This window comes from Andrographis paniculata, unplaced genomic scaffold (assembly GCF_009805555.1).
Source record: "Andrographis paniculata isolate CXL003 unplaced genomic scaffold, ASM980555v1 Contig14END, whole genome shotgun sequence".
NCBI lineage: Eukaryota > Viridiplantae > Streptophyta > Magnoliopsida > Lamiales > Acanthaceae > Andrographis > Andrographis paniculata.
The window spans coordinates 1,036,506-1,099,256 of record NW_026137424.1 but is presented as its reverse complement, the minus strand read 5'-3'; the positions used below and the strand labels follow the sequence as shown (position 1 = coordinate 1,099,256).

The 62,751-nt window shown below is 30.2% G+C and overlaps 3 protein-coding genes across 3 annotated transcripts; 2 read left to right on the top strand and 1 right to left on the bottom strand.

Moving 5' to 3' along the window:
• Positions 1-16,653: 16,653 nt before the first annotated feature.
• Positions 16,654-31,895, top strand: LOC127258864 (histone-lysine N-methyltransferase, H3 lysine-9 specific SUVH4). Its single transcript, XM_051285911.1, has 16 exons — positions 16,654-17,155; positions 17,293-17,355; positions 17,601-17,651; positions 19,171-19,225; positions 25,855-25,976; positions 26,565-26,741; positions 27,351-27,449; positions 27,529-27,627; positions 27,895-27,944; positions 28,047-28,135; positions 29,666-29,828; positions 30,509-30,614; positions 30,689-30,871; positions 30,967-31,194; positions 31,302-31,437; positions 31,614-31,895. The coding sequence occupies exons 1-15, from the start codon at positions 16,667-16,669 to the stop codon at positions 31,413-31,415; spliced, it is 2,088 nt and encodes a 695-aa protein (XP_051141868.1). The 5' UTR covers positions 16,654-16,666; the 3' UTR covers positions 31,416-31,437; positions 31,614-31,895.
• Positions 31,896-40,928: 9,033 nt separating this feature from the next.
• LOC127259818 (uncharacterized) lies at positions 40,929-44,110 on the top strand. The gene is made up of 5 exons (XM_051287437.1): positions 40,929-41,093; positions 41,195-41,388; positions 42,826-42,910; positions 43,372-43,437; positions 43,772-44,110. Exons 1-5 carry the CDS (start codon positions 41,010-41,012, stop codon positions 43,862-43,864), a joined length of 522 nt encoding a protein of 173 aa, XP_051143394.1. The 5' UTR covers positions 40,929-41,009; the 3' UTR covers positions 43,865-44,110.
• Positions 44,111-48,803: 4,693 nt separating this feature from the next.
• LOC127258849 (transmembrane 9 superfamily member 12) lies at positions 48,804-52,786 on the bottom strand. Its single transcript, XM_051285885.1, has 2 exons — positions 52,574-52,786; positions 48,804-51,262 (listed from the first exon to the last, which is right to left on the bottom strand). The coding sequence occupies exon 2, from the start codon at positions 51,187-51,189 to the stop codon at positions 49,207-49,209; it is 1,983 nt and encodes a 660-aa protein (XP_051141842.1). The 5' UTR covers positions 51,190-51,262; positions 52,574-52,786; the 3' UTR covers positions 48,804-49,206.
• Between the last annotated feature and the right edge of the window lie 9,965 nt (positions 52,787-62,751).

Here is a 62,751-nt window from a genome sequence, read left to right as displayed (position 1 = left end):
GATCCTTTCACAGTTGAGCAGCGTGATCAATCCACATAATAGATTTCACAATAGAATGTTCAAAGTGTTGGATCCACGAGAGAACCATGGTGTTGCACCTCAACAATGCTTCATGAAGAGGACTAGTAGTTGTTGGTTCGGTTAGGGTTCCATCAACGAAGCCTATCTTATTCTTCGATCGCAATACAAATTTCATCGCTCGTGCCCAAGAATGATAGTTTTTGCCATTGAGAAGAGGAGTTACGAGAATTAGGGCTGAATTCTCGCTGGGATGAAGAAAATAAAGATTCGATGGATTTGTGTTGGAATCCAAATTGCTTAATGCGCCATAGCATAGAGGACTTGCAGAATCAATCAATTTTGCAAAAAGAAATCCATCTTGGAATTTGAATTTGTTTGAAAATCAACAACCGTAAATTGTTCTGATATCATTTTGATGAAACAGACATAGAAGAAAATACATGAAAGAAAGCTATTATTATTAGCAATTTCAAAGATAGAATTCATATAAAAAAGAGTTTATTTTTAAATAGAAGTAAAAATAATAGGTTGCAGTATATCAAACCAACATACAAATATAATATTATGAAATGTATTAGTAAAAATAATTATGATTTAAAAAAATAATTATAAATTAAGATTAAAATGACTAAATAGATTAATTAAAATATAAAAAAATTATAAATTATGAATTTTAAAATATAATTAAAATGTATAATTATATTTCCAAAAAAAATAATAATAAATTATATGGAACATATGAAAAAAATGGACAAATTAAGTGGGAAAAGTATATTATATAGCCAATTATTTATCTTTTAAGTCTAAATGAGCTTGAAATAATTATAAAAATGAATTTACTGGTAAAATTTACCATTTTAGTTATTTAAATTTAAAATAATAAAATAAATATATATTTATATAAAATATTTAAATGGGGTCCTATGACCCATTAGTAAATAGTTTTACGGTCAATCCGCCTTATGAGGAAACCAATTACAATTGAGCAAGTAAATGCGATGCTCGAGATAGAGATAGAAAGTGATTGGGTATGGATCGGTTTATCCAAATTTAAGATCCGATTCGTTTACATATCGTTGAATTTGAGATTGGAATTGGACCCGAAAATACAGGACAAAATCTGATAGACTCGATAGATCAGTAAAAAAAAAATTACAATTCTTATATTTTAATTTAAAATCGGACTCGAATCATGAATCAGAACCTATATATATATATATATATAATTTATGTTTTTATTCAAAAATATTATAATAAATAAATAAAAATAAAAATATTTTTAATATAATTTATTTGGTTAATTTTTTTTTATATATTAATCGGATTCGGGTCGGATCCATCACTAGACCAGATCGGATAAAAGCGGATCCACCTTTGATTTTATTATATCAAAAAAAAATTATAATTTAATAAATGTGTTACTACTAAAAAATTTTAATGTCCTTCTTAAAATTTAAAATTGCATCGTTATCCAAAAAGTTAGGTGAATTATATAAATTTTAAAATTTAAAATATTATCAATGTTCAAAATAATTAAAATTCAATTCAATAAAAATAATTAATTTATATTTTTAAACATAAGTATACACAATAATAATATTATATTATTATTTTTTAATAAATCGGAGTTTTGCAATTTATTTTAGTTTTAAATTTATATATTGTACAAGCAGTAAAAAAAAATTATGGATCCTGCACTGGAAAAACGATCAAAATACACAATACACAACAAATACCCGCAGTCATGGATGATCAGGAAACATAATAATACAATTGAGTGAATAGATGCCATGCTATTTGGGACGTCGACGACTATTGTCCTATCTTTTTTAAAATATAAATTTTATATTTTTACTCTTCATTAATTTATTATTTTTAATCTCTATTATACAGTTAAAGGTAAATTTATTCATTCATAACAAAAAAAATAATTACCTAAAAAACTGTGCAAATATACTTTAGGATAATTTTTTAAAAAAAAAAATATTAATAATAATAACAACAATAATAATAATAAAATGTTTGAATTGAAAAGCACAGCCACCGATAAAAGCAACAAAAATAGAATAGAAAGTAGAAAAATGTCAGAAAACTTGTTGGTTTCCAACAAAGAAAAATAGACAGAGAAATTGGGAAGGAGACATTAATGGCAACGGTAAAGAAAGAAGACAGATATTATTGCCCGATTTATTTTTAAATTTTAATATATTATAAACTTTATAATTTTTTTTATAAGAATACAGAGCATTAATTTCTCTTATAAAATTATATATCCAAATTCCTATTAAAAATACAATTTTTCCGTTCCTTCGTAAATTGGATTTTGAGGTTGAGATTTGAATAGTAAAAATTTTGAATTTAAATAGTTGTATGATGTTATATAAATAGGCGTTAATGTGATGTTTTGAATATAAAATTGATTTTTAATATAATATAAAAAATAAAAAATATGCGTTTGATTTGATGTTTTTTGGTGGAAAAAATAGGATGAATAATGGAAATTAAATACAATCCCCCAAACAAACACAAAAGTTTCATAAAAGATGATTTTTTTTATTTTTTTTATTTTAAATATATTTAATAAATATAAATAAAATTAATTAAAATTCTAATCTTTTACGGGTAAAATTCACTCAAAAATTCCTTTATTTTTTATACCTCTGATATCATCTCAACTCATCCCTCCATTTTTGCAGTTGCTATTATTCAAATACAGTTGATCTACCCTATTTTTACTCCAACCATAAATTTCAATTTTTATTCTAAAAAGTAAATTTCCTATATATTTTTCTTTTATATTATTTTATATAATTTTTCATATTTATAAATTACACCTGAACTTTAATTATTTTTACATTATAATTCATACACATATAATTTATATTTTATTTAAAAATTACATATATGAAAATTAACATTTATAATTAATAACTATTACAAATAAATTTAAAAAAATTACATATTAAAAAAATAAAATTATACATTATTTTTCAAAAAGTAAAATTATATAAACTTTTTAAAATATAAAATTATATATATCTTCAAAGAAAATAAAATTACACAATACATCTAAAAAAAACAAAAATACAAAAACACACCACAAAATACCATAAAAACTTCACTCAAAAAATGAAATGAAGGTACTGTACATAACTTTAAAAATAGGGGAATTTGAGGGTGGATTGGAGCTAGGCCTAGCAAACAGATCAGGTCCGGTCGGATTCGGGTTTGGGTCAGCTTAAACGAGTTACAAAACCCTTGATCTGAACTTGACTCATTTAATTAAATGGGTTGATATTTGCAACTTTAACATGACCTTTTATTAATCGGGTTAACCTAAATCTAACTCGTATAACCCGTTTAATTTAAAAATTTTAAATTTTAATTTAAAATTAAAATTTATACTAACAAAATTTTTAAATGCATAATATATATACATATTAAAGCAAAAAATTATTTATTCATATCATGAAACCGATATTCAAGAATTGAATTAACAAACACTACATAATAGTACACAACACAATCCTTTATTTTTTATTATTTATTTTTATAAAATTGGTCATAAATATTGAATTGAATTGATAAAATTTAAAAAAATATATTTAAATTTAAAATAATATTAATTAAACAGGTTAGATGGGTTATTTTCAGATCGAAAATGTAGACCTTAACCTGACTCATTTAATTAAATTGGTTAAACGGATTTGACCCAATTATAATTGGGTCGAAAATCTCAACCCAAACCCAACTATTTCAGGTCAGGTTCGGGTCGGGTTAATTTTTGTCAGCCCTAATTGGAGCCCATCCCCCATTTTTTGTGCACAAGTGGGTTGGAATTGGTCTTATCAATAAACAAAAATTTTTATCTATATTTCAAATTCTACATAGTTTATGAAATTAATTATAAATAAATAAATGTTTTTTTATTTGTATAATATAAAAAATTATTATCTAAAATAATATTTATATTGTATATATTTTATTAAGATATAAAGTAAAAATTACTTATAATACTAATGATACTATTCATAAAAAAACCAATATCGTAACTTATTATTAATAATTTACCGATCTACACTACCTAAAATACCACTACCACAAAAATGCTGAATTATTTCGGAAAATTGTCTCGGAAAAGACCTCCAATACAATATTGTATCATGGAATCTTTTTTCGAGACAAATTAGTGTCTCAACTATGGTTTGAAACATCACCGAGACATTTTATATCGACCATAATTTCAAAGATTATTTCATAACAATGCATTGTCGCATATTTATCTCGGGAACACCACTGAGAGTAAATAATGTCTTGAAATAAGACACGAAAAATACTTCGAGATTTTAAATTGTCTCCAAATAAGCCGCAAAAAAATTCCAAAAGTATGCATTGTTTCTAAACGAATCACAAAAATACTCGGTAAATATATGTTGTTTCGAAATTGAACACGAAAAAAATTTGAGAGCATGAATTGTGTCAAAAAAAGTCACGAAAATACTCCGAGAGTTGGAATTATATCCAAACAAGTCGTAAAAAATATTTCGAGAGTTTGAATTGTCTCCAAACAAGCGCAAATATATTATGAGAGTATAAATTATCTCGAAATAAGTTACGAAAAATATTCCGAGATTTTGAATTATCTCGAAATAAGTCGCAAAAAATAATTTGCGACTTTTAATTGTTTTGAATTAAGTCGCGAAAGTATTCCAAATAGTATAAATGTCTCAAAACGAATCACGAAAAAAAAATCTTTGAATATATATTGTTTCAAAATTAATCACGAAAAAGTTTCAAGAGCACAAATTGTGTCGAAATAAGTCACGAAAATATTTCGAGGATTTGAATTATTTAAAAAAAAAAGAAAGAAAAATAGCATAAATTATTCTAAAAGTGTGAGAGTACAAATTGTTACAAAATCAATCATAACATAAATTAATATAAGTAAAAGTTATTAATATATTATATAATTATATAATTGAAATTAAAATAATTAATATTACAAAATAAAAAATTTATTTTATATAATTAAAATGTTAAATATATAAAAATAATATTAAATTATTCAGGTATGTCAACGAAATAATTCTTCATAAATATTATTAAAAAAATATAAATATACACACATTAATATAAGGGTAAATTATATAACACCCAATTGTGTTTTAGTAAAAATGCATAAAATGTCATGTATTTTATTTATTGCGTAAAACCCTTGTGTTAATGTAAAATTTGCACGAGTTCAAACCCGATGCCTCCGGGTCCACCTGCCACACATGTTCTCTTAGTGTGACTTATCTTGTTGGGCCTAGTTTGCAGGATATTAAAATAATTAATATTACAAAATAAAAAAAAAATTATTTTATATAATTAAAATATTAAATATATAAAAATAATATTAAATTATTCAGGTATGTTAACGAAATAATTCTCCATAAATATTATTAAAAAAAATACAAATATACACACATTAATATAAGGGTAAATTATATAACACTCAATTGTGTTTTAGTAAAAATGCATAAAATGCCATATATTTTATTTATTGCGTGAAACCCTTGTGTTAATGTAAAATTTGCACGAGTTCAAACCCCGATGCCTCCGGGTCCACCTGCCACACATGTTCTCCTAGTGTGACTTGTCTTGTTGGACTAGTTTGCAGGATATTTAATAAATAATGGATTAGTAATTCATTTTATAGTTTTTATGGAGATAAATTGTTATATGATTTTTACCAATAATATAAAAATAAATAATTGATCAATTATTTATTTATTTATCTTATTCAAAAAAAATTTTGTAATTTAAGTACATCAATTTTGGACAATGAAAATGTTTCGTGCAATTTTTCTTGATAACGTGAGAACCCGCATTCTTTACTCGAAAGTACGTCATGAGTAAACCCCCAGCCAAACAAGTAATAAATAAAACGTAGAGTGTTTTGTGCATTTTTACTAAAAATGTTATATAATTTACCATTAATATCATATATATATTATTCATTTATAAAAAGTCAATCATACAACGCATAATTTTATTTAAAACGCTGAACTGATTATGTTTCATATCACAATAATAACTACTTATTTTATTATTATAAATTAATTTTTTGTTATAAACAATAATTATAATTTATATATTATGTATTTAACGTCGGTGAGTTCCACATAATCAAATTTTTTTTTATTGTTTTAATAATTTTAAAATTAATTTAATTTTTTTTTAATTTACATTTAAATTCAAATTAATGGCAATTATAATTATTAATACTAATTGATCATCGTCAATACATTTTAATTAGTTATTTTTTATTAATTACGTAATGTTAAAGTAGTTATAAATAAAATTTATTATTATACAATACATTAATATATTCTACAAAATATAGTATAAAAAATTATAATATTAACATTTAAATTTAAGTAAAATTATAATAAGATATTTATAATTAATAAATATATTTAATTCAATATCATTAATGCAATCATAATTAATAAATATATTTATTAAAATTTAAAATTTACAATACTTATAGATATTATATATTTGTCACATCATTCTATTTTTATTTTTTATAATACAACTAATAAATATTCTTGAAAATAAAATTTTTGATGTAATTATTAAATCTATGGTATAATATTTAGATAATATTTTTTTTATTCATTTTAAAATTAAATAATTTGTTTAAATTGAAAATCTATTTAATTTACATTAATATATACTCTATTATACATGTATATGTTGATGTATAAATTATATTTGCAAAATTATTTGAATAAAATTTTAATTATTATAATTAAATAATAAAATTTATCTTAGATATAAATAAATTTTAATCATTATGAATTAAATAAATTTTAACATTTATGACAAAAGGTTATCGAAAATTAAAGACGTGATTACGCTCAATAAAAAATCTTTCTTGTTGGATAATCAACTATTTTGCAATCGATTATTTTATGAGTGAAAATGCAACGGGCCGGTGTACCAAATTAATTATATTAATTTGAAAGAAATAAATAAATACTATTTATTTATTGTGTATGGGGTTTAGTTAATATTTTGGTTGTCTCGAGACAAACCAAATTGTGCAACCCCAAATTAAACCAGGTATATAGCCTAAGTCGCAATATTATTTGGATAAAATATTATCCGTTGGATAAATTTATTATAATCTCAAACGGAATGTTTGAAATTAGAATAAATTACAATCGTTTCAAACGAAAGGTTTAAAATTAGAATAAATTACGATCGTCACAAACGGAAGGTTTGTGATTAGAATCAATTACGACTGCTTAAAGGCTTAAATTTATAATTAATTACATCAATAATTAAAATCGTAATTAATCCCCTGCCATTTTGGCGGAGTGGATACGCCTATATAAAGGGTCTCCTCTTTCATTCTAATTACCAACAACAAAACAATCATCTCGTCCTTTTCTCCTCACTTCTAGCTTTCCGGCAGCCTCCCCAGCTCAGTCTCTCTCTCATTTTTGTTCTTCGGAGCTCCAACGATTAGAGGTGTCACTCTCATTGGAAATGAAAACCGTTTTATCTTGGGGTTAGAACGCCATCCACCGGAAGCACTAACAAGGCATATCTAATTTTCGAAAAGAGGATCCATCATCGACTCGCTTTCACGTTTATTCTCGCAATACTCATATATTCCAACATTTCTGACCATCCATTTTATACACACCACGACCACTTCTTATCTCTCATATTCCTTTATTCTTTTTTTCCTCTTTTCCACCATTACTTTCGGCGAGTCTCCGTTTGATATTCCGGCAACTGTCATTTCTTCTAATACGGCTCTAGTGTTTGATTTTTAGTTCGTCTAAGTTCTGCAATATTGGAATGTCATATAATTCAGAGACGATAAATTACTACTATACCTTTGGAATCATTGCGCCACAAATTGAAGATATTACAGAGAATATTTGGTATGTGTATTTGGTGGTCTTGGATTGATATCAAGATGTTGGCAATTTTTTATTAATAATAATTTTATATTTTAAAATTACATTTTATGTAAGATGTACTTTTTTTTTTTTCCAATATTTTTTCCTCTACCGAGATAGAAGAATTATAAAAATATTTCATAACAATCATTCATATATATATAATTCATTTATATATATAAATTTATTTATATTTTCTAAATTATATAATTTATTTATATTTTTTTATATAAGTTTTTAAAAATATAATTAAGGAATAATAATCGATTTAAATAGTAGATAATAATATAAGTTTAAATAAAATATAATTATATATAAAATGATTGCTTAATGAAAAAAAAAAATTATAAACTTCATTACATAAAAAATTATTATTATTTATCATCATATTATCTAAATGAAATTTTTATTTATCATCATATTATCTAAATGGTATTGGGTGTTATATACATTAAATAAATTGTGATGAATCAACTAATAAATTCAATTGTCGTACTTATTAGACTATGGAATAATAATTGAAATAAATAGTAGATGATAATATAATTTAAATTAAATGTAATTATATAAAAATGTATTGCTTAATAAAAATATAAATATAAATATAAATATAAAAATATAAAATTATCTTAACACAAATTTATTACCTTTATCTTATGAAAAGTGAAAAGTTTTATTTAAAATATGTAGTTACTTTATTAATGTCAACGATGACGATATTATTATTCCAAATACGTTTCGTAATATATTTTACAACAACGATTAATTAAATGAATTATCTAAATGAGAGTACATTCAATGTGTTTATATATTTAAACTACCAATTATTTATTATGACAACCAAAAAAATTGTCATATAGTACATTTATATATTGTCATTCATTAAATATTATTATTTTATTACACATTTATATATATGTTTGTATAATATTTTATAGAAATGATTAACCGATTTGAAATATATTTGTATTTTTTGACATTTTCCTTTATAATATATTATTTATACGATATAAATTTAATAATTAATAAAATTCGTACGACTTACGGATCAAACCGCTAGTAAATAAACAAACAAATACATGTAATTTATATTTTATTCAATCCACAACTGTCATTCCATTCTTATAATTTTTCTTCCAACTATTTTTTTCTTCCCGACCTATTCTTTTCCTCTTCTTCGTTGAATCTTTTCCCTGTATTCTTTTTTTCTTTCGGCAGTTTCAAGTTTAAAAAACATTGAAGCGATGAAAAATTTACTTTCGATTTCGATTTGATTGTAGTTCCAGTTGAAATCGAACTTACCGATTGTTCTTTCAAAATTTTTTTTTGTAGTTGGTAGCAAGAAAGAGTGTTTGACAATTTATGTTTGGGGTAGATTTAACCAAATGGTTTGAACCATCGATTACGGTTTGAAATCGTTCGTTTCGATTTATCAAAAAGGTCAAATCAAAATCGAATATTTTGAATTATAATTTCATTCCGGTTTGACGATTTTGTTGCGGTTCAAAAATCTCGGGTTCCGGTTTGAATGGTAATTATCTAAGCCTAAGATTGCGTAAAGAACAAATATTAGGTAGTTTGTAGTACTTAAGTATGCAGAAGCATTTTCGATCTGATTAGTTCTAAGTTGAATTTAACCCCAATTAAAGAAATGTATCAAAGAGGTAGAGCCACTAGCGAAATATTTAAAGTAATGATTTATTAGACATAGGCGTTCTTCTATTGGGTCTCAGAAATGTCCAGTGATAGGCTTGTCAGGATTAGACTGGCCCTACAAAATAACACGAGTCCTTCCAACGCGTTTTGTCCTTACTCACGTCGCTTCCTGTGAGACTTTTTATGTGGTCATTCATCCTCAAATTACTCTAAAATAATCACGTTTAACTCGAAATTTTCTTCAAGTGGACTCCCAAAAATGAATGTGGACTTTTTTTTTTTTTTTTTTAACATAAGTAGTCTATTTAATTCATTTAACCTCTATTCAATTTTGAATAACTTAACACCGGTTCATCCAAACACATGAGTTGGCCTAGTACCGGCCCAACTCCGGAGGTATCACAATTAATCCTCTAAGTCAAGTATCAATCAAGTCAAGAGTTGGGCTTACGCAAACAAGTTTGATTATATTTATTCCTCTGAATCGCCTCACAATTATACATATATTATTTGTTGACATACTATTAACATCCCACTTATTTCCTCCAAGGTGATCTAGCCATTTAAGAACTCTCAGTTCAGATAAAAACACCTCATTCTATCCTTTTCGTTATAAATAGTAACGTGCTTCAGTTAAATTGAATTATGCAAGTCTATTTTCAGCTCATTTGATTGCATTAACTAATTGCATTTTTTAATTCAATACAGAATATTCACATATTCCTTGAGTTAGTGAGGGTAGGGGGATATCACACACGACAACACGCTCTGGTTGAGGTCAGTAGCAGCCACCACGGAGGAAGAGGTGCAGATACAAGATTTTATGAACGCATGGGAAATCCATATTACGAATTTTAACACATTCTTCTCCGCCAACCGCCACGTCGAGCTCACCCACCTCTCCAGAGGCGACGGCCTCACTCTCTGCAAATGCCCCGATTGACTACCGTTAATTATTATTTTTAATTAATTAATTAACTAATTATATGCATTAATAGTACAGTTATGATTTTAAAATTAAAACCTTCGTAAGTATTGAAAAATTAATGTGAGGTAGAAAGAAAAAATTCTAAGAAAGATGAGTTAAAAAGATTAAAATTGTTATTACTTGTAATTTTCCTGGTAACTTTCAAACAAAAATGCAAATTTGCACCCTTATGACTTTCATGATGGCCAAACTCCCACTGAAGCCAAATTAAATGAACTTTCAAGCAAATCTCTATTTATTTATTTGTCTATCCATATAGGAGTGAGATTTGATTATTGCTCAATAACTCAATAATATTCAATATAATGTTATTTTTAGTCCAAAAATTTCAAAACAAATAAATTGTATGTGAAGTTATCATCTCAACCTATAGACCAATTAAATCATATAATAATAAAGAAAATATTAAGGCCCAAAGCATCACTCCAAACATCAACTCAAACAGAGTTCGGAAAAATTAAAGCTTTTTTATAAGGGTCAATTGCATATGTTCATAGGATTTGATTTTGAGTATAGGTTTTAAATAGTAAAAAAGTTTAATTTGAATAATTGTACAATGTGATATAAATAAATACTGATATAATATTTTCAATACATGATTAATTTTAAATATAATTTAAAATAAAAATAAATATTTAATTTAATATTTTTTTAGGTACAAATTAGGCGTGACAATTTCAAGCCGGCCCAATTTTTATTTCATATTGTGGTATGCCCGCCCTTTTAAATTGGATTTGAAATCTTAAGCCCAAGTACAACCAAAACTAAAACTATGTTTGATTGGTTCAATTGATTTATAAAGTTTTTATTATTATTATTATTTTAAATTTTTTCTTACTCCCTGTCTCCTAATTTTGTTTCAAAATTTTTTTTGTAAGGATTTTAATATGTTGGTTGTGATTGAAGCTTTTTTGGCATTGTTTTTACTTTTATAGTAATATATATATATATATAATAGTAGTATATCTTTTACCGGGCTAAGCACGGTAGATTTTTAATCGTGCCAGTCTGCCCAAAAAAATTTCGGGCCTAAATTGAAGCCCATGTACTTATTTTTATGTCTACATTTAGGTTGAATTTTACGAACTGTATTTATTTTTGTAGCTATACACAATATATATTTCTATGTAAAAATTTGTCAGGCTTAAATTTGAGGTTCATGTACTTATTTTCGTGCCGTATTAAGATTGAATTTTTTATGTATTTATTTTTGTCGACTATATACCATATATATTTCTATATATATATATATATGTATATATTCAACAATGTATTGTTTTTTAAAATGTGATTTCCAATGTTTCATGGCATAAATCCTTATGAAAGGAAATCTGTGTAAGGAAATAATGAAATTGAAAGATGTTAAACTCTTATGGAAGAAATATTAGGCTCCATTTAATTTAAGGGGTTTAGATTAAATGTATTCTAAATGATTCAATTAAATTTATTAATTTTGTTTGGCAGTATAATGAATTTTAAATATCTATTATTGATTGTGAATTTCAAAGTAACTTTATTTATTATATTATGTCAAATACCTTCAAAATATTGGAAATAATCAAGTGAATTTAATTCAAATTCATTTTCGAATTCAAATCCATCAAATTAAATGGAGCATAAATTAATCACAAAAATACTAAAAATCTTTTTATTTTTTATTTTCTCTATTTTTCTTTAATACTCAATCATCAATTAAATGAAAATATTATTTTTATTATAAAATATCACAATTAAATATTATTAAATCAAAAATCAAGAATAATATATAAAAATATATTGTTTCGGTTATCGTACTGATTTGATCAAATCAATATGATACTCATTTAACTCCAATCAACAAATATCTATAAAGAAAGAAACAAATATTTATATTATATATAGCACATACACATTATATACAATTATATATAACAAAATATATTTTGATTTGAGCAAAATATATATTTTTTTCAGTATAATAGTAATTTAACTCCCCGCAGCCGCTACCCGAAAGCGCGCACTGGGTAAATCCCGGCCGGGCTTAATACCCTGTAAATCAGGCCCGACGGGAAAGTCAAACTAGGCGAACCATGTGTGGCAGGTGACCTGAGGCGTCGGGGTTTTGAACCTATGACCTCACAGTCACAAGTCCAACCCCTACACTAAGTATTTTAAGTTAATGTGTTGTGGTATATATTTTTTGACGAATTCTTAACTATTTCATGTTGATTTGTTAATTTTATCAAATCAGCACAGTGCTGATTTGACCTCGTCAACACCATAACTGCCGTTATATCATCAGATACTTCTCGATCTCAATCAAATGTATACATTTATTTTATTTGTTAGTAGGAAAATATAAATATATATATGATTTTTTAAGTAAAAAAAAAATATTTTATAAAAATTACAAGTATTTTGATTTGTATATAATTATTTTTACGATAATAAAAAATATACTCCCTCCGTCCCAAAAGTAAATATCAATTTATTTTTTGTACGTAATTTTAGAAATATTAATATTATATTGATATATAAGTATGAATAAAGTAAAAATGACTAAAATAACCTTATTAGTATGTGTGATATAAATATAATGACATTTGTGTAATATATTATAAATTGTAAGAGTATTTGTAATGTTAGGTAGATAGTACAGTTATTAAAAATAAATAAATACTTTGTTATGGAACGGATTAAAATGAAATAATAAATACTTTGTTATGGATAAGAAGGAATATATTTTTTTAGTGAACGAGACAAAAGAATAATAAAATGAATATATTGAATATAAAGAAATGAAGTACAAAAAATAAACTTATGCTACAGCGTTAATCATTAACGTGATAGTGATTAATTTAACTGAATTAATAACCCGCACAAATATTTATCATGTTAATTGAATCGACCTTAACATAGATTCATTGTACAAAATTTAATGAAAACTAATAAATCATATTATTAAAGTTAATAAAATAGATAAACGTATTATTCATCGAACACAAACATTGAAAATGTTTTATTTTTTATTTTTGTAAAGCTTGATTTGAGTTGATTCTTTTTTTAGTAAGAATTTTGATATACTCTCGTCATTCAAATCTATTATCACTTTTTTTTTTTGTTATCCAAATTTATTCCCATTTTCTTTTTTAGTAAAAAATACCTCACTTTTCTTTACCAAAAAAGTAAAAATTTCTATTTTTATCTATTTTTCTTAAAATTCGTGCCCGATCAAATGAGCACACAATTGGATGACGGAGGGAGTAATATTTTATCACACATATAATATAAGGTATTAGTCATTTTTGTTCCATCTTTTGTGTCCGGTTTATTATAGATATGAGAATTTAAGTAAAATATTAGTAAATAATTAAAAAGTGTATCAGTAAAAATAATAATTGTATAATAAAATTAATTATAAATTAATATTAAGATAACTAAATAGTATAATTATATTAAAAAAAATTATAAATTATGAAATTTTAAATGTGATTAAAATGTATAATTATATTATGAAAAATGAAATGACAAATAAAGTAAAATAAACATAAATAAAAATGGTGGAGGAAAAATGTGGATAAAAGAATGACTTGTGATTGCATATATTATTATTATTATTATTATTATTATTGTTGTTGTGTTTCTTAATTAAGCAATCTCTGCTTCTCACTTTGTCGTAAGTGATTTCTGTTTTCTATTCTAATTTTATTGTGAGTGAGTCTTATTTTTTATCGTGATTTTCTTGTAAGCGAGTTTTGTTTTTGACTTTAACTTCAATTAGTCATATTTTCAATTTTGATTTCTTTATGAGCGAATTTCATTTTTAATTCTAACTTCATCGACCATTGTGAGCAAATCATTTCAACTCCAACTCTTGTGACGTTGAGAGCTATGATTTTAATTCTAATTTAGTAGATAATTTTGATTACTTGACTTTAAGCTACATTTGGCAAACTAAAATTTGTTCGACTCTGCCTTGAATTTTGGAAAAGTGTTAAAATATATTTGAAAAAAAATATTTATACGTTATATTTATGGTATTTATCAAATTCAAAAGATTTGTATAATTTGAGTTATTTAGATGATTTATATGTTATTTTAAATATATATGAGTTCTTACTATTAAAATATAAAATTTCAATTATATATTCTAACGGTATTGAGATTAAAAAATATATAGGAATTACAATGAGTCGAGTATAGGTCAGGTTAGTTGAATTTGAGACCCGAATTGAATCGGATTATATCTAGACCCGACCACACTATGAATTTGACCCGAACTATATCTGACAAGATCCGATATACCTAAAAAACTTGTACAATTTATACATAACTTAAAATTGAACATAAATCCAACTTGACATATATTAAAATTTATGTATGTTATCAAAAATATTATAATAAAATACTCATTCCGTCCCATATAAAGGTAATGAATAAAATAAAAATAACTAAAATGACCTTATTAGTATTGTGTGATATAAAAGTAATGATATTTGCGTACTATATTGGAAGTTGTAAAGGTATTTGTAATATTAGGTAGATAATACATTTACTAAAAAAAAAATAGATACTTTGTTATGAGACCGACAAAAATGGAAAAATTGATACTTTGTTATGAGACCGACAAAAATGGAAAAATTGATACTTTGTTATGAGACGGAGGGAGTAATAGAAAATAAATTAAACTAGAAAATATTTTTAATATAATGTATATTGTTAGGAATAATTTTTTTTTTTAATCATATACCTATGGACTCGAACTCGAGACCTATAACCCTGATACCATGTTAGATTATCGAAATGACCGCTCACCTGAAAGCTTAAACCAGTAGAGATACGCGCCATTAATTATTTTTCTAACAAACGGGAGTCCCCAACAAAGATATGTTGTGAAGATTAGAAAATTATATTGTATTGATCATCAAATAAAAAGGTTATATATATAAGCAACATAAAACAAACTCGATATACTCAAATATAAATAATCTAATATATGCGTAACAACAAATATAATCTAAATCTACTAAATTTAAATCAGAATATCTAAAATATGTTAACATTCCTTCAAACTCAAGTGGTATAATAGAAACCAAATTGAGTTTGCAAGGAGAGATCGAAGATGACGTAGACATAGTCATCTATCATGCCAGAGTCAAAAGCAGTGTCCTCAATAAAATTAGAATCGAAAATAAGGAATTCTCACAAGAACTGAAAAACACATAATTAAAAAACACGAAACTCTCACAAAGAGTTGGAAAATATGGATACAGGACTCTCACCTGAGCCGAAAAAATACGGAACTGGAAAATGCTAAAACTCTCACCAGAGCCAAAAAAACCCGAAACTAGAAAACGACGAGACTCTCACCGAAGTCGGAAACATGGAGCACTCACTGGAGCAAAAAAATACGGAACTCGCACCGGAGTTGGAAAACAACAGGACTCTTAACGCAATTGGAAGCAACGCTTTGTACTGAACCATAACAAACGATCAAAGGTCGAACTCGGACGCAAAATTAAAAATAAACTTGACGGACGACTAATTGCATATAGATATCAAAATCGAAAGACTTCCGTTGACACAATAAAATCATAAATAAATATCTCAAAATTGGAGACCTCCGAGGGACATTCCAGGTGGAATGTACCAGAGAAACACGTGTTATTATATTGTATGTACTAAAGAAGTGTAGACTCTAATAACATATTAGAATTTGAGAGAAAACTATAATATACTAATCAAATTTATATTTTGACAAAATCCAGCCTACATTAAACACAATAAAAATTATACAATACTCAATTTATATCAAGTTTGATATCGAATAATTAGACTCAATCCCAAATAAATAGATTGATTTCGGATAGAATACCGAATCTACCCGAAACCATTGTCATCCTTAAAAAAAAAAAAAAAAAAAAAAAAAGACAAACCATTTCCATTGATATAGAATACAAGGAGGAATGAAGAGCAAAAGGCGGGAGATTGTGTAAATTCAAATCCCTATTATAATAATTAAATTCTGTTAGCCGACACGAAATACAGCGACACGCGTATGCGGAGGATTGCAAGAGTCACTCACTCACTCCCAATATCACCTCCACCTCTGTCTTCTCACTTCCTCCTACCAATTCCTCCTAACCCTACTTTGCTTCCGCCCCTCTGCCCTTCTTCGATCTCTTCTCCCATGGCGATTATCTCTTCTCAGGTCGCTGCCGCTCAATCTGGCTCCGCTTCCCCCTCCGCTACTGTTGCAGTAGCTTCAGCACGGAGAAGCAGCGCCCGGATTAAAAAGATTAATGAGCAGATGCAAACCAGCGTCGAAACTGCTCGGAAGAAGAGGGAAGCTAATCCCAGCTCAAAGAAACCGAAGAATCAGAAGAAAAAAGCTAAGCCGGAATCGCCGCAAAAAAAGCAGCCGGAAGAACAGCCGGAGGAGGTGCCGGTTCTTCCGGAGGTGGTGCCGCGCACAAATATGAATCCCCATGCAATGGTGACGGATACCATTAGGACCTTCAATAAGTTTTACTTGCATTTTGTTCAGGTATCTTGCTCAGCCTTATTCCTCTCTATTTTCTTTAGTTTATTGGTTGCTTTGTGGACATTGATTTTTTATCAAGTAAATATGCATCTTGTGTTTGGAAAATCAATGGTGCAAGCATTTATTGTGGTGTATTGTAGGCGGAGCAGAAGAGATGTGCTCAGGACCGAGCTCAGGCAGCAAACGTGAATTTGAATTCCAAGGTTTTAAGATATTCTATTCAATTTTCGTTTAATGTGAAATTCTCTGTATTCCTGCAGTTTACCATTGGTCTGCAGCCTTTTGTTTGTTTGTAATCTGTGCTGTTTCTGCAATGCAACCACTTCATTTAATCTCAAGGGCCCAATGTTGTCGATATCAATGGCAAATTTGGGATAGTTGCCCTTGTTTTTTCTGCCTTGTTTTCTTGGAGCTGATTTCTGACTTTTTTAAGTTTAACTGTGTGCAGGGTGATGTCAAAAGGACTTCTAAGCGACCTGATCTGAAGGCTATCTCTGAGGCATGTCAATTGTGTATATAATGAAGCATTTTTTAGGGGTTTTTGTTTAACCATATGCTAATGAATGTGACTAGCTGATCTCAAGAATCAAAGAAAATATTGGGTTTGTGTAGATAAATGCTTTTAAAGTTTTTTTTTTTTAAAAAAATTGAGAATAAAAAAATTTAGGATGTGATGGGATGTTTTGTAAGAGGAAATATTTATTTGATTGGATGCTTCCGAACAGAATTGTTGTTGATAAATAATACCAAAAACTTCAAGAAGTGGTTTCTCCAAGTGATCAATCTTACTTATTGATTATTGAATACATCACTTCATCAATCTTCTCACAAAATACTTTTGGTGTGTTAAAAGAATTTGAGAATAAAAAAATTTAGGATGTGATGTTATGTTTTGTGAGAGGAAATAATTATTTTATTGGATGCTTCTGAACAAAATTGCTGCTTATAAATAATACCAAAACTTCAATAAGTGATTTCTCTAAGTGATAAATCTTACTTATTGGTTATTGAATACATCACTTGATCAATCTTCTCACAAATACTCTTGGAGTTTTACAAGAATTTGAGATTAAAAAAAACAATTAGGATTTGATGTTATAGTTTGTGAGAGGAAATAATAATTTGATTGGATGCTTCTGAATTTTTTTTTGTTGCTTGTAAATAATACCAAAACTTCAATAAGTGATTTCTCTTAAGTGATAAATCTTACTTATTGGTTATTGAATACATCACTTGATCAATCTTCTCACAAATACCCTTGGTGTTTTAAAAGAATTTGAGATTAAAAAAATAATTAGGATTTGATGTTATGGTTTGTGGGGAAATAATAATTTGATTGGATGCTTCTGAAATTTTTTTTTGCTGCTTATAAATAATACCAAAACTTCAATAAGTGAGTTTTCTAAGTGATAAATCTTATTGATTTTTGAATACATCACTTGATCAATCTTTTCACAAATACTCGTGGAGTTTTAAAAGAATTTGAGAATAAAAAATAACAATTAGGATTTGATGTTATGTTTTGTGAGAGCAAATAATTATTTGATTGGATGCTTCTGAATTTTTTTTTTGCTGTCCGATAAATAATACCAAAACTTGAAGAAGTGTCTATGTAAACATAGCTATTGTTTTTATTTTATTTTTATTTTTTCTTCTGTCTGTTTGGTTTCTCTAAGGACCAATTTTTACTTATTGATTAATGAATACATCACTTAAAGGAGAATGCTAATCTAATTGATTGCGCCTCAAATGTGTAAGAACTCACCATGTAATTGGGGGGTTATCAATTGGAACAAGAATTGGAAAATTTTGACATGTGCTTTAATGTATCTTCTAATGCCTAATTATCTGTGCCATTTGATGAATGATAGAAAAAGGAATATTTGGATTTTCTACTTAAATTTTTCCAAATTCAACTCTCCCTCTCTCTTGTTGCTGTTATTGCTTTGCTTTTGTTTTTTGTTTTTTTCTCTTTCATTAACATCTAATCATGCTTGCTTTACTTGTTGAAATGGCAGATGAAGAGACTCAATGTTACATTGTACCCTGAGAAAAGAATTGGCCCTATTCCAGGTTTGTATATATGCTTTATTTCGTTCTATTTAGATCATCTTCAAAATAATATTCAAAGGGGTCATTATAGATTAAAGATATAACAACCATGTGTTATTATCTGAATCTTTTTACTAGAATTTGTTGATATCCATTGACATCCCTATACTTCTTGTTCCTTATTTTTCTAAATGTTAAGCAGTTGATAGCTTGGAATTGCATCATGTAGTGTGAATTGAGTTGGTATGTTTTGAGTTGAGAAACATTAGATAAAGCATAAAAATTGTAAATTTTCAAGGAGGCTCAAAAGAGTATGAAACGTGGCCATCACACGTTCATGAATCTTTCAAGCTCTGTAATATTGAGATTGTAGTTTCTCAATCTCCCTTTCAAAATATGTTTTCAGTCTGGATTGGGTTCGGAGGTTTGGATTTTTTTGATTTAAATAATATTTGATGTGATGATTTTTAGAGGAAAAAATGTGTGTATATATGTATATATAAAAATGTGTGTAGATATATATATATATATTTGGAATTCAAATAGTAAAAAACTTGATAAAAAACGAAAAGAAAAAACAAAACTTTGGAATTTTGGCCTTCAGAATGCCACACAACCACTAGCCACAATGATTTGCATACCTAATTAGATTTCATCCACACTCAAGCAATTGAACTTGCCAATAAGTTTGTTTGTTGCTGGTGCAATTAAGGTATTGCCATGCAATTTGTAAAAGAAAGTAAGAAATAATCACCAAACTGCAAAACAAATTCAATCATTATACTGAAAGTGACTATGAGAATACCCACTTTCAATCATAACTGTGCAAAGTGTACACAACTGATGATGATTTTGGTTCAAGCCATGAATAACTAAATCTTCGTCCTAAATATTTATTTTCAAGAATACCTTCATGCTAAACCATGTAAGGCTTCTTTTTTAAGCTTGACATGTAGTAATCTTATTTTTGCACTTAAGTGTTTTAACTCTAGATGAAATAGAGGAAGTGTGGCAAAGAATTTATGGATAATTTCATTAAAAATTCACTTTTATATTGTCTAAATCCTATCACAAGGCTTGCATCATGGGTCTTCAACTCTAACAATCATTTCTAGACATGATATATCTGCCCATGGACAACTTTTTAAAGCCCTGAGTCTGATATTTTGAAGGTTCTTTCTTCACTGATACCTTTCATTAGCTACAAGTTTACACTTTAAATAACTTGAAAATTTGTTCAACTCCTGCAATATACCTCAATCACTCATGCAATAGTCAATGGAACTGCTTGAATGATATCCTTAGTGTATTGTATAGATGGCCTAATCACTTTGACGAGGTTCGTCAATGTCTTCACACTCATTAAATAGCTTCAACAACTCTGGAAGGCTCACCATACACCTCAAATCTCTCATGCAACAGTCAATGCGAATGTTCTAATGATGCCCCTAGTGTACTGTATAGGACTAAATCTCTTTGTGGGGTTTACCAATGCCAATAGATAGATCTCCATACTTAAAACCAAAAGATAGAGCCGTGGAATAGTTAAAAGATTATGCTGTAGCTGTTGCTCCTAAACTGGCAGATGTCTTATGCCTAGCAAGTACATGAGAAACACAAAATGCCTCAACTTCCAATCAATGTCCAACTTCATGGGATCTCTTGGTTTTTTTCTCCACTAATACTTCACTTTTAAACTGTGTAAAGTGCTTTATCCTTTCTACGGAGGAAATAGATTCATATTTTTTTGTGAACAATCATCAATAAGGGTCATAAAGTACTGTTTTTGAAGGATAAATTTTGTCCTAGAGAACCTATAAGAATCATAATGAACACAACTCAAAATAGTCCAAAGATGTATGCCCCACAACCTGTAATCTCCAACGCTAATAATACCAAGCAAGCCACACTTGTGATTTTCATTTTCTTTTCATTCTTATCATGGAGATATTTGTGCCACAATTTGATAGTGTCTAAGCATATCTTGTTTGCTGGTATAATGGTAAGAGCCTGTAGATGGGTTCAAATATAAACATCCAATATTACACCAACACCCACTAAACTTCCAATAGTGCCAAAATAGCCCAACCACTATCCAATGCACTTAAAGAATGTGATTTCTAGAAGATCTTAGGACATTAAATTTGGACAAGTGCCTTGATATGCCCATAATGCACTATACTTTGATATACTGCATAGTTTTTGATTGAAGGTGGATTCTCAAAAGAGTTGGATTAAATGATTGAGATAATGTATGTAAAGATCCATGTCTGCTTACTTCCAAGGGCATTGGCCCAACCTTGGGTGAAGGTTGCTATTGGTACAAAGCTAGAAAGGTGTGAACTAGCTAGTTGGGAGTGACATTACTCTGTGTAGGATTAACACAATTGTTAGCAATAATTTTTGGGGGAAGCCCCTCATATTTAAATCCAGAATGAACTGAATTGTGCTTCCATATTGTGGGTCCTCTTCTATTTTTCAGTAGGTTCATGTTCCATTACACTACTATATCATATTCTAAAATAAATGCCAGAATAGTTTACAATCAATTCGAGACTTGAAAACTAAAAAGTTTCATAGCTGGTTCCTCATCAATTTCTTGTTGATAGAAGAGGCCAAAATTGATTGAGCATTGAATGCTGAGAATGTGTGGGCTTTCGTTGAAAATGATTGGAGTTGTCCTATTGAAACTATTGAAGGAGAGGAAATCAAGTGGAGAAGTGAGTGGACTAGAGAAGAGAATGTTGCAGCTCAAGCAAACACACATGCTATGAATTCTATATTTTGTAGGCTAGATGACTCAATATAAGCCAATTTCTAACCATGAAGTTGGTTGAGTAGTATAGATCTTTCTAGAACATGTTCATGACGAAACATCCTGAATAAAATCCAACAAGTGACTATGATCTCAATATGAGATGTTAAGAATGAAGAATAGACCATTGGTGAATTCCATAACGTAGTACAAATCTTATTAACAAAGCCTACATGTTTGGGAAAGTTTGCATGAATGTAGTACTTGAGAGGAAAGTGCTACGACCCCTATACCCATTTCAGATTCTATGTAGATCTAACAAGAAGTGAGAATGAGATATATCACTTACCATGGATGTGAAGGTTAGGGGGCATAAGGTTTGAATTTGCCAACACTCTCAAGAAGGAAGAAAATTCCCTCAACAATTTCAGTACCAACTAGAGATGAAGATAACAACACATACAATGAATGAAAATTATGATGAAGTTGCTGACATGGTTGCTGTAAATGCGTTGGACAAAGAAAATGGTGATCTGAATCACACAATATATAGCAATGAAGATGAAAATAATGGAGTTGAGATGACCATACCTGATATACCTGAAGCTGACTTTGAGCTATGTGAAAGCTACAAAGTTATAGAAAGCTGCGGCAAGACAGGGGAAGGAAGTGAGATAAGTAGAAGTAGACTATTGGGATTTTTAAAAAATGAATGAGAATGAATGCTATTAAAGTTCTCAAATTTAAAGAGGTGATGAAATCATGGCAAAAATAATGCAAACCATGTAATTATGAAAAACTGAAGAAGGGTTAAAAGATGAAGTAGTAGATTTTCTAACAAAAAAGATTCGAACCTTTAAGCATCTCAACATAGTTAAGCTAAATTAGATGAAACTTTATTTCATCCTTAGAAAATTTATGATAAAAAAATTGGGTTTGACATACAGGCCAGAATTGGTGTTCAGTACTAAAATAGACTAAAATTTGTGGGAAAGGAGACTTCTACAATGTACAAATAGAAACGTAAGTTCGAAATAGCTAAACATCAGTCAATCTTTCACAAAAATTATTAAAATCAAGGTTGTAATAATAGATCTGTTGAAGAAGTTGGTTCTATTTATAAAAATTGAAACTTCATAAATGATGGAATAAAATATGTAAAGTCTAATTAGGGATGGTTCTTCTTATATCGTATATTTGTATAAAAAAAATTTACCACTTACAGTGTATATTTTTTTGGTATATCCCGCGTAAACGATTTCGTTTACTGAGTCCAGGAGTCTAGGTAGAGCCATAGAAATCTTACCACTTACCGTGTATATTTTTTTGGTATATCCAGCGTAAACGATTTCGTTTACTGAGTCCAGGAGTCTAGGTAGAGCCATAGCGACTTGGATGAATACAAAATAATTTAAATATTTATGATATAGGGTTTATAATTTTTGAGGAGAAAGCTAGAGAAAGGTGAATAAAAAAAATTGAGATCTAGGGTTTTTAAAGTTTGAGAAAAAAGAGAGAGCCGCAAATACAAAAGAATTTCAATATTTACTGGAACTTTGAATACTAAAGAATTTGAGATCTAGAGTTTTTAACTTTTGAGAAGAAAGGAAGAGCCATGACAGAGCCGCGAATACAAAAGAATTTCACGGTCCAGGGTTTTTAACGTTGAGAAAACAAGAGAGTCTGGATAAGAAAGAAGAAAGAGGGAGTTTGGATACGAAAGAATTTAGTATTTACTATCTAGGGTTTTTAACGTTTGAGAAGAACAAGAGAGTCTGGATATGAAAGAAAAAGGAGAGAGTTTGGATACGAAAGAATTTCAGTATTTACGGTTTAGGGTTTTTAACGTTTGAGAAGAAAAAGTGAGCGCCGTAAATTTATATTTTTTTAGAAAGAAAGCGAAAAGACGGACTAGCTTAATAGAATTAATTTAAAATTTATAACTTTTGAAAAAAAAAAAAACGAAATAGAATGAATTTAAGTGAATAAAAATGTCTAATATTTAATTTATAGTTATATTAGAATAATAATATCAAAATTATTAATATATTATTATAAATATATAAATTAATTATTTAATAAAATATATAAAATATTTAAGGATTGTATAATTTCATTGGAACCAATTTATTGATACTTTCACAACAATTTATAAGATACATAGAATTTGAAAATTATATATTTTTATAATATTGAATTTTTTTATATGATTAAGTCTATCTTTTCTTAAAAAAAAAATGAATTTACAAATATCTTTATTGTACCCGATAACATATACAAAATATTTGAAAATCACGTATATTTCTATCCCCATCAAAATTTTATCCATAGCTAAGTCTAATGTTAAAAAAAGAGCCGCTAGCCAACACCTTTGTTGTAGGTAATAAGATATGCAAAATATTTAAAAATTATATATTTCTTTCCCTATCAAAATTTTATAGCTTTAGTCTAATGTTTGAAAAAGAAACCTACTTACCATTATCTTTCGTTGTAGCTACAATATTTTAGTACTTGAGGATGAATTTTGGTTACCATTATCTTTCGTTGTAGCTACAATATTTTAGTACTTGAGAATGAATTTTGGCTTGTACATTGCCTCAAACAGACAGTTGTTTTTCTGAATATATATATATATATATATTTACGAAAATAAACTAAAGAAACAGAGCAATATATAAAACCCTCTCCTCTACTCTTCTAAACCCGTTCATGGATAAAGTGCTTCACCTGAATAAACAATGGTACTCTCAAGATCATCTGTTGGCCAAGAAAACATTGTGGATCCAAGTGAAATTTTGCCTACTGAGTTGATTCAAACTGTCCCTCCACAAGGCTCGGGTGCTCGTAGTGGTCCGGTAGAACGGTTTTTTAGTTGAATCTGTCGTTGATGATGTCTTATGGGTACACGGACTTGAGCCAACGGGTGTCCCAGAACTGGGAGCTGATGGTGTTTTCTTTTTAGGGGAAGTTCTTTTTTGATCTTGCTTGCTCTTCGGCGCATGTGGCTGCTTACGTGCCCTTATACTGTTTGCTACTGGCAAGTTTCCAATTTGGGGGAATCTGTCATTTGTTTGTGATTGTTGCTATATGTTTTGGCTTTGATTATGATTTTGTTTCTGCCTCTTGCCACACAGCCGGATCTTGATATTTTCAGGCTATTTTTGTTTTGTTTTTTTTTTCCCCAACAAAATTTATTTATTTATTTGAGTTTTTATATTGGTGCTGCTGATTCTTGGTTGGTATGTTGCTCGGGGTGACTATAATGATGCCAATGACAGATATGAGAATGTGAGAATGGTGTGTGCGTGGTTGGTTGTTGCTGTAGTGAATTGGAAGAATTATGAGTCAACTAGGGATAGGGCTGTTATTGTGGTTGCTTTTGAGCAATTTTTTTTTCTTGTTTTGTGCGTTTAGGCTAGGACTGTTATTCGAGTTGACTCCTGCTGGATATCTTATTTTTGAATTTGGATTGAGCCTCTCATACCTGCTTACTTACTAGACTGCTTTTCGTTGTTCTAGTGTGATGTATATAGCAAATTAGATTGGATTATTTTAAGATTGAGCTTAATTTAAATTAGGATGTGAGTTAATTATCAAATTAGAATTATTTTACTTATATAATAAACTTATTAATAATACTAATATATTATAATCGGGTCGGGTTCAATTTGAATTTGAGGGCATCAATCCTAATCCAACATGTTTATTATAGTGTTGAGTTCGTGTCGTGTCGGGTTAGTTTTTTCCAGCTTTACTTATCTATAATATTTAAATATATAATAGAACATAAGGAAATAAAAATTTATTACCTGCTGAAGCTTCATAACTGTGTGACCTATGGAAAATTTCTTCATGTATTGCATCATGTAACCTTGAGGAATTTTGGTTATGGCAGGTATTGATGTTGGCCATCAGTTCTTTTCACGGGCTGAGATGGTTGTGGTGGGCTTCCACCAACACTGGCTAAATGGGATTGATTACATAGGGAAAAGTGGTAACAAAGCTGGACCAGAAATCGTAAGTTGGGAATTCCAAACATTACCTGTTTTGTACCCATGCTCGCTCCTCTTTAGTTGACAGAAATTTGATAGATTAATATGTTCATAATAACTTGGCATGAATTTCATGCAACTTATATTTACACTTATTATGGTTGTGTTGTTTGGCATGAGTATGGATGTACTTATATGAAGGTCTAGATAATGCCTGTTCCCGTGCGATGCTATTATGTTTTGTGCTGTCACTTATGTGAAATTTAATGATTTCTTATTTCCCCCTTTATGTGTATTATCTCTCCTGTTTGACCGTGTTAAATAATAGATCACCACTATGAGAACTCTTCTTGTTAGTGTCCTAAAACTTCAGGGGTTTGTTTGGCTTTGGGTTGAGTTTGATTTTTAGTTAAAATTGATTTCTAATGTGATGTTTTGTAAGAGGAAATAGTTTATTTTTGTTGGGGGTTTTCTTGAACCTTAAGCCTCAAATGCTGATGTGATGTTTTGGTTTAAACAAGCTCCAATATTGTTGGTTTTCTTGCAGTCTGAATTTTGCTTGTGCACCATACCCATTGATTTCATTTTTTTTTTTCTATTATGGTGTTTGCAGGACTTGAAAGGATACAAGCTACCAATTACAACATCAATTGTTTTATCTGGACAGTATGAGGATAATTTAGACAATTTGGATAGAATTGTGTACACAGGCCAAGGGGGAAACGACTTGCTTGGTAATAAGCGTCAGATTAAAGATCAAGTGCTAGAGCGAGGAAACTTGGGGCTGCAGGCATGTTTCAAGCTTTTGATTACCATTCACCTTTATCTTTGACCTCATGATTGCATGTGGGGAAAAAAAACATAATTTTAAGTATGCAATAAACTAATAACTAACAAACATATGTAATTTTAAGTTTGAGGCTTACTATTTCTACAGTTGTGAGCGATACGATTGCTTTCAGAAGGGATGCTATCCCTTTTCTTTTTTTTTTTTTTTTTTTTTGTTGTTTCTTGTTTCCTGATCATTTTAAATCATATAACCCTTGAACCTTTGACCATCTCAGTCAGTTAGATTATATTTTTAACTTTACAACTCAATTGTGCTGTGTTAATATTTTGGTGCATTGTTGATTTTATTCTTTGCTTGATTGGTGATTAGATTTTCTATCATCGTTTCTTGTTGTAGTTTTTTCCCTTGCATTTTGTTTAAGAATGATTTGTTAATCTCAAGCATAATTTTCATTCCTAGTGTTGTGGAATCATTTGCTCCGTGGCCTTATTTTTTTCGAGCCATATTATATTAGAGCTAGGTTTGCTGGATGATCTGTTCATCTTTAGGGTATGCATTTAGAAATTATGTAAGTATATGGCCTAACCAAGGACATTGTGTTTTCTGCAGAACTGTAAGGATCAATCTGTGCCAGTTAGAGTGATACGCGGTCATGATTGTCAAAGCAGCTATGTGGGGAAAGTGTACACATATGATGGATTGTATGAGGTAATTCATATTGTTTTGATACATGTTGGTTGGTGCTGTTCAAGTTCTTATGTATGGAGTGCCTACTTGATTTTTTCAGGTTATCGATTGCTGGACCGCCAATGGTCAATCTGGTCACACAGTTTACAAGTTTCTTCTGGAAAGACTTAGGGGGCAGCCACCATTAACAACAGATCAAGTAAGTTTTACATAGCTTATGTCTTCGTAAGTGTTAGCCAAAATATAATGGTTGTGTGGTTTAACCGATGATCTTTTCGTATTTTTGTACTTTTCACGCCTAAATTTTATGATCCACAACACATAATATTTTGAAGACTCTACTTTAATGCTTCAGAAAACTGCATGTGTTTGTGAAAGAAGGTTTGGTGAATCACACTTTTTACACACATGCGTGAATGTATTATGACACCTTCCTATGTAAAGCATTTCCCTTCCAACATTGCAGGTTCATTTTACTCGTGGGCGTATACCAAATTTAACATCTGAGATAAGAGGGTAGGTATCTCAATCTTATACATTGTTGTTGCTATTGCGTCTACTCTATCAACATTTTTTGGTTTTCTATTTCTAAATTGATTTTTGTTTTCTTATTTAAAGGTTAGTATGTCGTGATATCAGTGGAGGTTTGGAAGACATTCCCATCCCTGTTACAAATTTGGTTGATGATCCACCCGTAGGTCCATCAGGCAAGTGGAAATTAAATTTTCTTATCGAGCAGTTCTCATTGAAGTTTACATGTTGATATTTGTCAGCTCTTTAATTTATTTTTCCCGGGTTAATATTTGAAAGATATCATAAGCATGTATCCAATCTACTTGTTATAATAATCATAGTTGTCAATAGTGCGGTATAACGCGTTAATAGTGGTGTAGCACAATGGAGCCAGTCTACCACTACCACCATTCTGTGATGTTGCTTTTACACGATAGCTGCATAATGGCTTTTAGTGGTGCAGAGCATAGTGGAGTGCCTTTTTAATTGAATACTATACTATAATCTTTATTATAAATAGGTTTAAATTTTACAATATATATTGAGTTTTTTGGGTTTTGATTTGAGTTTAGCGTTTTGATTTAAATAGTATTTTAATGTGGTGTTTTGTGAGAGGAAATATATACTCCTTCCGTCCCATGACAAAGTATCCATTTGCATTTTGCGTCATTGTACTTAACATTAAAAATATCTTTATATTTGTATAATTTTTTATACAAATGTCATTATATTAGTATTATAAGACACCAATAGAAGTATTTTTGTCATTTTATCTTTATTTGTAATACGATTTGATATAATAATTAATATTCAAAGATCAACACGCAAAAAGTAAATTGACACCTTATTATGGGACGGAGGGAGTAGTATTTTTATTGAAACTGTGTGGGTTAAATATTGTTGATTTGGGTTTGAAACCCAAACTAGACACACTCATTACATTTGTTATTTGATAAATATAAATTTTATACTATTATATAATAGTGTACTATAACTACTTTTCTAAAAAGAGAAAGAGCATTGTGCAATGCTTTGAGCATACAATGAGAAAAATAAATAAAAATGATGAAGAAAAAGAATATTCATACAAGAGGAGTCATGATGATGAAAATAAGTTAGGAAATTATTTATCAAATTTTGAACTTGATTAATTTTGATTATTGATCTATCTAAGTAGTTGTGATCTAATTGTTTTGTTAATATAACTATTTATAAACTATGATTATATATATATTTTTGTTATTTTATTGGTTTGAATGATAATAATTAGATTAATTAGTAGATTTTTCTTATGTATTTTTATTGTACATTTGTATATATACTAATTTTTATGTGTATTCTTAAATTTTTAAATAGCAGTCACTGTGGCTAGTTTGCTATAGCATTTTAGAGGTTGTTTTCGGTGTAATGTTATCTCAGATTGACAACTGTGATAATAATTGAATGTAGGATAATCATTTAGAATTGTTTTGGAATTTAAAAAAGAGGTACAAATTAATCTTCTCAAAGTTAATTACTGCTCAAATTAAGGCCTATTGTTGTTACTTTGTAAGGATGGCTTAGATACTAAGAGTAGTTGCGGCAAAGTAGTTGATATCTATATTTATATGTAGGTTTGCATGCATGGATATTTACTTATTCACTGTTCTTATAACTTATAGATAATTTTACGTTATTATTTTTTCACATTATTCTATAATCTACTATTTTTCTGCAAAATTTAGGTTTTACATACTTGAAAGATCTTAAATATGGTAAGAATATACACGTCCCTATAAATGCTCCAGAGGGATGCAATTGTGTAGAAGATTGTTCGAATTCTAAGAACTGTGCGTGTGCAATATTCAATGGAGGTGATCTCCCATACGTGCGCCATAAGGGTGGAAGGTGAAGTACATGTTAAAAGTTCCCTATGTCCTTTTTTTTGTACTCTATAAACTTGTTGAAATACTGGTAGTTCTTTTAAGTGTACCATATTCTCTTCGTTTGATATAAATGAGTAAATGCACGAGATCAGTTCATATTCTTTATCACGTTAACATAGAGCAATTAGCATACGGTACTATCTGTAAGTGTAATTGCATGCTCAAACTTATTGATAGGAGAAAACAAGTGTGAATGTTCAACTCGAGATAAACGAAAAAAGGAATGGCATGTTTAACAAACAGTAAAAAATTTCATTTGTTAGAGATCCTCAATACTAATGTATCACTTCAAATTAGAACAGTAGATCACTTTTTATTTCTCCATTCTAGGTCTGTATTGTGTTTTTAACAAGATAAGTTAGGATCATATGTTATTGTTATCCATGTTGACGATTTACATAAATTTGTGGTGTATGTCAGTCACTGTTTCCGCATTTGCTAAATGAGTTTAACTTTAGTTGGCTTAACACAATCAGATAGCAGTAGCTTGCATTCCAAATTGATGTTTCATAATTGATAGTTGAGATTACAAAACAAAAGTTATTTTTTTCTCGCTTATGTTTGGTTATATATTCTTTTGCTAACCATTAACCAGAAATAAAAAGTTCCTATATAGCAGTTTTCATTCACTCCATTTCTCAGGCTAGTTGAACCAAAGACAGTAATCTTCGAATGTGGTCCAAATTGTAAATGCGGCCCTAACTGTGTCAACAAAACCTCTCAAAACGGGCCAAAGTATCGATTAGAGGTTAGTACACACAATAACGTGTTTCCATTCATCTTTTTACTAAGTTCATTAAACTTGCACGGGTTTTGTGACAGGTATTCCGTACTCCAAATAAGGGATGGGGCGTTCGTTCTTGGGATTGCATCCCTTCGGGTGCACCTGTGTGCGAATATATCGGTCTTGTCAAGAGAACTAATGAACTAGACCCTGCTGCTGATAACACCTATGTTTTCGACATTGACTGCTTGCAGACCATGAAAGGATTAGACGGGAGAGAGGTGTGCATATTTTAATTTGGCTAGAATGATAATCTTTATTGTCGCTCGCAGCTGTTTCTCTTTCCCATCTTATCTTGTTCACTTTTTGTCCTCAGAGTCGGTACCGGGAAGTGCCCCTGCCATCCCACCTGGAAGATGCTGGCCAAAACATTACAGAAGACGTGCCGTTCTGCATAGATGGCGAGCTTAATGGTAATGTTTCCAGGTTCATCAATCATAGCTGCCAACCGAATCTGTTTGTCCAGTGCGTCCTCAGCAATCATCATGACATGAAACTTGCAAGGATTGTATTAGTCGCGGCTGATAATATCGCACCATTGAAGGTAAAACATTTTTGATATATCCCTCCCTACCTTAGAACAACAATGCTTCTATGTTTGGTTGAGCAAGTAACTATTGGCTGGCTGTGCCCGTTTGCGCGCTTCTGCAGGAACTGTCATATGACTATGGGTATGCGATCGATAGCGTTGTTGGTCCCGATGGGCAAATGAGGCGGATGAACTGTTACTGCGGCGCGCAAGACTGCCGAAAGCGACTCTACTAGAGTTGATGTGTTGTAGCAACAAGTAAGTATTTATGCACTTTTGAATTTAGAGTTGTAGACGAGCTGAATTGAGTCGAGCTTTTCGTATTTGAGGTCGGGTCGTTTAGCAAATTTTTTTTTTTTTTTTTTTTTTTTTGGTTTTAGAGCTCTACTTTTGATGATATGAATATTAATAATTGCTGGCTTGATTATTTTCAGATTTTCCGGCAACTAAGTGTTGTGTGAAAGTGAAGCTGTAAAGCCTGCCTGCTGCCTGCCTTAGTATCATTTTTCTTTTTTCCGAGCAAACCCAAAAAGAAAAAAAAGAAAAGAAAAAAAAAGGTCAGGCTGACTGGTCACTTTTGAATTTGTCAAAGTGCATGTTGTGATTTTTGGTGGAAAAATTTGCATGAACATGTTATTGTATTTGGACCTCTATCATCTGATGCTCTATGCTGCTTTGTACAATAATGAACCTAATCCAAAAACTACATTAGGGAAGTTGGAATCTTCGCTTTTATTTATTTTTTATTTTATTTTATTAATATTGGTCATGAGATAATCAGGTCATTATACGTAGGGTGTGTTATAGTGATTCGAGTAGTTAATTGTTGTTAGTTGTTAAATGATTTGATTAGCTGTTAGCTTATTCGATTAGTTGGTTTGAGTAGTTGATTCGATTACCTGTTTGTATTAGAGTGGTTGGTAAAATAACGGTTACATTTTACATTTTATTTTCAGAATATTTAGTTTAGTTTTTTCAACAGGTAGATGTTTTTATAAGTTTATTATTAATTTTAAATATTAGAAAAATTTTAGTAAGATATTTGTTTTTATTATTTTATAAATATTTTGTAAAGAATTAATGCAAACTTATTGAAAAATATATTATATTTTTTTCATTAGAAATAGTATAAATATAAAAGAACAAAAATTATTATTATATGTATTTTTATTAGATTAATTTTTAATTAATATATATTTACATTAAATTTATAATTTTAAATAAATATATTCATTTTTAATAAAAATACTATGTGATAAAAAATGCTATATAATTAATTCAATAATATTAATATTTTTATATTATTTTTATTCTAAAAAATTTTAAAAATTATAAATGAGATAATTGATACATAAAAAATTAATTATTTTAAATTTATAAATATGAATTTATAAGTTATTAGAAAAAAATACATCCAAACAATTAATAAATAGTGTAATAAAAAAATATATTAATATATGTAAAAGAAATTAATTATACTAGCTTTTTCAAAATTAATTTTTTGGAGCAATAAATTATTTGAAAACTTTAATTTACCAAATACCAAAATTAGCTAAAAGCTCTTTAATAAGCTAAAAGCTCTTGAAAAAACGGTTTACCAACACCCTCTTAATCATCGAAATAGTTATGTACTTGGATGAGTTTCCTTTTTGTTGTGTATTTTATGGGTCTGTTTTTTATTTATTTTAGTTTGGTTTGGGAAATTTTGATTTGAAATTTTATTTTTATGATAATATTTCTTAAGAAAAAAAATATTTTTTTTGGGAAAGAAAATTTTGTTAAAGAAATAGTTGTGGAATGTAGGGTGTTGTGTTTTTTTTTTATAGTGGATTTGAGGAAATTTGATTTGAATTAAAATTAAATTTGAATTAGTAGGTTTGATTTGAATTTTGGGGGATTTTGGATATGTATTGGTTTTGGTTTGATAGGGAATAATTGTTGGTGTAAAAGTGAAATATAAGATTGAATTGTTTTTATAAATCTAATATTTTTTTTAAATTTTATATAAAATGTTCATTTTTTTTTATTTTTGTACGTTCAACATAATGTTATTTTTTTAAATAAAAAAATCATTATACACTTTATTTGAATTTTATAATTTAGAATTTTTTTTAATAATAATTAAACTATTTAGTTATTTTATGAAATAAAAAGTGGGTATGTATGAATTTATTCAATTTGATTAAAACTTTATTATTTGCATTTTATGTTTTTTTGAATATATATTTTTATAAATTTTATTAAATATTATTTAGATATATAATTTAAAATTATTAGTGAATTTAAGAAGATATTTATTTATTTTTTTAATTTTTGTATGCTCTAAAATAGAGTACTCATTTTAATAATAATTATATTATTTATTTAATATTAAAATTATTTTACAACTTCAAATATATTATGGTACTTTTTATATTATATAATATTAATAAAATATTTTTTATTTTTATCTTTCCTTCTTGATTACTATCATATATAAATATAATATTAATATTAAAAAATTTATGTGAAAAAAAGACAAATACATATCTTAGGGACACATTACCTCACAATTACAGGTCCAACCCCTACACCACCAGACCATTACTTAGGGACCATAACAAAATATTTCCACAAACTTGGAATGACCTTGGAATGCCCTCTGTTGATATATGTGGTTTTTTTTTTTTTTTTTTTTTTTTTTTTTTTAAAGTAGATATAGTTTGTATTGTTATAGGGTCAGCTGGGTTAATTAGGCCCCATCCATTGTGCTTTTAACTTTTCTTTGGGTTGGCCCATAATTATATTTTAGAAGTTCAGTCCAATTTTGTATGGGCTTAATCAAGTAAATATATATAAAAATTACTTGAAATATAATTTTCTTAATTTTAATTAAATTATTTAGTTATGTTAATTTTTAATATATAATTTTATTATTATACCATAATTATTTTTATCAATATATTTTTTAATTATAGTAATCGTGAATCATTTATCTGGGACGAAAAGAGTATAATATGAAAACTTCAAATTTTAATGTAACTAGGAGGTGGAAATAGGCCAGGCCAGACCAGGCTTTAGCTAAATAGGTCTGGCCTGTTGTAAAAATGTCTGGCTTAGCTTGAATTTTTTTTTTTTAAAAGCCTGAATTTTACCATTTTAAAAGTCTGGCCTGGCCTGTAGACCTATTTAAAATACTGCATAATATTTTTTGTTTATTTATTTATTTATTTGTTTATTTGCAAATTTAGTATTAGAAATAAAAAATAAAGTAAATACAATTTTCTTATATATATAAATTAAAAATTCTATTTTTTTTATAATAAATTTATAATTAAAATTATTTAATAAATAATATTATTAAATAAAAAGTTATTTTTAATATATAATAATAAAAATATATTTTATAAAATAACAACAATAATAATAAATAAGCCGATCTGTTAGTTAAAAGAGCGCCTAAGTATGTTCTATTTAAATAAAAAAGCTTTAAAAATTTTTTTGACCTGCTCTTTTTATTAAATAGATCAGGCCAGACTAGGCGGCCTGGCCTATTCACATCCCTAAATGTAACCAATCACTTTATAGCAACACATAAGATAGAAAATATAATATTCCGAAGTTGGAAGGTGAGATGACTTTAATATAATTGATTATATTATTTATGTTAAAAATCTATGTGTGTGTATATATATATATATATGAGAGTTCAATTAAAAGAAATTTAAAACTAAATGAGACTAGCAGGCTAAGGAATTACATAGGTAGTACCCGATTTATAGTTGAGTTGACTCATTAGGTGTACAATTGATTCGAACATTCTCAAACAAGTTTGTCAATATGGCAAGGACTTTGCTAAGTTACTGAACCATTGATCAATTTGACAAAATAAATATTAAGTTTGTATGAGATAACAAGTGTAAGACAATGTTTCCATAGTTGAAGTCGATATTAACTGTAGCACTAGTCCTAACCTTGCTCAATGATGGACATGACTTCGAAATTTATAATAATTCCTTGTTGCAGAGTGATTGGTTGTGTATTAATATAAAATGATTGGATCAACGTCCCCTTATAAAGAAGTGAACTTAGGAGGGGCGGTAGAAGGCGTGACAAGACCGATTCACATGATATCAAAGATTCGTCGAAAGCAACAGAAAAATTATTGACTCATACATGTGCAATATGCATTCAATAAGAATATAATACCATACCTGGATTCAAGATTTGCAAAAACATTATTTTAATGTACCGTTTGATTAAGTGACACATATATTTGAAAAACATTAATATGTATTAGGTAGGGATAATGTGAAACATCCATTTAAGGAATACAATAGATTGTTATTTATTTTCTTGTGCATAGGCTCCAACCTATAAAAAAAAATTACATTGTCTACTTATGTAATTGCAAAACAATTTATCTTCAGTATCTTTGTTAGACTTAACAACTCTAAGAGCATCATATTTTTCGCATTTACACAATAGAATTTTGTATCTTAAATTCAATACTTTCGTTGTCGAGCTCTTTTTGCTATGAGGATATTGTAGACATTATAACCATCTAAAAAGAAGGTCGGCCAAACACCTAAAATCAATTTCACATAAAACCAAAGGTAACCATTTTCTACAACAATCAAATACATCCAAAACCAAAATTCCGTAAATTATAAATCCAATGCATCTTATATGTATGGAGTAATGCATCAATACACCTTAAATAAAATTGCATCTTATTATCTGTCACTATTTTTTTTTTTTTTTTTTTATATCAATTTTTATTTTCTTCTTCTCTCTTCTCTGCGTTCTTTTATTTTTTCTTTATGATAAAGTCTATTTTTCTTTTACTTTATTTATTTCAAAAATATAGATCATTATTCATTCATTTTCATTATTGCAGGTAGAGCTGGCAAAAACTGACCCGACACGACAATCCGACACGAAATAATTGGGTTTGAGTTAAATATTTCAACCCGATTATGTATACGAATTGACACGAACCCGACACGATAATAAACGAGTCGGGTTAGGATTGAGACTCTCAACTCGAACCTGACACGATAACCCAATTATAATATATTAATATTGATTAATATATTTATTATATATATAAAATAATCATAATTTAATAATTTTTTCATAAATTAATTTAAACTAAGCTCAATTTTAAATAATTCAACTTAATTTACGCCTCAAACCAATAAAAACTAACATAACACGACAACAAAACAAAAAATTATTTAATTTGAATCAAGAAATTAGACTTAATTATGTATACGGGTCAACCCGAACCCGACACGATAATAAATGGGTTAACACGAACCCGACACGATAATAAACGGGTCGGATTAGAATTGAGTAATTTAACCCGTTTAAAGTAGTCAACCCGACACGAATCGACACATTGTCGGCTCTAATTGCAAGTATGCAAGTACATATAAATAACAAGTATTATGAATGCAAAGGTAAAATCTAAACATTTATTTTTGTTTCATGGTATAATTTTGATATTACTAGAAATTAATTGAATATTTATTTAATTTTTATTTTGTTGATATAATAATGTTTAATTTATTTTATTTGAAGGAATACTCCGAATAATTTTTGTTTTATGTATTGATATGTTGTTTGAGTTTTCAAGGAATCATCATATATATATATTCAATCGGTAGCTTATATTCTTTTTTATAATATTCTTTTAAATAATATATTGTGAATTTTTCTATTTTTCTTGCCCTTTTTCCTATTTTTAATATCCATTCTATTTTTTTTTTCTTTTCAATTTTTTTTTCTTTTTTCCATCGTTTAAAAATAATAAAAAATTGCTTGTTCCCTTCTTCTTTTTTTTTTTTTTTTTCTAATTTACTTTCGCTATTTTATTTTTGTGTTCAAATTACTAATATTCTTTTATTCATATTATTAGTTTTTTTGCTATTAAATTAGTATTTGGTATATAATTATTTATTTTCCAATTTTTTTTTTCATTATTTTTTTGGGACTTATTTATAAGAAAATAAAAAAGATATTGGATATCAAAAAGAAAAATATGTTAAAATCGAAAACAATTTGAAGCACATATCAAGAATTTAAATACCGAAGAGCAGCACATATGTCAAGACTTTAAGAATTCAAAATCCGGAAGATTTACTTCAATGTATATTTTTAGTACTATTATATCAATATATTTGATTAAATATTGCATGATGTTACTATATGTATTTAAAAATATTAATTTTATTAACTGATATATAATGTTGTATTCATGTTTTTTTTTTTAATATTTATAATATTGAATTCTACAATTTAAATTTAAATTTTGATGCACATGAAAAAATAAAATATTTTATTTTATTTGATTAAATATTAATTATTCATGACAATTTTTTTTTTCAAATAAATCATGGAAATTTGTGTGGAAGTTTTTTGTAAAATAATTATTATTTAGATGTGGCAAAATATATATCAAATTTATTGCTGTAGCAATTAGTGTATCAAATAAGTTTGTGGCAAATTATATTGGAAATTGTCATGACAATTTATGTAGCAAAATTAGCTACACTGCTCATCGCCCCTAAATTCATTTTCATGACTAATTTTATAACAAATTCATTAACTACATATATTTTTTAAAATTTTTATGACTAATTTCATAAAAAATGAATATTTTGTTGTAGCGAAAGTTGACTAAGTCTTGCGAACAATCAACACAATCATGTTTAAACAAGACCATATATGAATATGGCAACACGTTCGTGTTCAAATATGGACATATTTATTGTCATGTTTTAATTCATGTTTACCTTGTTATTCGAACTACCTAATACATATATATATATAATTTAGCTAAAATAAATTTTACAATTATTAAAAGATATAAAACAATAATCAAAATTTAATATTTTAAAAATAATTACAAAATAGTAATACTCCCTCCGTCCCGTTAGAAATGTGGCGTTTGCTTTTTGCAAGTAGATTTTTGAATATTAGTATTATATTTGATTGTAGTAAAAAAGACAAAAATACCCCTATTAGTATGGTGTAATATAAAAGTAATGACATTTGTATAATATATTGTAAGTTAAAAGGGTATTTATTATGTTAGGTAGGTAGTACAATTACTAAATTAGAAAATGGTAACCTTGTTTTGGGACGGACGGAAATAGAAAATGGTAACATTTTAATGGGACGAAGGGAGTAATAAGAGAGTTTTCTAAAACATACAAATATATATTTCATGAAAAATTGATGTATCCCATATAAGTTTTATTATGAAAAATAGGCAACAAAGAAGAACTTGAAGTCAATCATCTACAACATCCATGGTCAAAAGAAGAGTTATGACATTCACTAGTGCTTCAAAATAACAAGATACATCGGTCAATCTTTCAAAGAAATTAATAGAATCACGATTGAAATGAGAGATCATGTTAAAGAGATTGATTCTTCCTAAGAAATTGAAACTACATAAATGATAAATAAAATATGTAAAGGCTAATTAGTGATGGTTCACTGTACACTATAGAAACTAAAATTTTTGATAAGTTAAATTCTATATTATATTCTACAAAAAATTTTTTGTATACATAAATTTTTTTTGTATTAATTTTTTTTTTTTTGGTCTACCCAACAATCTTACGTAAACATATAAACTTCTGGGGATAAAGTGAGAGAGTGACTTGGATGAATACAAAAGAATTTGAGTATTTATAATGTCGGATTTATAATTTTTGAAGAGAAGGCGAGATAACGATGAATACAAAAGAATTTGAGATATAGGGTTTATACGTTTGAGAAGAAATGAAGAATGTTGTGAATACAAAAGAATTTGAGATATAGGGTTTATAACGTTTGAGAAGAAAGAGAGAGCTGTGAATACAGAAAAGAATTTGAGCATTTACAGTGTAGGGTTAATAAATTTTGAGGAAAAAGTAAGAGAATGATGAATACAAAAGAATTTGAGATATATGTTTATAACGGTTGAGAAGAAAGAGAGAGAGTTGTGAATACAAAAGAATTTGAGTATTTACAGTATAGGATTAATAACTTTTGAGAAAAAAAGTGAGAAAACAATGAATACAAAAGAATTTGAGATATAAGTTTATAACGTTTGAGAAGAAATAGAGAGAAGCTGTGAATATAAAATAATTTGAGTATTTACAGCGTAGGATTAGTAACTTTTGAGAAAAAAGTGAGAGAATAATGAAAACCAAAGAATTTGATATATATGTTTATAACGTTTGAGAAGAAAGAGAGAGAGCTGTAAATACAAAAGAATTTGAATATTTACAATTAATAAATTTCGAGAAAGAAGTAAGAGAACGATGAATACAAAAAAATTTGAGATATAGGTTTATAACGTTTGAGAAGAAAGGGAAAGAGCTGTGAATACAAAAAAAATTGAAGTATTTACAATGTATAGTTTGTAACTTTTGAAGAAAAAATAAAATAGCGAAGTTGATGAATACAAAAGAATTTGAGTATTTGTAATACGTTTGGGGGGAGAAAACAAACTAGTAAAGTAAGAATGAGTTAGTTTAAAATTTATAACTTTTGAGAAAAAAACTGAGATAGCGAACTTAAGTGATAAAAAATTTAAATATTTAACTTAGAGTTAGGATAATAATATTATAATAATTAATAATATATTATTATAAATATATAAATATATTGTTTAATAAAATACAAAAAAATAATTAAAGATTGTAAATATTTATCTTATTGAAAAATTTCTATTTTAAAGTCTAATATTTGAAAGAGAAACCAACCTATCACTACTTTCACTTCAATTTATAAGGATACAATATTTAAAATATATATTTTTGTAATATCAAAATTTAATCCACAATTATGTCTAATATTTTAAATAAAGAAATCAATCTACCATACCTTCAGCTAGCTAATAAGATATACAAAATATTTGAAAATCATATATAGTTTTATGCCTATCAAATTTTTATCTATAGCTAAATCTAATGTTTGAAAAAAGAGCCAACTTACCAACACCTTTGTTGTAGCTAATAAGAAATTTAAAAATTTTATATTATTATTCCTATAAAAATTTTATCCATAGCTAAATCTAATACTTCCTCTGTCTCAAAAAGAAATATTCATTTGCTTTTTGCACATAATTTTAGAAATATTAGTATTATATTGGGATATAGTAGGAATAAAGTAGAAATGACTAAAATAACCTTGTTAGTATATGTGATATATATGTAATGACATTTGTGTAATATATTATAAGTTGTAAAGATATTTGTAATGTTAAGTAGGTAGTAGTACACTTACTAAAAATATCCATACATTTTATTTTTACATTACTTTTACTTTCATGTCCGTGGTAAAATAGATATTACACTATATATTTATAAAATACTAATTCATCTTAATTGGTCTGCAAAAATCAAATAAAAGAATTTATTATTGAACAAAAGGGTATTTTTTTATATTACCGAAATGAATTTTCATATCTAATATAAAAAACATATACATATCAAACATATACATATGATTACTTTGTTGATAGATAATTATGATGATTATCATTAATTAATTAATTTTAAGTTTTGTACGAAATAGAATTATATTAAATAATAATAAAATAATATGGAGAGATTATTACCAAAGAAAAAGATAACTCACAATAGCCCACTTAAGAAAGTCAATTAAAATTTGGGCCCAGAGAATCCATTTCCAGCCCATATATTGTAATAATTATTTTAAGGGCATATCCGTCATTTTCAATACTGTTTCCTCTTCCAACAGAACAGTAGCGGTATGTCAATAGTCCTCAAGTTTGCATTTCTAATATTTTTCTGCAGCACCGAAACGTCGTCGTTTTTGCACCATCCATGGCGAATCAAGGAGCGAAGAAGCGAAAGGAAGAAAACGCCCGACATATGAAGAATCTCCTCCGTCTGATCATCGCCTCCAACGTACTGTGATGGAAATTTCATCAATTTGAGTTGCTAGCTAAGTTATTGGTTTACGAGCGATGCTTGATTGCTCAAGATTGGTGGATTTTTTTCTGTTGCAGGTGATATATCTGGTGATTAGGATCGGGTTTTTCTACTCGAGCTTCACGTGGAAGCACTGGATGGGCTTAATTTTGACTACGGCCGCCTACGTGATTCCGTACCAGCAGCTTGCCGCCATGGCCAAACCTTCGTACACTGATGGAGGGGAGCTTCTTGACGGAGGGTTTGATATGAGTACTGGTGGAATTTGCGGGTACTTACTTTGTTTCTGCGATTGGATTTCTATTCCTGTGGTTGAATTCCTTTACTTATTACTCAGATTCGTTTCTCGGATCAAATTGAGCAATTGACACAGTAGACTATCCATTTATTGACACATTAATTCGTGTTTTTTTTTTTTTTTTGTTTGTATAGAATTTGCGTCAGCTCATCTTCCAGCGCAATTGCAAGAATCTTTAGTTTTGTGTGCTTTCTTGAGCAATGATGGCAATGTTCTTTCTTGTTTTCGTTTTGGTTATTTTCTGGTATCATTTTACTATGAAGATTTTCTTGACTTCACTTGATATTTTTTTGGTCAGATCTACTTCTTGTGTAGTTAACGAGTGATTGAATCCTTGCTTTGTTTCTAACTAAAACCAGTTCTTGGGCAAGATGTTCGTGTGTTTGTTTGGAGGTTCGGGTTTTGAAGAGTAAAATCTTGAATTTGAATAATTGATTGATGTTTTGTAACTAGATGTTGATGCTATGTTTTATTTTAGAATGAAATAATAAATGAGGAATCGGTGTTTGATTTGGGAAATTTCATGAACTTAAAAAAACTTTTAGAAGATGAGATCAAATGGAGTTCTAGTGGCGTTGGAGTCTTGAAATTGGATTTGAAGTTTATTTTACAGCATGTTTAGGTTCCTTAAATGTGTGTATATATATATATATATATGATTTTAGTTGTAAGTTTCGGATTCTGCTTGGGAGTAGCTGTGTTAGTTGATATTTATTAATTTTCCCTGCTGCCACTAGAACAATAGAATTTTACTTGATTTCAGTTTAATTATATTATAAAGGTTTTCTGTGGTTGATTTCATGTTCATAAAAAAGATAACAATTTGAGGTACCTTTTTCATTAAAAGTTGTCCTTAAGAAGGAATCTTTATCTAATAGATATGACTGAAAATTCTGGTTATGTTATTATATAGGGCTTATAGCTTCGAGATCTAGCAATTTGGATTATGCTCTATCCAAAATATTGGTTTTTTTTTTTTTTTCTTTTTTAATTCAATATGTTCTAGGCTTCGAACTTGTGGTTATTGGGCATAAAAACAATCGAAGGAACTTGCTAATCTAGTTTCTTATATTTGGCTGTGTTTTAGGTTACATCAGTCTATGAACCAAGATGGCCTTCTCGTGCTCGCTTAACCTTTTATAGTTTTGAAAACTACTATTTAGTTTTTATCAAGAGTCAAGGCAATTTTGAATAAACTTTGATGAGTATGATTTTGATTTCACATCCTAGCATTTATTTACTGATTTTGCTAAGTTAGGGTACCAAACTTATTGAACTAAAAATGTTTTACAAGCTTGTTTTTATCATTTTGAATATACAAGCTTGCATAGATTTTGTAAATCAAATCCCAAATGTTCGTCTAATTTCCTTTATTTTGAAGGCCTAAACTTCTACGGCATTTCATTGCAGATATCTGCACGACGTGATCTACATCACATGTTTTGTCCAACTCAGTTCTATCCTTTCTGAGAAGTTCTGGCTTGTTTACTTGGTGGTAAGGCTTTTGTCCCCTGTCGTTGCATGCACTAAAAAGGATTCGAAATAAAAAGGGGAAAAGTTTCATCTTCAATCATAATATTAAATTTTGTTGCTGTGTAATCTAAGTTGAGCATTAGTACAGGACTCTAATTGTTAGATTTCATTTCGTAACGTGTTAGCTTAGGTTTTCATTTCGCAACATGGGGATCTTGGTAAATCAATTGAAATTGGTTTTTGTTTTTGTGCTTGGTCACTTTCTGATTTATTGATCATTTTTTCGACACAAATCAAGGTTTAGTATAACATTTTTCAAGCAGTAATGATTACTTAGGCCATTTGAAGTTGATTTGAGGGCACACCAAAATTATAATTCTAGGGGTGATATATCCTCCGACATTTTTTTCAAAAGCCATATGCAGTTACATGTTTCTGATTTTCTCGAGATATTTAGCTTGCATGTATTGAATAAATATGCAGATTCCAGGATTTGCAGCCTATCAGCTTTTTGGGTTCATCAAGGGGTTTCTATCCCATGGTTCGGAGGTAATATTATAATATCATGTACTAGAGTTTGAAATTTCTTAAGAAATACTTTCTCCGTCTCAAACATGGTGCAACATTTGTTTCCGGTACGGGAATTTAGGTGGGTAGTAGTAGTATTAAATAGTACTAAATGATAAGAGAGAAAAGTGTATATTTATTTGAGTGATGTGATATGATAAAGTGTGGAGTATGGATTAAATATATTTAATTATTTCCTATTTTAGAAATATTGGAGGATGTTTGAGACATACCAAGAAAAAAATATTGGAAGATATTTAGGACGGAGTAACTTTTTAACTGATTACAAGTAATGTTGTTACTGATTCTCACCCAGGGGGCGGAGGAAGATGAAAAGACGAGAAAAAAGAGGGAAAAGATGGAGAAGAAAGCATCGAGAGGGAAATTCATCAAAACTAGAACCCGGTAAACAAAATTTAAAAATATGCTTTCGAAAAAAAAATCTAGATGGCATACGAGCACAGATCTGTTCTTCATTGAAGCACACAATCGTGCAATATGAGCGCTTCGAAACTTGTATTTCAAGATTTTTTGTAGTGTTAGTATGTCGGAATGGTGTTTCGAATTGTCTTGGGAGAAGCTTGTTGTATTTATCCAGCCTTTCATGAAATGTTGATGCTCCAACAAATCTTGTTATGAAGTTCTTGGCTTTCCATGACTTTGTCGATAATGTTTTCGGGTGGCCGAGTGATCATTTGAGCTTTAGCACTTAATATGGACATTGTAGTTCTTGCCTTCGTTTTAGTGTTTATGTCGATTGGTTCTTTAGCGACGAGTTTGTAAGAAAAAATAGTATATTGTTATTATAAGAGTGATATTGAAGAATTGGATAAACCTAGGGCAAACTAATTTTGTTTAGAATATTGTTAATAGATGTTTAGCTAAATTTATTCTCATTTTTTCTTTTTCGTACTTTTATTATTTTTTTATTTTTTATGATATAAGAATCTGCAGCTTTTATCGAAAAATGCGCATTAGTTAAACTTCAGTCGAATCTAATAGTTGCAAACTAGACCCGACAGACAAGTCATATTAAATTTTTTTTTTTTTTTAATTTATATTACATAGAAATGAGCTGTTAAAAGTGTGGTTGATTTTAATTTTTGTTATTTTTAATATACACAATTATTAATAAATATATATATATATATATTGTTTTATTTTTTAACAATATTTTATAGTTGTTGATATTTATTAATAAAAATAAAACTATACATTAAACGAACACAGCAAGTTACAGTTATTTGACAGATGATTGATTAGCCTCATAATTCCTCCATTGATCGAAATAGAGAGGTCTTCGCCAAATAATACTTTCGTTCGCACATATAATATCATATATATATATTCTTATTTTTGTTCGTGCAGCATTTTAGGCCACTTTATTTTTTTTTTAATTTTTTTTATTACGTTTTAAAGTTATAAATTTTATAAAAAATTATATTTTAATTACACTAATTAATTATTTTAATATATAATTATTTATATTATATTATAATTAATTTATTAATTATAGTCTTTTTAAATTTTTGTTTCCATAGTAACTAGGACATTATATTCGAAACAGAGAGAATATTATTGATCGTCTTTTACATATGTATCTATGTATCAAAGAATTATTAGTTGAACTACCTCAAAATCTCATTTTACAAACTAGCTTAACTTCATATATAACTATATCTCAGACATGATATATTAAAGATATAATAAATGTTCGAGATAATTATATTATTTTGCTTAGAAATAAAAATTAAAAAAAAATTAAAAATTTAATATAAAAATAAAATAGATAAAAAGTAAAATAAGATAATTATAAAAAAATTATTAAAAAACTAACAAGAATAGTAAAATAAAAAAATTATAATAGCAAATTAATTATTATTTATTAAAATAAAAATAATAAAATAATAAAACTGTTTATATATAAATTTTTTAAAAAAATAAATTAAAAATGACATAATTATTCTGAATAAAAGGAGTATATTTTATTATTTTATTGAATTTAATAAAATATTTTGAAACAGAACTTTCATGACCTAATAACTTTTCAAGCATTTATCAAACTTATAAGTTTAAATTCTGTTTTTATGGACAGATTAGGGTAATGGTTGAGACTAGTCGTATATCAAATACTCCATTCGTGTCGGAATTAAATATTTATTTGCTTTTTGCACGTTGTTTTAAAAATATTAGTATTATATTGAGATATAGTAGGAATAAAGTAGAAATGACTAAAATAACCTTATTAGTATGTGTGATGATATAGAGGTAATGACATTTGTGTAATATATTGTAAGTTGTAAGGGTATTTGTAATGTTAGGTAGATAGTACAATTATTAAAAGATGAAATGAATACTTTGTTATGGGACGGACTAAAATAAAAAAAATAGATACTTTGTTATGAGGAGAGAGTACTAAAATTTAATAATATAGACTGTTACAATTTTTTTTTTTTTTTTTTGTGACGTGAGAATTCGCAATAAAAAAAATAAAAATTGTTATAATATGTTTTTTGTTTTAATTTATATGTGCATTGTGTTAATCCATTATTTGTTGAAATTAATTGTAATATATCTACCATATCTGTAGCCAACAATAAATTCCACTGCATTCAAGGCTATATCTAGTTTGATAGGGTTTGTTCCATTAGTGTTTTTGAATGATATGACTTTTTATAAATATAATCAAAAAATTATAATATACAAATATAACGTAATATATAATACATATATCTTATTTATTCATAAGAAATTAGTGATATATAAAAAATATATCTATCAAAAAATACAAAATAAACAAACCGTGCCTTGTGTTTAAACAATAGCTAACGGCTAACCTAAAATACTTTTGTTATTTTTACTCCCTCCGTCGTCCCATATACTATGTCCAAGTTGCCGTTTCTGTCCGTCCCACGTACTATATCACTTTTATTTTTTGGAAAATGATTACACACTTTAATCTCATTTTAAATTTTAAATTTTTTTTTTAATTTTAATTAAACTAATTAGTTATCTTAATCTTAATTTATAATTATTTATATTATAGGATAATTATTTTCACTAATACATTCTTAATTATCTACTAATTACACTATTCATAAAATACCGTGTCTACAATGTAACAGATACGATATCTGTATCTGGGACGGAGGGATTATTATTTTAAATAATACTCGATACTTATTATTTCATTTTTATAATTTATATTCCGAAGACTACATTTACTTTTTTATTGTCATTAGTACACAAATTTTTATCTACTACTAAATATAATATAAATATATATATATTTTTTTAAAATCTGGTACCACAGAATCAAACTATTTCTCAATTGATTTGGAATAAAAAAAAAATATATATCTCCGTTCCGGCTCTAAAGTCCAATTTATTTTTTACGTGTTGATATTTAAATATTATTATTATATCAAAATGTAGTATAAATTAAGAAAAAATTATAAAAATACTTTCATTAGTGTCTTATAATACTAGTAGTAGAAGAGACATTTCCAAAAAAATTATACATATATAAAGATATTTTTAATATTAAATACAATGACGTAAAAGTAAATATGACACTTAGAGGCGGACGAAAGAAAATAAAAGTACTACTCCCTCCGTCCCGGCTATGGTATCCCATTGACGGTATACATTAAATTTTATGAAAAGTATAATTAGTAAATAATTAAAAATATATTAGTAAAAATAATTATCACATAGGAAAAATAATTTTATATTAAAATTAATAACACTAATTAGTATAATTAAATTTAAAATTAAAAATTTTAAAATAAAATTAAAATGTATAATCCTTTTTCAAAGCGTAAATGGGACCGAAGGAGACTGTAAAAAAAAAAAAAAAAAAAAAAGTACTACTATGTAGTGAAAAAGAAAAATAAAACCACAAGAAAATTCCAATTTCATGCTCTCTCCGTCTTGCTGCCAAAATTTATGAGTTTGATTAGCGCATAAATTTTTTTTAAATAATAATTTAGTAAATTAATGATAATAATTTATAATATTATTTTATTACTTTTATGTGAATGGTGACTCCCTCCCTCCCAGTCCAATATAATATTTTTATCATCTTTAAATTTTACAAAAATATTTATTTCATTTGTAATGTAAAAATATTAAAAGAATTTTACAAATTTTAACTAATTAATAAAATATTATTATTTTTTAATCTATTACAAAAAAAATTAAATGAATATATTGGACCGGGACACAATATTATATGACTTAAAAGAAGTTTAAAATATATATTTCAATATTTTAAATACTATATCTCATTAATATATATATATAATAATAAACATTATTTTATAGAGTATAAAATTTTTATATAATACAACTAAATAAAAAAATTTATTTATCTATAATTAACAAAAATTATTATTCTTTTAGAAATAGAATATTATAAATAAAAATAACAATATTTATTTATTAGGAAAAGATAGAATAAAAAATTTTTAAGTTGAATTAAGAAGAGAGAAATAGAGGTTTGAGAAGAGAAAAAATAAAATAATTTTGTGAGTTCTACACGTCCTAATTAGAACGAAATGTAGTGAAATATTACACAATTTTCACAAGGCCACCTAAATGACTACTCTTTTTATACACATTTTTAATATATATATATATATATATATATTAGCATCATACAACAGCAATAATTTCTTGATAAAAAAAAAAGAAAAAAAAAGAAAAAAATGCAATTATTATCACCACTGAATCTCACATTAGAAACATATTGGAAACTCACAAGTCCATTTAATGCCAATGGATCCCCCTTCTTTACAATCATTGAATAAATCTCATATATATAGATAGATTTCTTTCAATATTTTTTCTCAATTTTTACTATTTACTCTATATTTTTCAAAAAAAAAAAATAATAAATAAATAAAAAAACAAGTTTCTTCTCATAAAAATCACATAAAATATTATTTAAACAAAAAAAATTCAAAATTTTCAAGTCAGTCACATATAGCAAACAATTTTGCACCAACTCACCTCACCTCTTCTATTTAAATAAAATATACATTTTCTTATGCAAGTAACAATTGTGCCTTCATGCCAAATCCAAAAGCAAAGTAGAACTCAACAATATATACAAAACACAACTAGAAAATGTGGATTGAAACACCTATTTGATTTTATGCTCTGTAACATTTACTTTCAAAAAGACGCATAACTTAAAGCATCTAATTAATTGCAACAAAATACACACATACACATGATTTAAGCATCGCACAGCTAAAATGGACAAAATCACAAAAATATTCATCATGCTACTTCAGTGGATTAAGAACAAACATCTAGCAGGAGGATTAAGGACAGACGAAATATGAACAATCAAGACAACAGAATACTCGATAACATGACTTAAAAAATCCCGCACCGGCAAGAAATAGTACAAACTGATCATCAATGAAATACAATGGATAACCGCCCGACTCGAGTATAACGGAGTTCTTACTACATAGAGAGCTACTGTACCAAGGAACAAACAAGCACGTCTAATTTCGATTATATGAGCAGCTAGGCTGTATAGCAAGACGAAAACATAAGATCTCTCACATGGATGACGGCATAACAAAATAAAACTCAAATGGAGAATAGTGATGTAGTCCTAAATGTATCGCGATATCTAGTTTTGAGATACAGAATATTTATAGCAAATACTGTGATGAAATATGTTGTAAAAGCCCAAACTTACTACAGACTCTTACTCACCTCAGATTGAAGCCCTCAATCGATCTTTACTGACGAAAAAAGGTAATGGACAAAGTAGAACGAAGTAAGGAAGCCAATGGTACCTGTAGAAAGCATGATTGCGACCGCCATTATCAGCGAGTAGCCAAGATAAAGCGTGGCAGACACTGGTCCGCTCAAGCTCTGGAGATCGAAGACCAGATAATTGATGGAGTACAGGAATACGTAAAGTGCGACTGATCCGGAAGAAAAGAATGCTTTCCACCACCACATCCAATCCTCGACACAAAGATGCATGTATGTCAAGACAACAGAAACTTCGGCGCAAACTATCACCAGCAGCAACAGGACAATAAGCAAGAAGCCAAAGACGTAGTAGAATCTACCGAGCCAGATGCTAGAGAGGATGAAGAAAAGCTCGATGAAAAGGGTTCCAAAAGGAAGAGTTCCGGCACCAAGAACAAGAAGCCATGAGGGATACTTGCGGGCAGGGATTTCTCTTGGGATCTGGTTCGTGCGGACCGGGTATTTAATGGGCTCAGCTCGTGTGCCCAAATGCCCTCCCAAGAGTGTGAGTGGTACTGATATACAGAACCAAAGTGCAAAGAGTTTGAAATATAAGGAAATCGGGATAGCCCCGGTGCTCTTACTTCCCCAGAGGATGAAGTTCAACACTGTCAAGATTACAAAAACAATTCCGGGGAAGAAGCAAGCTGTTGACCAAGAAACGGATCTCCACCCCTCTGACGTGCCTTTTATAGTCGTCCACATTCTCACTCCAACATAGCCAGAAGCGATTCCCAGGAAAAGATAAAGCATTATCATGCCAGTCAATAGCATACCTCGGGAAGCCGGTGACATGAAACCAAAAGCTGCAAAAACAATAGTGACAACTGCCATCCCAGTGATCTGAACTCCATCTCCAACCATCACACACAATAACTTAGAATGAGATGGTTCTCGGAAGACATCACCAACTACGAGCTTCCAACCTGAAAGTTCCTCATTCATCTGAGCCTGAGACTCTTTGTCCAATTCCTCATATCTTGTCAAATCCCTTCTCACTGTCCTCAAAAATATGACGAAAACAATTCCAGCCAAGAAGAAAATCACCACCAATGAATTGAGAATTGAGAACCAGTGTACGCGAGCTCCTTCCATCTTCAGATAAGCGTCCCAACGAGAGGGCCATCTGATGTCACTTTTGACAAACTCAACCTCATAAGTAAATGACACTTTCTCGTGCTCCCTTATAATTTGAGACTTGTCCAGTGTCTGCGGGCAGCTTATGGATGGAGCTTTGTCATACATGTGGAGCTTTTCCATCTTGTCGGGGTCATATTTTACACTACATGGGATAACCTCAAACCCAACTATTTCATATCCAGAAGCCTTTTTTTTCTCAGCTTCTGAAAGAAGCCCCAGTCCCCCTTCTTCTCCCGTACTAAGTACCTGCACACCAGCTCCTTCATATTCATGAATCAATACCTTAAACTTGAGATGGTTGATAATGTAATCATCATTGCTATTGGGAGGGGTGTATCCCACTGGGTATCCGGTCCACTGAATTTTGACTGCATTTTGGTAGGTATACCTTATAGCTGGCAGATTATCAAGAATCATGTTCACTTGATAGAGATCCCGGGTTCTCTGTTTTAGAAGCTTTACCTCGTGCTCATTCAAAGGGCGAGTAGTGCAAAGGTATACAGTTTCATTTACATTCATCCGGAATTGGTATGGAGAATTATCGATTTGATCTCCCATCAGCAGTTCTCCAAGATTTTCAGCGCTCTTCTTGATGCCTTCTTTAGGCGGGCAATAAGGAAGAGAGTAATAGCTGTATGGAAGCTCGGTTTCAATGGAGGTCAAAGAATTTACTTTGGCATATATTTTATCTCCTGGGGAATATGTGTGCATATAGCTCCCAGGCAGGTAGAAACCATTACACAACTGGAATAAGATAACCAAATACACAAAACCCGGCCAAAATTTCCTCCTTGATATCAAAGGAAAATCCATTGTTCCCTAGAAGGATGTCACAGAAACTGTCCAGAATCCAATTTAATCAAATCTTTGCATACAGGTATGGCTTCTGCAAAATAATAAATTGCAATTAGCATATTATTCTGAAATTACTAACTGAATTATGCTCAAGAGCATTTACAACCTACAACTAAGTAATATGTGTACAGTATATTAAACAAATTGTAATACTTTACAATATAAAAGAAGCATCAAAAGCAAGTCCTATTAATAATGTAGCGGTCCATATGATTGCCAGGGCAAAATCCACAATGATCGTAAAAGAGGTTATCATCATACACACTTCTGTGAAACAGAATACAAACCAATTCATATCCATTATAATTATAAATGTATGTCTTTCTAGGCATGCAAATAATTGACCATAATTTCATCTAATATACCATTCTGTGTACACCAAATCTACCGATTCATTTCACAGAATAAAATTGGAACGTTTACAAAAGGTGAGCAAGAGCTAGCAAAAATGTTAAATTAAAAATAAAATAAAATTAAAAGGCACAATGCTCTGCAGGCACCATAGCACAAGGAAATAACCTTAGGCAAGAAAGTAATCAGCAAACTAGAGCTTTACAAAACCAGCAAAACATGTTAAGGGGAAAGATAATCGAACGGCACTAACGATCTGCAACCTTAACTGACAATTGCTCAATAAATTTATTTGAATTCCTCAACTAAACCTAGACTGGCAGACTACACCACCAAGGACAATCAACCACATTACCCTCATAAAACAATACAACAACATAACATGAAGCTCCATTGAAGAACCAATGGAGCTTCAGCTCTAAAATGCCAACTTCCAATGATCGACATTTTGACAAATCACCTCCGAGAACATGAAAAACAGGAGATCGTTATAATCTCACCAACACCAAGTGCAGCAATTCAAAACAATAAATAATTGACATCATTTATTGTCCAACAAATCTTCCAACATTTGATATTAACATTACAAACACGTTGGCATTCAATAAATCCTTCACTTATTTACTATTCACATCAATCATGATTCTGTAACAGCAGACCGCATAACTCCCACAATTCTATTCCCAACGGCTAAAGCGGACACTGTAGGTAGAAGCAACAAAACTTGACAACGCACGAAAGCTGTAAAACCGGATTAATCCCTCGCGTGCTGAACCCTAAACCAAAACCCCAAACCACTCAGCGCGTAGATCTACAACAATATCCCATCACCAATTCCAAATTGAAAGCTTATTATGACCAAATAAATTAAACACCAGCAGCAGAGCAAAAAAATGTCAACAAACGTTCAAAAGCAGCGATTCAACAAGAAAATAATGAAATAAAACAAACGAAATTCAACTTAATCCATGCACGCCTGAAAGAAACTTACCCCTACCCAACCACGATGGATCTAATTCAATATCACGCTCGGTATTCAGTCGGTAGTCAAAGGGAGGAGCAGTTCCTTGACTGGAGGGGGAGAGAAGGAGTTGGGGTATAGGGAGAAGAGGCAGGCAGGCGCATGAGAGTCCGGGAATGGAGCAATGCTCCGTCGCGTGAAGACGAAGGGCGAGATTCAGATCCACAGCTGGCATTACCGTGAAAAGACAAAGTTACCCTTACAACTTTTCGTGAGAAGTACTTGTTAATTGCATTGAATACTGTATCATTTGTTTATATTTATAATTATTTTGGATTCAATATTGCTATTATTAATTCTAATATATATATATATTCTTGTCATATGTAATAGGTTTGTTCTTGTTTATATGAATTTATTTTTGGTGTACAGTATAAGAAATTATGTCAATTATATTATTTTAAATTGTATATTTAATTTTTTAATTTTTTTAATAATTATTTAAATTTCTTTTTAACCTTTTAAATTATATAAAAATTATATATATATTTTTTATACAAAATATTAAACATCTTACATTACATTAAAAATATAATTTTTTTATTTTACAAATTCTTCAAAACTATACACTACCAAGTATATCTAAATACACTTATATAATTATTTCTAAATACATTTATATAATTGTTGATACTGTTTTCAACGATAAAAAGTAAAATTTGAAAATTAATTTTAAATTTGACTACAATAATATCTGGAATTGTAATTCCCTAGATACCGTACGGAATGTGAAAGAAATAAAAGTAACAAATACTGAAAGATAAAAAAGGATGATCCCCACACGAATTTCTCTAATATTGATGCTGATTGAAGATATCTTTTGCCGGATACGAGATGCCTGTTATATGTCTTCCAAGTCGGTTATTAGATCGTATGTGTCGGATTATCAGTCGGTTGCAACTGCCCCGATGAACCGCCTTATGGTTGCAATGGAGAACTGTCTTGCGGTTGCAACTGTCTGAAAAACCATTTTGCGGTTGTATCTTTACTGACTATTCTGATGTTACCATCCGACCAACCGACCAGACAGGCTACCGACTGGTGGACTGGTTCCTTGCAATTACCTGAAGAACCGTCTTGTGGTTGCACCTTTGCTGACTGTTCTGATGCTACTAACTGACCAGCCGACCAGACAGGCTACCGACTGGTTGACTGGTTCCCTTGCAACTGCCTGACGAACCGTCTTGCGGTTGCACCTTTGCTGACTGTTTTGACGCTACCAACTGACCAGCCGACCAGAAAGGCTACCGACTGGTTCCCTTAATGGATGTGTGGAAACCCACCCCCTTTTTGGGTTTGTCTGCGGGCCCAAGTTTTTAAGTCCATCTACAGGCCCAATAAAACCTTAAAATATTTTAATATCTAACAATTTGCCTCATCCCGTCCGAGTCATCGCTTCTTGGTTAATGCGAGATTTGACGTTTTGGGAGTCTATTCATCATTATGTTGTCCTATCATGGGTTTTACGAAAAAACCCACTAAAAACTCCTCCACTTCGTCTTCCTCCTTACGCCTTTCATTTCCTAATTTCTTTCTCCTCTTGCTAAAATTCCTCTCATCTCATGCAAACTTCAACCTACTGCGATCATGGCAAACCAATATGTCCCTGCTTTACCTTTCGATGGTTATGATCCTGAAGTCTTCTTTGTTTCATCTTGTGTTTTTACCCTTACCATACGCCCTTACTGTACCACTTCAGAAAATGCTTCTCGCATGAGGAGTATCATCTCACAGGTCACCCCTTTATCCATTAACAGTCCATATTTCAAATCCGAATGTATCACTGACCACATCAAGACTCACCTCACTGATCCAAATGAAGCCTTTCGGACTTGGTATTCCAAGCTATCCCCCATTTTCGGAGAGCAATGGAAACGCTAGGGGATCGACAAAGCCATCTACCTCTCCACCCAACCCTTATATCTTCATGACAAGGTCTTACTGGCCATGGCGGCCTTCTGGAATGCACAAATGGGCGTTTTCCTTCTCCCTTCCGGTCCAATCAGCCAACCCTAATGGATGTGGCCCTGGTTGCTCATCTCCCCGTCGTGGGCGACGACCCAGTGCTGGGCAAGCTTGATGGTCAGGAGCCAGTGCCCGACCACGAGTGTTGGTCGCTTGCTCGAACCAGCGAGAAGGACAAGGGCTGAACCAACTTCGTCGTCCGACACCAGGGCGCGAACGGTTCCCTTGCAACCACCCTGGAGCACACCGTCTTCCTCTTATTTTGGCTATGCAGGTATGTGGGTTCTTTCATCTTGTAAATTTTGCAAATACTTGTTTGAATTTTGATGTATTCTTGTATCATTTACATATACGTAATTCTTTCTTCTTCTAAATCAGTTTTGACCTCCCAAATAGACTTAGCTATTCATTTAGCCAATGACCGATTTTTCTCCTTAGGCACCCTCTTTCTGGCCAACCTATATGAGGGTCTGTCCAGAGTCAGTGTCCGCCTCCTAAGTACCAAAAAGACGGACACAGCCGCCTCTGGCCCATTCTGGTTCCTAGAGCTTTGGCTTCGTTTATATTTTCCAAAAGCCTTTTTTGGTCGGCTACCTGTAACCCCGAACCCTAAGAGGTCCTTAGGACTAGCCCTTGCCCAACTGACTCAGAACTCTTCCAAACTTCACCCATCCGACCCCGTAATTTCTGCCATTCTTACAGAAGACCGTAGCAATTCCAAGTATTTTGTTTATGAGGCTTATGTACAGTATGCCACTGAGTTATTCTGGCCTTACCCGGATACAAACTGCCCTCATCCGTACCCAGATCCTTTACCTCACCCGACTTATCTCTATTCCTGGGATTCTGCTCTAAAACCTCGGTTTATTTTTTCCAGCCAAAGATTCGACAAGAAAAAACCAACAATATTTTTATACTTTTAACTACCAGCCCCAATTTTTGTCACAATAGTTCGGCTGCTGTCAAGGTCTCCCGGGTCCACTCGCCCGACCACATCTAATAACACAGAGTCCCGACGGCGAGTGATCTCTGCCCTAATTTCGCTTTATCTCTCCCAACTTTCTTTTTACCTTACTTCAAACTCCTATATCCCTTTCGGCCAGAACCCCCATTCGGTTGAGGCCTTCCCGTCTTGATGGTCGGCTACTTGGGCTGTGGTGGCTCCTCATTCCGACCAGTTGTTGGGAAAACTCATTTCTCCTCCAACCCTTGCTTTGGGCTCTCCTCACCATGCAACTATCCCTAGGAAAAGACGGGCGGTTCCCGCTGAAGGCCCCAGTGCGCTGAAAAGAAAGAAAAGAGCTGCCCGAACTAAAGCCGCCACTAAGCCAGCGTTCGATCGACAGACGGTGGAGGACTACTTGGTGTCCTTGTCTATGGATCCCGCTTGGTTGCCCATAAATGTGTGCCGATATCTGGGTAGACTAATTCAATCTTTACTTTCTCTATCCCGTATGCTTCTAAAACCCTTGTCTCCAGAGTCACTTCGCCCAACTGCCGAGCAACCGACCGTCCTGCCTGCCGACCAACCAACAACCGAACCACCTGTTGAAGAGGTAATCTCCAATATTCCTCACCTTCCATAAACTTCTATTGCTAACTTTGACTTCTTCCTTGAGCAGACCTCTCCTCCCTCGCCAGTTGCTGCTGTCCTTCCACAGCAGACCAATATGCCAAAGGAGTCGCCCGTGATTCGTCGGAAGGAGGACGACGATGAGGCAGGTTTCGTCTCCATCCTCAACAACTTCCACCATCTATACGTGCTTCTGGTGAGTCCGAATTGACTACAAGATTATATTATTTCCCTTCGTAACTTAACATAAACTTTTTATTTCAGGAACCTGCGGCGGTTGATTTTATGGCCGAACCGGCCAGTACCGAGCACCATCCGCCGTGGCTCCCAAATCAGTTCAACCGAATCCCACACCAGTCCAACCGAATCCCGAACCAGTCCAACCGAACCCTGAGCCAGTCCAACTCTCCTCTTCTGAGTCGGGTGATGCCTCCGTAAATCAGAACCTCGAGGCTGTGGTTAGCACTTCTTTCCTCTGTGGTTCCTTATTTTAAATTTCAACCTTTCTTAACTCAACTCTTATTCTTCCAGGGCTCGGAGCTAGATTTTGTCGGTCCCCTGTCCGCGGCCGATGAGTCGGTTTCCAGGCCGAGGACCTGTCCGGGTCCTCCACAGGTAGCCCCAGTTCTTTTGGCTTCTTCTGAGGCCACAACCATCCTCAACCAGGTAATTTTCGCATCGCCCAACTAGTTACCCTTGAGTTATGTTCCTCTAATCACTTTAACTTGTATAACCAGACTATCCGCGAGATCAACTTTTTAACAAGAGTACCATTGCTGGCACCTGCCCGACCGGTAGTGTTGCGTTGCATTGACTTGTCATTTGCCGACCTGAGCCCTGGAGACCTCGACTCTCTGGCTCAAGTGGCAATTGACCTGCTGGTGCAGACTCCTGCTGGGTCTGCGGCGGCCCCAATACTCAGTCAGATGATAGAGAGGATCACTGAACTTCAAGCTGATCTACCCTTGATTCGACCTCCATCGTCCGACGCCACTCCGTCACAACCACCACCCGACACAACTGCCATTAAGGCCTTTTTGTCAAAATCGACAGAAGACCTCAATCAAGCCTCCACTTGGTTGAATGAGCTCCAGCATGCACGACACACTTTGGCTGCCGAGATTTCTTAGAAAATTAAGGAACTCGAAAGCCTCCAAAAAGAGCTGGAGACTCTGAACAGATGCATTCAGGAAGGACGTCGTCTGGTGACCGAACATCGCCAGACTAAAAAAAACCTCCATGGCCAATTACAAGCAAGTATTCGGTCGAGGCTTGTACATGAGCACCAGACGGCCTTCTAACAGAGGAGGACGGCCCGGTCTGAAAAAAAGTGGTCGGACCTTCGAACCGCCCTCCGGGCCCTTCTTTTGTAGTACTTTGAACAGTTCAAACTTTGTATATATACGTAATTCCTAACCTCAATTTCATCCTATTTTCAATCACCGATCCTTAAATTTGCACCACATAATTAAAACAGGAATTACTTATTTAAATCAAACCTCAAAGAAGCAAGTCACAACAATCCTTTGATCTTTTGAACACATGGTCTCTCCCCGCATCCGTATTCTCTCCAACAATTGGAAAAACTCTCTGGAGCCATTTTTCGTGGGCAAACATCCCATAGGTCATCATGCTGAGGATCTGATACAAGTGCTCAAACAACTAGATTTTAAATTCAAATTTTATGGTAGAGGTAAAAAAATCATACACCGTATGATTTGTCTGATGGAACGTGTGTCCACCGACTATGAACCCCTTACTGACATTCTCAACCGCATATTAGATCTTGATCATCATATGGATGATAGACCATCATGTCATGGTTGTTCTCCCCGATCTCAACTGGAACAACATATTCTGTCAACAAAGATCAACACTTTCCAGATTGTGTGTTACTGTAGAGCGAGAGCGTCATTCTCTACAAGATGTGAAGGTTCGTACTGAGCAAGACCTTCAAGAAATGCAGGATCAATGAGATCATTACCGTCCCCACCTGGAAGATCTTCTTGACGAGGAACCGGTTACTGCCAATTGGGATGAAAATTCTGAATTAGAGGACGATCATGTCTGTATCACCCTTTCGGATGACGAATAAGACCCTTCCTTGTGGGTTCAAACCCTTAAAGGGTTCTTAGTTTCTTTGTAATAAAAGGTTAACGACTATGCTATAAAAAGGCAGGAAAATACCTTTTCAGATACTTGGCGTTAATATTTTCATGTACTAATTTCCCTTCATGATTCACAATAATAAATGCCCCATTTCCGATCTTTTTGTGAAGGATGAAAGGACCTTCCCAATTTTGGGACCATTTACCCAACTGATCAACTTTCTTGTATGTGGGTAGTATTGTTTTCCACACCAGATCTCCTTCTGTAAAAGTTCTAGGAGATACCTTCTTCCCATAATATCGTGCTCGCATTTCATTCTGCCGGATCATTTGTTCCAAGGCTTCCATGCGTTCTGTATCCACTGTCTCTAACTGTTGCATTATGCTTTGCTGACACTCTGCAGCATGGTCCAGACTAGTATGTGCCACTCTGAAAGTGTGTACGTTGAGTTCGAATAGAAGTACGGTATCCTGACCAAACGTAAGATGATAAAGAGAGAATCCTGTGGATGAACTCTTACTGTTCCGGTGAGCCCATAAAGCCTGAGGCAACAACATATGCCACTTCCTGGGATTTTCTGCTATCATTTTCCGAATGATATTGATAATGATCTTGTTTGCTACCTCAGCCTGCCCGTTGGCCTCTGGATAGTAAGGTGAAAAATGGTGTAAATTTACATGAAAACTTGCCAAAAACTTAATAAACTTCTCACTTGTGAACATTAAACCTTGGTCGGTAATGAGATTATGCGGAATTCCAAACCGATAAATAATGTGATTGAACACAAATTCAATCACTTCCTTTTGCGTCACATTCTTCAAAGGAACCGTTTCGACCCATTTTGTAAAATAATCAGTCGCCACTAAAATAAAGGAATGATGTTTTGATGAAGATGGATAAATTTTACCAATCACGTCGAGTACCCAGGCTTTGAAGGGCCATGGTTTAACCATTGCCTGTAACTCTTCTGACGGCAGGTGATTCAATGGGCCATGTTTCTGACAATCCTGACATCCTCTTGCAAATTTGATGCAGTTTTCAAATATTCTTGGCCAATAAAAATATATTATTTTGTTCACAAAACATCACATCATAATACTATTTAAATAAAATTTCAAATCAACACCACATTTCAAATCATAAAAAAATAAAGTATGTGTTATTTTAGATAATATTTATAGAGCGTAATGCATAATCATAGATCATATTATAAATTTTTCGAGTGTGGTTGTAATACCCCAAAGTTGGGCTGGTGCTAGACTAATTCCCATGGATGAGCCGGTGACAGGCCATCCGAGGTTGAATATAGGTTAAATGGATTGAATAGATTACTCATGTCAACAATGTGCACATTCCTTTTCGGGAGCTCTACTGAAAGAATCTTAGAATAATACGAGGATGGGTGACTCATTAAAAAGTCCCGCAAGTACGCGTAAGTGAGGACAAAAACATGCTGGAAGAACTCGTGTTGACTTGTGGGACCAGTTTGCAATCCCGACACGCTTGGCTTTGCATGGGTTGCGGGCCGGGGTATCACAATAGTGGGTAATTAACCTTAATAAAATACATTCACGATTAATTTAGTGAATTGCTAATACTTTAAAGGTGTGTTTACTTTGAGGAATTAAGGTGTATAATATTATTTTATTTAAACCTAATTACAAGTTTAATTTTAAAAAATAAAATTCGAGATTAATTAATGTCCAATATAATAATAAACTATTTAGGGATAATTAATCTCACGAAAACATGTGGGATTAATTTATCCTAAGTAATATTTGTATCAATGTCTACATCTATATTTAATCAAACAAAATAAATATGATAATAATTAATGTTACGATTATATAATCTATTAAAATAACATTGAGTATTATAATACAATCATACAAAAGGAAACATAATCTAATATGATTGGAAAAAAATAATAAATTGAGCTTTTGTGGATTAGATATATAAATAACATCAACATAACCAATTAATTAATTTTGAAATCCAAACAAGTAAATAGATCAATGTCATGCGTTGGTTGAAGGTAATGAAAAATAAGTTTGAAATAATCCAAATGGTGTGCTGTGGAATATACTAAGCATTGGCAATAAAGTTAGGTAAAATTACGTATGATTTACTCGTAGTTTGAAAAATATGCACTATTATTTCTAATGATTTAAAGATCTTAATCACTACAAAAACAAAAAAAATAGCCATTTGTAGCGAAATCTCATCCACTACAATTTTTTTGTTACAAAAGTTATTTTTTGTTTCGGATATTTTCGTAACAAATAGATTTTTCGGTTTGGTCAACATTTTTCTTTTGTTGCAGTATTTTTTTCGTTACAATTACAATACTTTTAATTTTAAATTTCATACTAAATCTAAAATAATCTAAATTAATATATCACATATATATCATATATATATATATACACATATATAATATTTATATATTAATATATATGAAATTATTAAAAAAATATTTATTTAAAATTGAAACTATTATATACAATAATAATTAAAATTAAAATTTAAACTTTTTTAAATAAACCCTAATGCGCCGCCAATTCATATCTTTTGTTTCGTTTTCTCTGTTTTTCTTCTTCCCTTTTCTTCTTCGTTCTTCTTTGCCCTCTTTGTTCTTCTTCTTCTTTTTCTTCTTTTTCTTTCGTTTTCTTCTTCTCCTTCCCATACGTCCTCCTTCACCTTCCTTTAATTTCTCCACCCTGCACCTTTGAACGACGCGTCATCTCCACCTTCGTCGACCGTTAATCGTGCTCCGTCGCCGTCTTCCTTGACCTGTCGATAGCGAGTCGCCACTGCCTACCAACGTCCTGAAATGCCAACCCTAGATCTTTCCGTGATTTTGGATTTATTTATTGTTTTGTCTTATTGTTTGTTGTCGATGTTTATTTAGATGGAAGAAACTTTCAATAAGATTGGACCAATAAAAAGATTCTTTATGGTTACCAAAAAAGGTAGGTAAATCTAGTGCCCACATTGAATTTGAGGATCACCTGAAACAAGTTTATGATTTTAAATGTTGTGGACAACCAAAATAATAATACATGGGATGGGATTGATTTTAAAATTACTTGTTTTGAAGTCAAAAAATCATGATTTTTTTATTTCTTGTAGCAAAAATATTTTGTCTAGACTAAGCTTTTATTTTTGGTCGGTCTTTGCTTGTTTTTATATTAGGATCAAGTAAGCATCGAAGGTTTGGCTATGTTCAATTGTAAGTAAAATTTGCTTTTTTAATGATTTTTTTCTGGATTTTGTGAGTGGTATTAGTTTTGATATTGATTCTCAATGGTAAGTGTTGCTATTGAAGATAATAATCATTCCATTGAGTTGAAGAATTGTTCAGCTGTTGGAGGTAGAAAGATTTTAGTTAAAGATGCCATGTATGGTGCTCATCTTGAGCAGCTTCGAGCAAAAGACAATGAAGGTGTGTTATTTTCAAATTGTTGCATCTTTTATGTGTCTTTCTTGCCTCACCATATAACACACTGGTTGATAGATGAATATTGTGTTCTTTTCTTCTTTCAAATTTAACTTTTACAAACTTATGATCATTTTGAATTTTTGTCGCTATGTTTGGGATTCTAAATTTTCTTCCATTCAATATGGAGATGCTATCAAACTAGAGAGTAACAATAATAAGGCTTTGTAATTCCAAGCAAAAGGTTCTAGTTTTAAGTTTGCATATGTTATGTGGTAATCTAGAATAGAACACCATTGCTTGTTTTATGATTATGGTTTGGATTCTTGATTTTCTTCGGTTCAATCTGGATATATTGTTAAACCCGAGAATAACAAGGCTGTTACAGTAGCAGACAAAACTGACAAGGCTTTACAATTCCAAACAAAAGGTTCTAGTTTCAAGTTTGCATATGATATGTGGTGTTGTCATTTACTGCACACCACTGCTTGTTTTTTTATTAACCTTATTAATATTAAAAATATCATGTAAGGTATAATGAGAAAAAATCGGTCGCAGTTTCTAGTATTCACCCTAAGAAAGTGAAGAGTTCTGAAAACGAGACATTTTCTTCAAATTTTGTTGTTTTATTTTTCTTCTTGTTATGGTTGATGTTGAAATGGTTAAGTTAGATTTGGTCCAAAAGTATCAATAAATAATTTTAATATTTAGGTTATATGAATATATATCTTGAATAACTTGTTGGTTTCCACGTGTATTTTGGTGTTGATATAGATTAAAATATAATTATTATTATTTTTTAGTTTGGTTGGTATTCGTGTATTGTTTTTTTGTTGAATTTTAATTAATAGTATATGTTCACGAGTTTATTGGTTACTTGTGATGGTTTTTCAACTTTCGTATTTGTTTGATTTTTTAGATCGTAGTTTGATGCATTGTGTTAGCTATTAATTATATAATAGGTTAGTGGATTTTTTTATGAGTAATGAATAGCTATTAATTATAGAATAGCTATTGTCATTGATTTACTTTTGGATTTGCATTGTGGATGTTTCTATGGTT

What these genes read in the sequence shown, in the direction of transcription:
- LOC127258864 (XM_051285911.1), top strand. Translation starts at nt 16,667, where the DNA reads ATGCGGAGGATTGCAAGAGTCACTCACTCACTCCCAATATCACCTCCA. An exon ending in AAGAATTGGCCCTATTCCAG is followed by an intron (nt 19,226 to 25,854) that starts GTTTGTATATAT and finishes TGGTTATGGCAG; the next exon opens with GTATTGATGTTGGCCATCAG. An exon ending in ACAAAGCTGGACCAGAAATC is followed by an intron (nt 25,977 to 26,564) that starts GTAAGTTGGGAA and finishes TGGTGTTTGCAG; the next exon opens with GACTTGAAAGGATACAAGCT.
- LOC127259818 (XM_051287437.1), top strand. Translation starts at nt 41,010, where the DNA reads ATGGCGAATCAAGGAGCGAAGAAGCGAAAGGAAGAAAACGCCCGACAT. An exon ending in GTCTGATCATCGCCTCCAAC is followed by an intron (nt 41,094 to 41,194) that starts GTACTGTGATGG and finishes TTTCTGTTGCAG; the next exon opens with GTGATATATCTGGTGATTAG. An exon ending in TCTGGCTTGTTTACTTGGTG is followed by an intron (nt 42,911 to 43,371) that starts GTAAGGCTTTTG and finishes ATAAATATGCAG; the next exon opens with ATTCCAGGATTTGCAGCCTA.
- LOC127258849 (XM_051285885.1), bottom strand. Translation starts at nt 51,189, where the DNA reads ATGGATTTTCCTTTGATATCAAGGAGGAAATTTTGGCCGGGTTTTGTG.